General features: G+C 42.0%; 3 protein-coding genes across 3 annotated transcripts; 2 read left to right on the top strand and 1 right to left on the bottom strand.

Annotated features, from left to right (window-relative positions):
• Window positions 1–13,086: 13,086 nt before the first annotated feature.
• On the top strand, window positions 13,087–29,301 carry vbp1 (von Hippel-Lindau binding protein 1). The gene is made up of 6 exons (XM_020491312.2): window positions 13,087–13,285; window positions 13,617–13,741; window positions 14,066–14,132; window positions 14,924–15,022; window positions 27,593–27,731; window positions 28,331–29,301. Exons 1-6 carry the CDS (start codon window positions 13,205–13,207, stop codon window positions 28,405–28,407), a joined length of 588 nt encoding a protein of 195 aa, XP_020346901.1. The 5' UTR covers window positions 13,087–13,204; the 3' UTR covers window positions 28,408–29,301.
• Window positions 29,302–40,202: 10,901 nt separating this feature from the next.
• On the bottom strand, window positions 40,203–47,660 carry rab39bb (RAB39B, member RAS oncogene family b). Its single transcript, XM_020491314.2, has 5 exons — window positions 47,210–47,660; window positions 45,474–45,707; window positions 44,222–44,402; window positions 43,912–44,037; window positions 40,203–43,602 (listed from the first exon to the last, which is right to left on the bottom strand). The coding sequence occupies exons 2-5, from the start codon at window positions 45,686–45,688 to the stop codon at window positions 43,483–43,485; spliced, it is 642 nt and encodes a 213-aa protein (XP_020346903.1). The 5' UTR covers window positions 45,689–45,707; window positions 47,210–47,660; the 3' UTR covers window positions 40,203–43,482.
• A 508-nt stretch (window positions 47,661–48,168) lies between these two features.
• On the top strand, window positions 48,169–55,741 carry LOC109896894 (ras-related protein Rab-38). The gene is made up of 4 exons (XM_031832076.1): window positions 48,169–49,060; window positions 52,464–52,594; window positions 52,851–53,000; window positions 53,410–55,741. The coding sequence occupies exons 1-4, from the start codon at window positions 48,868–48,870 to the stop codon at window positions 53,620–53,622; spliced, it is 687 nt and encodes a 228-aa protein (XP_031687936.1). The 5' UTR covers window positions 48,169–48,867; the 3' UTR covers window positions 53,623–55,741.
• The last annotated feature ends 16,348 nt before the right edge of the window (window positions 55,742–72,089 follow it).

The following is a 72,089-nucleotide window of genomic DNA, read 5'->3' as shown; positions in this document are numbered from 1 at the left end:
CAATTTGCTGAAATTGTTGCTGGCTGTGCACGAGCTGAGCGCCTGCTGCTGACGCCACTCACAATGCACTTTTGCAGCCAGGCACGTGTGTTGTGACTGAGTGTGTGACAGAGAAAATAATTTTTGTGTCATTTTAGAGGGAAAATGTGTGCATTTTAGCGACTTTTAGGACAGCCAATAGCTAACAAGTCACAGTAACACATTAACATTTTTAACCATAACATGTTTGTTTGTATACAATCTACATTAACAATCTAAATGGACCAAAAAGAGACAATAGAAAAAACTGTCAATGGCATTGTGAGAAAATTATGGTAACTAGTCTGGCCCTAATTCAGGTTAATTGTTTAGTTTTTTCAGACCCCCCCCCCCCCCTCCACACACACACAGGTTGTGCTGGCTCACAGAAAGAGTGGGTCATCTTCATTTTGGTCAAGGCTCTCTATGGCAGGTTCAGCAACTGAGGGAGCTGACTTAAATGAGTAAGCAGCTGATGAGCCAAAAATCTGCAAAACATTATCAGGCAGCTGGTGCTCATAGCAAGCCTCACCAGACAGCTTCAGTCCATATCGAATGTACAGGATGGAGTTAAGGGTCAGCAAGGACATCTGATTTCTAAGTTAGCTTTTTACCACACTCATCTGGCTGAATGTTCTCTCGACCTCAGCATTTGAGTGTGGCAAGGACAGCATAGACACAGCAGCCATGACAAGTTCTTGAAAATGGGTTGATATCAGCTGCATCCCTGAACTTCCAAATCTCACTCCAGAAGCCCAGTGTGTTTTTTGTCTCCTTCCATTTACTAAGATGGATGGCACTCCATTGCTGGACAATCTCATTTATCTCTGCAGGGGAGTAGCCAAGGAGCTTGGCTATTTTTTCTATTTCTCCAGGGCTCTTATTGTGCTTTAGAGTTTCCTCCACATTGAAAACTGACATGTACTGCAATGCTTCGATGTTGTCCGGCAGTCTCACCCTCAACTCATTAGTGAAGGAGATGGTGAAGGCTACACACCGCTTTCGGACATTGTTTTCATCCTCAGGCGCAAGGTGGAGCACAGCTGCCTTTGACTCAAAAAGGTAACCAAGGTACGGTTTGGGACTGATTTATCCATGTATTGGCCCTAATATGTTTTGAGGATCACTGTACATGGAGTATAAAACCTCAGCCATGTAGCAGTGTTCACTGGACTTGGTGACTGCAAAATGCAGCCGAAGCTCCTCCCACTGGTCCAAAATGTGTGAAACCGCAGGTTCAATGGAGAGCCAACGTGTGACACACACCTTGGTTATCTGTAAAGGTTTCTCCCCACAGTTGATGGTCTCATGTGTGGCCTTGTAGGCCTCCCTGCGCTTTGGAGACACTGAAAACCAGTTATAAGTCTCTCGTACCAAGGACTGCACACTACGGGGGATTCATTGGAAGCATGACTGCAGAGAGTGGAACACACAGCGAATAAAAACCAGATATTTGAGGCCATACTCCTTCTTCAGCAATTTATGGACCCCATTGTTAATCCCCGTCATAACAGACTGATAGGGTCAGTCCCTATCCCCAGGAGTTTCTCTTTTTTAAGACTACACTTCTCAAGGAAAGCCACAACAGCACGGGCTATAGATTTGGCATCTCCTCCCTCCAACTCAACAAGCCCCAGAAATGTTGAAACAGTTGTCTGCTTGGTGTCACTAAAGTACCTTATCACAACCCCCAGGTGTCTGGCAGGGGGGAGATTTTCGGTGTAACACCAGATCTAATTTCGCTGCAATAGCGCTCACTTCCCGAGCTCAGGTCATGCCCAGCCCAGCATGCATTTGTAGACTACCTTGTGCTTTTTTAGCCCCCTGCTTTAGTTACTGTCATGGAGTTCGCTAAATATTTTCATAAAGAAACTGGTAAAACACACAAGGGCTAAATCAAGGTGACTTACAAAAATGAAGACCAAGAGAGGGAGTGCGGTGATGCAGTGTCTACAACTAAAAAAATCATTGTTGAATCTGAAAAGACAAGAATCCAGAATGCATGATGGTGTACTTACTACGTGCACATGCTAAAAGAAAGAACGAGGTGGATAGATAACTAAGTGTGTCATAAGCGGTATAAATCAATAACTAATTCACTGTTTGTCACAGAAATATCAAACTAGGTATGATTTATTCTATATATGTCTAGCATACTTTTACAACCTTTGTTTTGAGGAAAATGTTCAGTTTGATTTGATAGAGGGCATGTAGTCTGTCTAGAGGGCGTGTGGTCAATGTTCTAATGAGTCTGTTATACCCTATTAGAAGGGACCTGGCAGAAAATTCTGCATCTTCAGTCATATTCAATTAGATCACAGGAAAAAACTATGGAATGAAGGAGTCAGGCCTGACTAACAAAGAAAACAGGTGGATGGATCAAGAGGACCAAGATGATCAACATGGACATTCCACAGGTGGAGATAAGGAAAACTAAGAGTGCACCATTTAACATACACTACTGTTAAAAAATGTGTGGTCACTAGGAAATGTCATTCTTTTTGAAAGAAAAGCACATTTTCTGCCCATTAAAATAACATCAAATTGATCAGAAATACAGTGTAGACATTGTTAATGTTGTAAATGACTATTGTAGATGGAAATGGCAGATTTTTTAAATGGAATATCTACATAGGCGTACAGAGGCCCATTATCAGCAACCATCACTCCTGTGTTCCAATGGCACATTTTGTTAGTTAATCCAAGTTCATCATTTTAAAAGACTAATTGATCATTAGAAAACCCTTTTGCAATTATGTTAGCACAGCTGAAAACTGTTGTTCTCATTAAAGAAGTAATAAAACTGGCCTTCTTTAGACTAGTTTAGATTTGGACAAAACAGAGATGCTTGTTCTAGGTTCCAAGAAACAAAGAGGTCTGTTGAATCCGACAATTAATTTTGATGGTTGTACAGTCGTCTCAAATAAAACTGTGAAGGACCTCGGCGTTACTCTGGAACCGGATCTCTCTTTTGACAAACATATCAAGACTGCTTCAAGGACAGCTTTTTTCCATCTACGTAACATTGCAAAAATTAGAAACTTTCTGTCCAAAAACGATTCAGAAAAATGCATCCATGCTTTTGTCACTTCTAGGTTAGACTACTGCAATGCTCTCCTTTCCGGCTACCCGGGCACTAAATAAAATTCAGTTAGTGCTAAACACGGCTGCTAGAATCTTGACTAGAACCAAAAAAGGTGATCATATTACTCCAGTGCTAGCCTCTCTACACTGGCTTCCTGGGCTAGGGCTGATTTCAAGGTTTTACTGCTAACCTACAAAGCATTACATGGGCTTGCTCTTACCTATTATTCCGATTTGGCCCTACATACACCAAGTCCCGTGGTCTTGGCTTGCTAGACACTAAAGCATGCAGAGAAGTATTCAGGTATTATGTTACTGTTTGTTTGAACTTTAGAATGTGCAAAATGACAGCACAGTCTGTGATGGTCTTTTGTAACTCAGAAAAGTTCCAAAACTTGTGCTGACTGTAATAAACTCCATCTCCTTTCCCAGTTTCATCAACAGTTTTGAATACACGCTGTTCCAGATGCAATGGGGGTTGTACCTAATAAAGTGACCACTGTATCTATAGACTTTCCAGAATGTGTTCTGGGAATACCCGGGGTATTAAACATTTGGCTGTAAGTGATGAACAGTTGAATCTATTACCTCAAGAGATGGTACCATTCAGCTTGTCTGGGGATGACAAAGAAGGACTTCAACAAAGACAAAATAGAAAATGATTGGAAGGGGTAGAAATTCAATATTGGCCATAGTGACAATCCAGGATGACTTCTGCCGCGCTCAAAACAACTGGATACTCGGAACTGGGAAATCTCAGCCTTCAGTTCAAGACAACTGGGATAAAAAGAGCTCTGACTGGGAAAATACGCTTTGAACGGTCATCTGACTCGGAATTGCAAGTCGGGAACTCTTGCCTCTTTCTAGAGCTCTGACCTGAAGATCACTGACGTCATCATGATTCGACATAGTTTTTTTCCCAGAGTTCCTATTTGTCTTGAAAGCGCCATAAATCCAGAGAATGCCAGACTTTGATGACCAGTAGTGCATTGTTCAGGGAAAAGTTATAAGGAAAATGGTGACCTAGAACTTTTAAGTGTGTGCCCTCAGGCCACTACTCTACTATCACATATCTATAACACAAAATCCATATGTGTGTTTGTGTCTGTGCCTGTGTCTCTTCACAGTCCCCGCTAATTCCATAAGGAGTATTTTTATAATTTTTTTCAATCTGATTTGACTTCTTGCTTAAAGTTACTTGATGTGGAATAGAGTTCCATGTAGTCACGGCTCTATGTAGCCATGAGCCCCACCCTGTCAATTGTAAACCCTTTCTCCATCCCATTCCCCCAGTAAAGCAAGCAAATAAACGTAGGGGGAGGCTGTGATTGTAATTTATGTAGTAAATCACTTTATTTGATAAACTTCCTTTATTGTGCATGCGTGTCCCTTTTTGGACTTTTGGGGCCCTAAGCAAGATTTAGTTGGTGCCCCCCTCCCCCTCACGACTTTATTCTAAAAATATTGCCACCAATACTATCATGTAAAAAAAGAACGCCGTTTATTTATTTTTTCTCTTCGATTGGCCCTAATACTCTTCTGTATTAAAATGGGACTTCCAGAGTTTTAATGTGAATAAAGTCATATTACATATATTTTTTTTAAATCACGACAGCTGTAATTGAAACAGAAAGTTTCAATAAAATTTTATAAATGCCGATAGATAATTTGTTGGCCATGATGGAATCTTTTTGTGTCTGTATAATTAATTATGCGAGAAATGGCAGTGAAAAAAAGAATACCCATCATATCAAAGTAAACTTGGAGTTTTTATAGACAAACCCTATGTTTGAATAAAATCAACTACATATATGCTACCAATGTCACTCCCTGACCTTATTATTCTATGTCTATGTCTAGTTGCCTGTGTCTGCACTAGTTTTATATAGCTTCACGTTCGGTTTGTTGTATTGTATAGTTTGTTAAGTGTTCTTCGTCTTCATTAAAATATCATGTATTCACATCACGCAGCGCCTTGGTCTCCTCCAAACGACGAACGTGACAACCAGGCTTGTCTGATGCTTTAAGCACTGTGACTAAAAATGAAGAAACTCAAATTACTAAAGAGGGAGCAATATAGCCTAACCGTTGCAGCACAGCTATATTCAGGTCTCTCCAGAGATGTTCGATCGGGTTGAAGTCCGGGCTCTGGCTGGGCCACTCAGAGACTACTAAGAGACTTGTTCCGAAGCTACTCCTGCGTTGTCTTTGCTATGTGCTTAGGGTTGTTGTTGGAAAGTGAACTTCACCCCAGTCTGAGGTCCTGAGCACTCTGGAGCAGATTTTCATCAATGATCTCACTGTACTTTGCTCCGTTCATCTTTCCCTCGATCCTGACTAATCTTACAGTCCCTGCTGCTGAAAAACATCCCCACAGCATGATGTTGCCACCACCACTTTTTATTCTCCTGACCATTTCATACTGACTGAAAAAGGGTGCCAGTGCTTTTGAGAATACTTTTCTTTGAATGTCTTTCAAACTGAATCGTGACTGCTCCTATTCTCAGTTTTCTATGACTTCAAGGTCTATGCAATTTTCTTAAAAACAAAATACATAATGAAACCGTCTTTGAAAGCAGCCAATTACAATACTAATGTCACCTCCTGCTGCTGCACACAGAGATCGGTTTGGGCTTTTGAGAATGAATGGTATGCTTCAAAATAAAAGCATGAGCTGATGCACACCCAAAAGTGTTTGTAGAGGTGCTGACTAACGGAAGGTTACCTGTATAAAAAAAAATAGAATAAAAACAAAGAATAAAAGAATAAAAGAAAATAATAAATACTCCAGCAAAACACCACATCCACACTGGAGAGATGTTTGGAATCAGGTGCAATTGCCTAAGATTGGGGAGAAAAGGGGGTACAATTGGTAGTTACAGTCTTGTCCAATCGCTGCAACTCCTCCACCGACTCGGGAGAGACGAAGGTTGAGAGCCGTGCGTCCTCCGAAACACGACCCCTGCTTCTTGACACAATGCCCGCTTAACCCAGAAGCCAGCTGCACCATTGTGTCAGAGGAAAGAACGTACACCTGGCCCGCCACAGGAGTCGCTAGAGCGCGATGGGACAAGAACAGCTGATCCCTTTTTATGAATAATGACATAATTTTTTCCACAGCTAATTAACTTACATGTTTCCCATGTTGATGATGTGTTTAGTTTGAACCACAAGAACGTATGAAATTAAATAATGAAACAAAGATGAAATTACACTAAATGTTACAATAATGATCGATGATATTAACATAATATATTCTACTATATATGGGATATACAGTACCAGTCCAAAGTTTGGACACACCTACCCATTCAAGGGTTTTCTTTATTTTGACTATTTTCAACATTGTAGAATAATAGTGAAGACATAAAAACTCTGAAATAACACATGTGGAATCATGTAGTAACCAATTTTTTTTAACATTTTTTAAAATATATTTTATATTTCTTCAAAGTAGGAACCCTTTTCCTTGATGACAGCTTTGCACTTGGTTGTCATTCTCTCAACCAGCTTCACCTGGAATGCTTTTCCAACAGTCTTAAACAAGTTCCCACATACACTGAGCACTTGTTGCCTGCTTTCCCTTCACTCTGCGATCCAAATCATCCCAAACCATCTCAATTGGGTTGAGGCCAGGTGATCGTGGAGGCCAGGTCATCTGATGCAGCACTCCATCACTCTCCTTCTTGGTCAAATAGCCCTTACACAGCCTGGAGATGTGTTGGGTCATTGTCCTGTTGAAAAACAAATGAGAGTCCAACTAAGCGCAAACCAGATGTGATGGCGTAGGGCTGCAGAATGCTGTTGTAGCCATTCAGGTTAAGTATGCCTTGAATTCTAAAGCCAGTCTCATCATAGTGCTTGATGGTTTTTGCAACCGCACTTGAAGAAACTTTCAAAGTTCTTGAACTTTTCCGCATTGACTGACCTTAATGTAATGATGGACTGTAGTTTCTCTTTGCTTATTTGAGCCATGCTGACAGTAAGATGCAGACAAGAAAAAAAATGAAGAAAGTGGAACATATGAATAAATATGGAGTGGAGGATTGCACAAGCTTTCTGGAAGATCTGGTGAAGAAGAGGATGGCGGACAGAGGAAAAAAAGGAGAAAAGTGGAATATGTTTTGAGTGACCTTTAAGTCTTTACTGAAGACTCATCTCTTCAGTGGGTCATATGATTGAGTGTAGTCTGGCCCAGGAGTGGGAAGGTGAACGGAAAGGCTCTGGAGCAACGAACCGCCCTTGCTGTCTCTGCCTGGCCGGTTCCCCTCTTTCCACTGGGATTCTCTGCCTCTAACCCTATTACAGGGGCTGAGTCACTGGCTTGCTGGGGCTCTCTCATGCTGTCCCTGGAGGGGGTGCGTCACCTGAGTGGGTTGATTCACTGTTGTGGTCATCCTGTCTGGGTTGGCGCCCCCCCCCCCTTGGGTTGTGCCGTGGCGGAGATCTTTGTGGGCTATACTCAGCCTTGTCTCAGGATGGGAAGTTGGTGGTTGAAGATATCCCTCTAGTGGTGTGGGGGCTGTGCTTTGGCAAAGTGGGTGGGGTTATATCCTTCCTGTTTGGCCCTGTCCGGGGGTGTCCTCGGATGGGGCCACAGTGTCTCCTGACCCCTCCTGTCTCAGCCTCCAGTATTTATGCTGCAGTAGTTTATGTGTCGGGGGGCTGGGGTCAGTTTGTTATATCTGGAGTACTTCTCCTGTCCTATTCGGTGTCCTGTGTGAATCTAAGTGTGCGTTCTCTAATTCTCTCCTTCTCTCTTTCTTTCTCTCTCTCGGAGGACCTGAGCCCTAGGACCATGCCCCAGGACTACCTGACATGATGACTCCTTGCTGTCCCCAGTCCACCTGGCCATGCTGCTGTTCCAGTTTCAACTGACCTGAGCCCTAGGACCATGCCCCAGGACTACCTGACATGATGACTCCTTGCTGTCCCCAGTCTACCTGGCCATGCTGCTGCTCCAGTTTCAACTTCCACCTGACTGTGCTGCTGCTCTAGTTTCAACTGTTCTGCCTTATTATTATTCGACCATGCTGGTCATTTATGAACATTGAACATCTTGACCATGTTCTGTTATAATCTCCACCCGGCACAGCCAGAAGAGGACTGGCCACCCCACATAGCCTGGTTCCTCTCTAGGTTTCTTCCTAGGTATTGGCCTTTCTAGGGAGTTTTTCCTAGCCACTGTGCTTCTCCACCTGCATTGCTTGCTGTTTGGGGTTTTAGGCTGGGTTTCTGTACAGCACTTTGAGATATCAGCTGATGTACGAAGGGCTATATAAATAAATTTGATTTGATTTGATTTGAATGTGGATTGGAACAGAACTTTTGGAAGAGCTTGAGGAGGAAATTCAATGTGATGAGAGAGAGGATACATTAACTGTGGTGGCAGGTGCAGAGATGACTGCTGAGAAGAAGTTGAGTGTGGAGGGAAGGAGTGTTGTGGGGAAGGTTGGCGTCAAGTATAAAAAGAGGGATACGTGCTCCAGTAGTTCAGAGATGGAACCTGTCGAGAGTGAGGATGAAGTACCTGCGGTGAGAACCGCCGAGTTTGGGCCTCGTCCCGAGGATGATAAGGATGATTCTGGCCCAGTGGGAGTGAGATTTGTAGAGAGAATTGATCCTTGCATTTTGGCTGATCTATATGTGTTGTCAGGTTGGGTGGAGAAGAGGTCGTGACTTGCTTTGCTCTCCGGAGCAGGGCGATATTGAAAGGAGTGATGACGGGGGTGGCGTTAAGTGCTGAAAAGGTGCAGTTGAAATTGAAGCTTCTCGGTGTATGTGACGCCCGCTGTTTGGTGAGACGAAGATCCGGTGGAGAGTGTGGGGAAAGACATTGTCTGTCATGCTGAGTTTCGATGCAGAGTCTTTGCCAGATAAGGTCAGTTATCCCGTGAGAGCTTTTGTTGCAAAAATACTATGGTTTTTTAGGTGTCAAGTTTATGGGCATGTTGCAGCAGTTGTGTAGGAGGGATATGCCTAGATGTGAGACATGTGCAGAAGTGCATGACATGAAGGAATGTGTTATCGGTGGAGAAAGTTATGTATGTTAGTTGTGGAGGTGCCCTTGTGGCTGGAGATCAGAGTTGTCCGGTGAGAGAAAGACAGATTGAGGTTGCCAGGGTTAGAGTAGTACAGAAAGTGTTGTATGCCGAAGCAGTGAAGAGAGGGGTAGAGGAAGATTGGTACAGGTTGAGAGACCCCGAGAGGATTCTTGTGAGTAGGCAGAGACCAAGACAGAGTGATGGGAAGAATATGTGCTTCAGTGAGGTGGACTTTTTAGCGTTTATAGACATGGTTGTCAATTGAATTGCAGAAATGGATCGAAGGTCACAGAAAATAGAGGATGTGGTGGCAGCGGCAGAGAAGTACTTGGGAATGAGAGGATTTACTGCAGAACGGCTGCAGAGAGTGTTAAGTGGTAGTGTTATGTCCTCTCAGACCATTGGCCTGGAGTAGGATTAGATAGGGTTAAATAGTGGAATGGGGAGTTATTTTCTTTTTTAGAGTGGGCTAATAGTTGGAAGGGCAATTTTCCTTTCCCCCAATTTTGTATTACTGAATCAAATAATTTAATGTGGGTAGGCCATGAATGGCCTCACACACCAGTACAGTAGGAGGCGGTGTATGCACATAAATTGGATGTGATCAGCCAACCAAATCTCAAAGAAGAAGAAGACGAAGACAGGGGCACAACTAAAAGGAAGCCATACGCTATTGAGACAGCAAAGTATAAGGGAGTTATACTCCAGTCTAGTAGGTGGCGGTTTTTATTTGTATTTTTTATTATGAACAAAACAAATACAAAAACAGAAATATACAAGAGTACATCAACCTAACAGATATGTGTATTACATATCGAGATACAATTTCAATTTGTCAAAAAGTTTGATGGTGAGTATTGCTTTTTTGTTTTTACATTTACTGATCATTTCAAAATAATATTTAAACTAGCGTAAATAATGTGAAGAGGGGTTTGTTCTTCTTAATTTTATGGGTAAAGAATCTTCCATGAAAAATTAACAATGGAAGTTAAATCAGAGTCCATATCAGTTGGATCAAAATGACACATAATATCAATATCAGTATCAATATCAGAGTCTCTCAGATCAATATCAATAGTTGTTTCTTTTCAAATAAAATCTAACTCACTCCAAAATGATCTGACATAAGAACAGTCCCAAAATAAATGGTGAAGAGTTTCTGGGATCACAAACAGAAACTTTATTTTAGGAGAATATAGCAATACTCTAAGTGCAACTGTTGAAGATTTTGTAGGCTCAATACAGCTAAAAGGAATTTACATTTTAAACTATAAATGCAAGGCCAGCATCACGGAGTCACCTCCTCACTGTTGACGTTGAGGCTGGTGTTTTGCGGGTACTATTTAATGAAGCTGCCAGTTGAGGACTTGTGAGGCGTCGGTTTCTCAAACTAGACACTCTAATTTGTCCTCTTGCTCAGTTGTGTACCGGGGCCTCACACTCTTTCTATTCTGGTTAGAGCCAGTTTGCGCTGTTCTGTGAAGGGAGTAGTACACAGCGTTCTACGAGATCTTCAGTTTGTTGGCAATTTCTTGCATGGAATAGCCTTCATTTATCAGAACAAGAATAGACTGATGAGTTTCAGAAGAAAGTTATTTGTTTCGGGCCATTTTGAGCCTGTAATCGAACCCACAAATGCTGATGCTCTAGTCTAAAGAAGGCCAGTTTTATTGCTTCTTTAAATCAGCACAACAGTTTTCAGCTGTGCTAACATAATTGCAAAATGGTTTTCTAATGATCAATTAGAATTTTAAAATTATAAACTTGGATTAGCTAACCCAACATGCCATTGGAACACAGGAGTGATGGTTGCTGGTAATGGGCCTATGTATGCATATGTAGAAAATCCTATATATTTTTTAATCTGTCGTTTCCTGCTACAATAGTCATTTACAACATTAACAATGTCTACACTGTATTTCTGATCAATTTGATGTTATTTTAATGGACAAAAAAATGACATTTTCTTTAAAAAACAAGGCCATTTCTAAGTGACCCCAGACTTTTGAACGGTAGTGTATGTCTGCCCTTCATAAAACCAGACTGGCTATCATCAATGATTTGGTCAATACCTTTTTTAAGTCTTGTTGCAAAGATTGATGCAAGTAGCTTTCCATAATTCTTCATTAATGTTGATTGGTCTCCAATTTTCTAACATCATAGGATCTTTGTTTGGTTTGGGTATTACAGAAATTAGGCCTTGAGTCATAGAAACAGGCAGGACCCCTAAGTCAATTGCCTCCTTAAAAACATCCTCCTGAAAATATTTATAGAATTCACTAATAGGGCCATCATTTCCTGGAGATGTGTTCTCTTTTACCTTGCCGATAATGTTTTTTATTTAATTCATAGAAATAAATTCATCACGAGACTTTTGGAAGTCTTCATCTATGAATTTTGCATAGTCTTTGACAGAGTCTAGAAAGGCAGATATGTCACTAGTAGGACAGGCATTACTGGTGTAAAGATTACCACAGAATTCTGAAACATATTTTGAAATATCATTGGGGTTTTCATTTTCTTTGCAATCTATATTAAGCTTATGAATAGAGGTAAATTCAGATGTTTTTTTCTCTAAATTGTAAAAGTATGATGTGTTTTTTTCACCCTCCTCCAACCATCTCCTTCTTGATCTTACAAATGCCCCTTTTGCTCTCTTCATACATTCAGTCCATTTCTAAAATAACCAACCCTTTCCTTCTTCATCAAGGTCCTCCATAGAGATTAGGGAAAGTATTTCCTTAAATTAATCTTCCCTCAATCTTTTAAGTTCAGCGATTTCTTTACTTCTCTTCGTGGCTGTTTGTCTTATTTCATACCTTATTAATTCCCAATATTTTCCATAAGACTTAACTGGAGGAAGGTCCAAATATTTTTCTTGTATAATATCTTTGGCATCCATCTTGAAATGATCATCTTCCAACAGTCTACTATTGAGTTTCCAATAACTGATTTGGTTTATTAACTTCAGATCCATTCATATTTAAAGATACGAATATAACTTTATGATCAGTAAGAATGGATGGTTCAATGGATAACGTTACTACAGTGTTATCTAATGAATTAGAAATCAACCAGAAGTCAATTATTGACTGTCTGGACATGTCCTTGTTACTCCAAGTGTAGTCCTTTTTATCAGGATATTTACATCTCCCAATATCAACTAAACCAAGACATAGATTATTAAACTCAGTATTAACAATGCTGGATCTGTTAGGAGGGGATATCTATCAATCATCAAATTAGATACATAATTAAAATCTCCAACCTAAGATTATTTTTATATCCTGAAATACACCTATCACTCTATTAATCTCTTCTTCAAATTCTTGAAATAATATCATGTTGTTTTGTTTGTTGTTGGATGCACAAATATTCCCTAATAAAAACATTTCACTGTTGAAATTCACTGTTAAAATGCTTGACATGCAGAGTGGTTGTTGCCATATGATAACCAGATATCGTTACCCCGTTGATTTTTCCAAAAAGCTAGAACGGAAGAACAAGCATGAGTCTCTTGTAGAATGTAAAAGCCTGCATTAAACCGTTTGCAATACAGGAAAATAGCCTTACGTTACGTATTATGCTAATATAATCGTTTACTAAGGATATGTAAGTCAAAAGGATGTTCATCCCATTAATAACCCCTCCAACAAAAAAACTAAGAAATACTGGTCATAAAGTTAACAAATTATTCTTACTCCCACAAGGGGGAGACATTGTGTAGACCTTACAATAAGCGGTTATTCCCCCATAGTTAGTGTTAAGTTGACCAGTTTTCATGTCAGCTTTTTCTCATTCAAGTGTTTGAGTAAAAATCTTTACAATAAAAGGCTGCTTTTCACCTGGCATTTTGCGCGGAGTTCAGGCCTACCAGTTTTGTCCGAGTTAGACTCTGGCTCTCTCTCAAAAGTTCAGATTTGGCCGCATTTCTTTCCCATTTTATGACCAATCTTGCACCGACAAGGACTTGTCTCAAGCTTTCAAGACCAGCAAGTCCTAAATTCGGTAACGCCCAACTTCTACGTAACGAAGGAGGGAGTTGAGTCTTTTCCAAGATGGCGACGACCATAGACAGCTGCAATGCCGTACAGGCGACAAAGAAAAAACATCTCGGAATCCCCGAAGCAATATTTGTGGTGTGTAAAATGTGAATTATATACATTGTGGCCATTATACTATATGAAATAACACTCTCGAATGTGTAATTGACGCTGTCCAGCCTATAGGCTAGCCTGTCACGAATGTTCGCTAGCTATGTTCATTCACATCCTTTTAGGGAAATGACGCCTAGAAAGCCTATTAGGCCTAGCTAACTATCTATAGGATGTATATTGTCATCCAAATGCAATGAAACGGCCTTTCTTCAACAATATTGTGTGCTCACAATAAGTTTACTGTGCTGTGTGAATGACTCGCCTGAAAGCTAACGCGTAACCTAGCTAGTTAACTTTATGTCAACCTTTGTAGGAGGATGTCGAGTCGTTTATGAAGCAACCAGGGAACGACACTGCAGACGCCGTCTTGAGAAAACTGGATGAGCAATACCAGAAATATAAATATATGGAGCTCAACCTGGCCCAAAAGAAACAAAGGTAACTAATATACAGCATAAGTTATTAACGGTAACTAGTCAAATGTCAAAACAGCAAAATGCTTGATTTGGTTTGCCTGGCATGTTAATGTTTTTTGCACGTGTTGGACTATTCCACTGGTTCCATTGTATCAAGTTTAGCTACTATTATTCCCAGAAGAGAGGAATTTGCCAAGCTACAAACTAGTGTGGTGGTGTTGTGTTGTCTTCTGAGGTGATATCATTAGCTTTATTTAGCTGATAGGATGACCCTGAGTTTTTGATGGATAAATATGTGATAGTGTTATAGTTCTGCTTCTATGGTGTTTCTCTCTGCTGTACCCAGGTTGAAAAGCCAGATCCCACAGATCAAGCAGACTTTAGAAATCCTACGACACATGCAGAAGAAGAAGGTAAACAGCATACAGTGCAGCCAGTGCACTCCTCTTATACCCTTTTCATAGACAGACAAAGATCCCACAAGTTTATGCCTGCTTCCCTTTGACCTACTTTTTGGTATATCTGAGTGGGGTAGGGGGTAAAAAGACATGGCCAATTAAAAGCCACCTAAAGACCTAGTCATGATTCCTGCATTTTCACAGACACTGTAACATAGGGGCGGCAGGTAGCCTGGTGGTTAGAGCGTTGGACGAGTAACCAAAAGGTTGCCAGATCGAATCCCCGAGCTGACAAGGTAAAAATCTGTCGTTCTGCCCCTGAACAAGGCAGTTAACCCACTGTTCCTAGGCCGTCATTGAAAATAAGGATCTGTTCTTAACTGACTTGCCTCGTTAGATTAAGGATTAAAAAAATGTTACCGCTATCAGGTCTGTAAATGGTTCTCAGAGTTTTTGCAGGTAACTACATTTCTGTTGTTTGATACCTCCCTAATTTGTAATGCAAACACCCCCCATGGTTTTAACACCCTTTACCCCTCTTAATTTGCCAGTTACCCACTAATATGTGGTAAATAAGTGTGGTAAATAAGTTGCTGTTTGAAAGGGGGTCATATAAACATTGCCTTATATTCTTACAGGTAATATACCACATCTTCTGTCTGGAATGGGTATTACAGTGATTACATCCTTGCAGGACAATTTGATCACTATAAGTTGTTGATCACTAACTGCATTCAAGATCAGTGGAGTGCAACGTATGTGGTGTTGAGTTGCTTTGTTTGCTTTCCAAATCCCTCATCCTATAGGAAACCACAGACCCTATGGAGACACACTTCCTATTGGCTGACAACGTTTACTGCAAGGCTTCAGTCCCGCCCACCGACAAAGTTTGCCTGTGGTTAGGGGTGAGTACTAATACATGTTGTGTTCCTAAGTAACATTATTTGGGATTATCTGATCACTTGCCCCCTATTTATGGAGCCCACTCCTTATCCATGAGGTTAGCCCAATATTAGACCTCTGATTATTACTTATTGAGTCTAGGTCTAAGGGCATTCCATAGCGACATCATGTGAGTTAAGTCATGGTCAAATGACAGTACCTGCTTGCAACATCCATAAAATTGTAGTGTTTCAATTGCAGATTGCATCGCTGAGCAGTGAACAAGAAACTTATTAAATCCACATGCTATCCCCTCCCCAAATCAAAATCTAATATGGATGTCAATGCTTTCTTCTGGCTTTGCGCCAATACGTTTCCTCTATTTCCCGTCTGCTGTAGCATGGTACCCACGTTGCGAAGCTGATTAGCTAGACAAACGGGTGTGAAACAAGAACTGGTGTACGTGCAAAGTGATGAAAACATGGACTCCATGTTTGGTTTTGGTTGATGAATTGAGGCTGTTCTGAGGGCTAAAGGAGGGGGGGGGGTGAACTCTGTTTGGTATACTCTATATCTGTTTATCTACAGGCTACATTGAGGTTTTTCTTGAATTATTTTTGGCTATCTGGCATTACTGCATAAGCCAAAAGATTTGGTGACGTTGTAGAAGAGGATCATGGCATTACCGGCAATGTTATGTGTGATGGCTGTGAGGCGCTAATAGGATTGGGCGACGTCTGAAATGACACATCGTCGCATCAACCTGTCCAAACATCGTTGATATAAGATTGTATCGTCTCTATTTTTTGTTTTATCCGGGGCAGGTGGTGGAGCGCGTTGACTAGCAGACATCTGTGGCATTGTGTTGTGACAACTGCAGTTGCCTTTTATTGTCCTCAGCACAAGGTGGACCTGTGTAATAAATCTGCTGTTTAATCAGCTTCTTGATATGCCACACCTGTCAGGTTGATGAATTATCTTGGTAAAGGAGAAATGCTCACTAACGGGGATTTAAACACATTTATGCACAATTTCAGCTCATGAAACATGGAACTGACACTTTACATGTTGTGTTTATATTTTTGTTCAGTATAATTTGGAAATGATGCACAAAAAATCTTTCCCATTTTATTCGTTATTGCATTTTCTCCCCAGTCCCTAAGCATCTTGCTCTTCAAAAGAAGCAGAGATAACAGAAAACTTTACTAATGTCAACTAGATTGAAACATTCTTTCTGGTGAGCAAGGGTTTATTTGGTCTTCTAGGGCTACATATAATGACATAAGAGAATTTAAGCTGCATGTATCTGGTTATAGACAAGTTGAGTAACAAGTAGCCTAACGAAATGTCGGAAATTATAAGCAGAAACATATTTAAATAAAGCAAAAAAATATCTGTCATCCACTGTCCAATTTTTTGGGCTAAGGTCTTCCTGAGTGGCGCAGTGGTTTAAGTTACTGCAGTGCTTGAGGCGTCACTACAGACCTGGGTAAAAATCCAAGGCTGTGTCGCAGCCGGCCGCGACCGGGAGACCCATGAAGCGGCGCACAATTGGCCCAGCATTGTCTGGGTTAGGGGAGGATTTGGCCGGCCGTGATGTCTTTGTCCCATCGCGCGACTCCTCCTGGCAGGCCGGGCGCATGCACGTTGACTTCGGTCGGCAGTTGTAATGCGTTTCCCCCGACACATTGGTGCATGGCTCTCGACCTTCGCCTCTCCCGAGTCCGTACAGCAGTTGCAGCGATGGGACAAGACTGTAACTACCAATTGGATATCACAAAATTGGTGCGAAAAAGTCTGAGAGCTTATTTTCAGTTTCAGATGGGTTATTAGTAGGGATGCGTGATATATCGGAATTGCCCAATATTAGCTAAAAATGCCAACATCTGTGTCAGCCAATGTCTAGTTTAACGCTGATGGGCAAAACCGATGTCAAAGCTGACGTGCATACCTATATAACGTAGGTACATGATGTAATGGCGCCACGTAAAATTTTGCGCAATACGTGCACCACAGCTTTCCTAAACTAGCGCACAATGTCTGCTGTGTGGATCGAGCAGTCAACAAGTCGAGCAAGTCATTTGAAAGAGTAACAACATTTCAGCGAGACAACTCGGGCGAAATCCATTAGTCTAGATAATGGATTTAATTGCCCTTGACAATCAACCCACCCTGTTGTGGGTGATGTCTGCCTTCGCCGACTGGTCAAGCACCTGTTAACACTACCTGTTAACACTACCAAGTGCGCTATTTTTCCATTGTTGCCCTACCGGAGTTACACAGTAATAGCGTCACTGCCATTAGCTTCTTCACGACATGCATACTATGGAACGCCGTTTGGGTCTTTGCGTGTCAAAGGTACAGTAGCACTGTCAAAGCTGTACAAAAAAAGTCTGCAAACAAGCAATGTGTTTACAATACCGTATTGGTAATAAAGCATAATTTGTTCGACCGCAACTTCTGGGGTAGGTAGCTAGCTTTAGATTGGTACCTAGCTAGCACCAGTACAACCAGCCTGAAAAATAAAAGTTTGTCATTGACAGTGATGCAAATGAATACAAATAGTAGAATCATGCCATACTTTTATTTTGAAGGCTAACCGCAAGTCCACTGATGTGGCGAATCCTTATTGTGGCTAACTTCACATAGATGGTCTGACCACCATTAATGAAATAAGAACTGTCTTATAAATTAGGGTTATTTTAGATGATGACACCTAGCTGTATTGTTAGCTAGCTAACTATATAGCTACTGAAACAGATTGTCGTTTTGCTATGTTTTTGGGGAAGAACATTGTTTGCACCCATGAGCTAGCTAGCTTTTGTTTATGACCAGCACTGTAGGTACGCGAGACAACTTTACCAACATCATAGCAATATGTATCGATGAGTCGTTGTGACATATGAAATACGAGTGATGGTGTAATAACTACGTAAAAAATGTATGAACGCGTTAAATTATTGTGACGTGCAGTCGTATTCAGGTCCTGATTGGTCAACAAGCTTATCTGACACTTCAAAATGTCTTATTTGACACGTCAAATAGTGTTAAATAGTATATTTTTTTGAAATCCTGGTTGAGAATGAAACAACTAAACAACACAGCAAGTAAGTGAAAGAAATAGGTTTTGATTATGCTTTACTGGTAATGGGGACATATGTAAATGCCAACAAAATAACTTTTTGGTCAGTGTGGTGTGTGTTTAACCTTTTATTTAACTAGGCAAGTCAGTCAGGAACAAATTATTATTTACAATGATGGCCAAATCCGGACAACGCTGGGCCAATTGTGCGCTTCCCTATGGGACTCCCAATCATGGCCGGATGTGATACAGCCTGGATTCGAACCAGGGACTGTAGTGACGCCTCTTGCACTGAGATGCAGTGCCTTAGAACGATGCGTCCATGTGTGTGTGATCACTATTTTAACTGCACTAGAATGCTTAAAAGGCTGCTAAAATGTTTAATATCGGTTATCGGTATTGTTTTTTGGGGCAAGGAAAATATCAGTATCGGACAAAAATGTAATATCGGTGCATCACTAGTTATTAACAGTTGCGGGTGGACAAACAGCTGACCACTACTGTATAAACATTAATACACAATCATGGAAAACAAACACGTTCTTCTGTAAAAAGATCCTCAATCAGCCTTTTGAATTGCCCAAGAGCATGGATGGGCAACTACAGTCAAACATTTCCCCCCGCCCCAGCTAACACCCCTGACTCCAATAATCAACATCTTCAGTTTAGCATGCAATTACACTGCATTTATTTATATGCAGTACCAGTCATAAGTTTGGACACCTACTCATTCAATGGTTTTTCTTTATTTTTATTATTTTCTACATTGTAGAATAATAGTGAAGACATCAAAACTATGAAATAACACATATGGAATCATGTAGTAACAAAGTGTGAAACAAATCAAAATATATTTTATATTTGACCTTTTTCAAAGTAGCCACCCTTTGCCTTGATGACAACTTTGCGCATGCTTGTCATTCTCTCAACCAGCTTCACCTGGAATCATTTTCCAACCGTCTTGAAGGAATTCACACATGCTGAGCACTTGTTGGCTGCTTATCCATCACTCTGCGGTCCAACTCATCCCAAACCATCTCAATTGGGTTGAGGCCAGGTCATCTGATGCAGCACTCCATCACTCTCCTTTTTTGTAAAATAGCCCTTACACAGCCTGGAGGTGTGTTGGGTCATTGTCCTGTTGAAAAACATATTATTTCTAAGCGCAAACCAGATGTAATGGCGTATCGCTGCAGAATGTTGTGGTAGCCATGCTTGTTAAGTGTGCTTTGATTTCTAAATAAATCAGTGTCACCAGCAAAGCACCATCACACGACCTTCTCCATGCTTCACGGTGGGAACCACACATCCGGAGATCATCCGTTCACCTACTCTGCGTCTCACAAAGACACAATGATTGGAACCAAGAATCTCAAATGTGGAGTCATCAGACCAAAGGACAGATTTCAACCGGTCTAATGTCCATTGTTGGTGTTTCTTGGCCCAAGCAAGTCTCTTCTTCTTATTGGTGTCCTTTAGTAGTTGTTTCTTTGCAGCAATTTGACCATGAAGGCCTGATTCACGCAGTCTCCTCTGAACTGTTGATGTTGAGATTAGAGGTCGACCGATTAATATTTTTTTTACACCTTTATTTTATCTTTATTTAACTAGGCAAGTCAGTTAAGAACACATTCTTATTTTCAATGACAGCATAGGAACGGTGGGTTAACTGCCCCGTTCGGGGGCAGAACGACAGATTTTCACCTTGTCAGCTCGGGGAATCCAATCTTGCAACCTTACAGGTAACTAGTCCAACGCAATAACGACCTGCCTCTCTCGTTGCATGCCACATGGAGACTGCCTGTTACGCAAATGCAGTAAAGCCAAGGTAAGTTGCTAGCTAGCATTAAACTTATCTGATAAAAAATAATCAATCATAATCACGAGTTAAGTAGACATGGTTGATGATATTACTAGATATTATCTAGCGTGTCCTGTGTTGCATATCATTTGACTGAATACAAGTATCTAAGTATCTGACTGAGCGGTGGTAGGCAGAAGCAGGTGCGTAAACATTCATTCAAACAGCACTTTCTTGCGTTTTGCCTGCAGCTCTTCCTTGTGCGTCAAGCATTGCGCTGTTTATGACTTCAAACCTATCAATTCCCGAGATGAGGCTGGTGTGACCGAAGTGAAATGGTCTGGCTAGTTAGCGCGCGCTATTAGCGTTTCAAACTTGACTCGCTCTGAGCCTTGGGGTGGTTGTTTCCCTTCCTCTGCATGGGTAATTCTGCTTCGATGTGGTGGCTGTTGTCGTTGTGTTGCTGGTTCGAGCCCAGGGAGGAGCGAGGAGAGGGACGGAAGCTATTCTGTTACACTGGCAATACTGAAGTGCCTATAAGAACATCCAATAGTCAAAGGTTAATGAAATGTCCAATAATTCCTATAATAACTACAACCTAAAACTTCTTACCTGGGAATATTGAAGACTCATGTTAAAAGGAACCACCAGCTTTCATATGTTCTCATGTTCTGAGCAAGGAACTGAAACGTTAGCTTTCTTACATGGCACATATTGCACTTTTACGTTCTTCTCCCACACTTTGTTTTTGCATTATTTAAACCAAATTGAACATGTTTCATTATCTACTTGAGGCTAAATTGATTTTATTGATGTATTATATTAAGTTAAAATAAGTGTTCATTCAGTATTGTTGTAATTGTCATTATTAAAAATACATGTTATTTTTATTTGTTTTTTAAATCTGCCGATTTAATCGGTATCGGCTTTTTTGGTCCTCCAATAATCGATATCGGTATCGGTGTTGAAAAATCATATTCTGGCAACCTCTAGTTTGTTACTTGAACTCTGAAGCATTTATTTGGGCTCCAATTTCTGGTGCTGGTAACTCTAATGAACGTACCCTTTGTAGCAGAGGTAACTTTGGTTATTCCTTTCTGTTCTTCTCATAATATGCACTTGGCCATTTACCAAATATGGCTATCTTCTGTATACCATCCCTACCTTGTCACAACACAACTGATTGGCTCAAACGCATTAAGAAGGAAATATATTCCACAAATTAACTTTTAACAAGGCACACCTGTTAATTGAAATGCATTCCAGGTGACAACCTCATGAAGCTGGTTGAGGGAATGCCAAGAGTGTGCAAAGCTGTCATCAAGGCAAAGGCTTGGCTACTTTGAAGAATCTCAAATATGTTTTTATATAACTGTTTTTTTGGTTTCCACATGATTCCATATGTGTTATTTCATAGTTTATTCTACAATGTAGAAAATAAAGAAAAACACTTGAATGAGTAGGTGTCAACCTTTGACTGGTACTGCATATATTTAAATATTTTGAATTGAATTAAAAATATTTATTACATGGAGTCTTTTGGTTCAACCATAATGCATAATAAGCATCATCAACAGGTGGAAACATATTGGGTGTACGCTGATAAGCTGTAGGATGAATACATTAATTTACAAGACCTGTTCACCGAAAATATAATTGGTCATAAGAAGGGCCTGAGATCAAAGTCAATATTCAGACCACTAGGGGTCAATGTTTTTGAAAACAATATCCAGTAGGCTTCCCTCTAGTAGTAGGATCGAGGGCTGGGTGATATGGCCACTATTAGTAATCACCCTATGGTGGAATGAATCACTTTGGCCTGTATTTTATTTTATGGTGGAAACGCATGTATGTATGTGTGTGTGTGTGTGTGTGTGTGTTATTTCAATGGGTCTTTCTCCATTCAAATTGTTTAATACTGTTCAATTCAACTTCAACCTAAAATCATTTCCTGCATTTCCATGTATTTCAGCTTTTCCTGGGCTCATTTGAGATCATTTCCAAACTGCCATCATATGGGCAAAAATACTAGGCCTTATTTTTAACGAAATGTTGCAATTGCATTTAGATCAAAACACTTGGGTGAACTTTTGGAATCATGGCAATAGAATATTTATTATAATGCTATAGTTAGAATATAAATAATAGTGAGCACTTTGAATACAGTGTTTGACATGACAAAAAATGGAAATGCCATGGACGAGTTATTGTGACGTTGTAGGAACCACAGTGACGTTTCCTAGGGGACCCTATCATCTTTGGCTACATTAAATCTTTATTCATATAGCCAACATATTCATGCTTCACCTATTCCTCTTTGATTTAGAAGATATTGTTGCACAAACAACATGCAACATAGCTAGCCAGCTAACTAGCGATTAGCATTAGTGGCTAACACGATTTAGCTTAACTTGCTAAGAATATACAAACTAGCTATTTGCAGATGTAAGAAATGCAAACTAATATTGTACTTATAGAACGCTTGGGGATTTATATGAAGATCAAAGTGGAAACAACATTTGTCATCAACATTGTTGCATGTGCTGCATTGACCATGCAGACTGAACGAAAGTGTCTCATGGCCAAGCAGCAACAACATGCGTTCCTTGAGTGAATGGGGGTGGGACTAGGTCTGTGTGGAAAGTGGCATGGAGAGAGGGTATACTCAAGTAGCCAAGTAAACTATAAAAATTGATATTTACACACGCGTATCACATTTAACAAACCAAACATTAAAATATTGTTATAGAAGGCAAAGTAAAAACCCTAACTGGTCCGTGCATAAATACCGGTGTATATAGTCAAATACAGTACATTGCCCAGCCCTAGTAGGAACTCAATGTTACATCCTCTCCTTGGTAGAGCATCATGCTCAATGCCTGTATTTTAGGGAGGAGAAAGGATGATTAGCTTCAACAAAGTGTGTTGCTACTGGATAGTCAGTGTTCTCACCTGGTTGAGCTGAGGTGTTCAGCTATGCGTTTTAACTGTCTTTTTGTTTGTTCTATGTAGGCTTTCCCACATGTGCAGGTGATGAGAGAGATTACTCCCTTTGTCTTGCTTGAGATGATACCCTCAACGGGTTTTTCGACCCGTATGTGGGTGTCTGAAGAACAATGTTTTTTTGCTATTGCGCATGAGCCATATTTATAGTTCCCATTTGGAATGGGTGTCAAGTGTCTGAATGGGCTCAGGGGGCAGGTCAGATCTCACTAAGCTATCCCCAATATTGCGACCATGCTTATAGACCACCAGTGGGGGTTCCTTGAAGAGGTGTGCAATGTTTTTGTCTGATTGCAGAATAAGTCAGTGCTTTTTCAGGGTTGCTTTCATTTTCTCCCAACACTGTGTACGTAGTGTACTTTGTGCAAAACTCTTTTTCTTCTTTGGTTTAGGCTACAAGGACAAAGCTCTTAAATGCTGCAGTGATGAAAATATCTCAAAAACCAAGAGAGGAATTGCTAAAAACTAAACCAAAGAAGAAAAACAACACAAGCCAAAGTGATTTATAGGATATTTATTTTGTCCGGATATTTTCTACCTGCAGTCTGCAATGTTTTTAGTTGTTGTCTTTTATGTAGGCTATTTTTCTGTAGTTGGCAATGGTTTATTTTCATTTAGATTTGGATATAGTTTTGCTTAACGACATGACAATGGTTTTGCGATATGAAGACATTTTATATTTAAATTAAACTGTTCCACTAAAATGTGCATATGAAATTCATACCTGGCACGCAGATTGGTAGGATAACTTAGCATTCCACTTGACTCCTCGTGTAGCCTATTACCGGTAACTTCAGGATAGTAATGTCAGAATCTGTGAAAGCCAGCAGGAGTGGAAGGAGAATGGTTGGGTCAAGTTATGTTTTTTCTTCTGTTTATCTAGATCTCTGGCTCCCTCTTGAGTTATTGTGTGTTATTTCATCAAACAGTAAGCTTAAAGCATTAGACATGCTGAATGCATATAGTAGATTTAATTAAAACACATGGGTTGTGTGTATATATCAGAAAATACATGTTTAAAAATGTCGACCATGGCCTTCCGAGCGGCGCAGTGATCTAAGGCACTGCATCGCAGTGCTAGAGGCACACTACAGACACAGGTTTGATCCCGGGTTGTATCACTATCCGCCAGGATCTTGAGTCCAATAGGGTGGCGCACAATTGGCCCAGTGTCGTCCGGATTAGGGGAGGGTTTGACAGGGTGTGCTTTACTTGGCTCATCGTGCTTTATTGACTCCTTGTTGCGGGCCGGGCGCCTGCAGGCCGACCACGGTCGTCAGTTGACGACATATTGGTGCCGCTGGCTTCCGGGTTAAGCTGGTGGGTGTTAAGAAGCTCGGTTTGACGTGTCATGTTTCAGAGGACTCATGGCTCGACCCTTGCCTCCTGAGCCTGTTGGGGAGTTGCAGCGATGAGACAACGCAAAAAGGCGGTAAAATACAAATAATCTATATATGTTGACCAATTGATTGGTCGAAAGAACCGACTACTTTCGGGCGACCAAGATGTATATATATTTTTAGAAGGGGACAGCCCTAGGTCCCATGTTTCATGAGCTGAAATAAAAGATCCCAGAAATGTTCCATATACAGAAAGGTTATTTTGCTCACATTTTGTGCACACATGTTTAGATACCTGTTAGTGAGCATTTCTCCTTTGCCAAGATAATCCATCCACCTGACAGGTGGAGTTGATTAAACTTCATGATCATTACTAGGGTTGCACATTTTGGGGAATATTCAGAGTTAGAAACTTTCTGTGGGAATTAATGGGAATATATGTAAATGTAATATTAATACTATCTAAATGTAATGTTTTTTGCATTGGAAATATTTACCTTATCATATAGATACAGAAACAAAAACCTTTTACCTTATCATTAGTAGACATTGCAAATGATTAAATCCTTCCAATATAATTTTTTAAAACTATTTAGTTACAAATTGAACTTTGTCTTCCTCCCTGGACCGCCTCAATGTCCACGTCTTGAACATCAGACTCTGAGGCCTCATCTCCACTGTCACTTTCCAACCTGGTTGAGAAAGCCAAAAATTTGCCCAGATGCCACCAATTTTTCAACCCTTGTATTGATCAGCCTGTTGTGTGTTCCCAAACAAGGATCAGTTGTGCTCTGAGGAGGCTGATGTTGGTGGGATTTGGAGGATGATGGAGGCAACAGGGGAAAGAGTCTCAGATCCACAAAGTCCCTTCCACCAGGTGGCTGATGAGATATGTTGGCACGGCTGCCCTATTGCATCTCCATCCCAAAGCCTTGCTTGGATGTGTACTTCACCAGACAGCCAAGAACCTTGCCCTCATCCAGGCCAAGGTGGCGAGACACGGTAGTGATAACACCATAGGCCTTGTTGATCTCTGCAGCAGACAGGATGCTCTTGCCAGCATATTTGGGGTCCAACATGTACGCTGCGGTGTGTATGGGCTTCAGACAGAGGTCTTCATGCTTTTTGATATATTTCAGAACTGCAGTTTCCTCTGCTTGGAGCAACAGTGAAGTGGGCAGGGCAGTACAGATTTCTTCTCTTACATATGCAAGCAGAGTCTGAACATCAGACAGGATGGCATTGTCTCCCTCAATCAATGCAATGGCTACTGCTATAGGTTTCAGGAGTTTCAGGCTGCTTACCATTCTCTCCCAAAATACATCATCCAGGAGGAGCCTCTTGATTGGGCTGTCCATATCGGCAGACTGTGATATGGCCATTTCTTGGAGAGACTCCTTTCCCTTCAGGAGACTATCAAACATGATGACAACACCACCCCAACGGGTGTTGCTGGACAGCATCAATATGGGCAGCATCAATATGGTGCTCTTATTCTTCTCACTTTGCTTGTTGAGGTAGATTGCTGCTATAACTTGATGACCCATCACATACCTAACCATTTTATTGGCTCTCTTGTAGAGTGTATCAATTGTTTTCAGTGCCATGATGTCTTTTAGGAGCCGATTCAATGCATGAGCAGCACAGCCAATGGGTGTGATGTGAGGGTAGGACTCCTCCACTTTAGACCAAGCAGCCTTCATGTTCGCAGCATTGTCTGTCACCAGTGCAAATACCTTTTTGATGACTGCCTTCAGCTAATTTGCAATGTAGAGACCGGTGTGCCTGTTGTCCCTTGTGTCTATGTTCTTGTAGAATACTGGTTGAGCGGTGGAGATGATGTAGTTAATTATTCCTTGCCCACGGACATTCGACCACACATCAGAGATGATTGCAATACAGTCTGCTTTCTCTATGATTTGCTTGACCTTCACTTCAACTCTGTTGAACTCTGCATCCAGTAAATGAGTAGATAGAGCATGTTTGGTTGGAGGGGTGTATGCTGGGGGAAGAACATTCAGAAATCTCTTCCAATACACATTGCCTGTGAGCATCAGAGGTGAACCAGTTGCATACACAGCTCTAGCAATACATTCATCAGCATTTCTCTGACTACGTTCCTCCATTGAGTCAAAAAACTTCTGATTCCAGGAGGACCCTGATTCGTTGCTATCGAAAAGGTGTGTGATTCATCATTTTCACCTCGAATATAAATTGAGTCTTTTGTCAGAGGTTGCTTGTTGTGAGTGCTGAGGGGACTTTATGCACTTGGCCAGATGATTCTGTGTCTATGTTGCATTCCTCATATATGATTTGGCACAATATTTGCAAATGTATACAGCTTTTTCTTCTACATTAGTTGCAGTGAAATGTTTCCACACATCAGATAGTGCTGTGGCATTTTCCTGTAAAGATTAGAAAACAATTTGTAAAAAAAAAAAAACATAATTCCATGTACTGATAAATAATTAAGCAGTTAGATTAAACAACTCCTTTTGTAAGAAATGTTTTTAAATGAAACTAAATTAACACTCCTCAGTTAGCAGGCTCAAGCAAGCGGAAACCCACATGGTAGCAAAAACTAACTAGCAGAATTTGTTAACAAGTTAGAAATTATTTAAAAACACATTGTGGAGGCTACTATTTACTAGTTAACAAAAAATCATGTATGTCATATAAAATATATTCACCCCACGCAGTATTGTAATCGAAACTTACCAGAAAGCATGTTGGCTCAGACCTTGTAGTACTGTGTTGCAATTCCATTGAATTGTGGATAGTTTAACCAAAATATGCCACAAGACCTAGAATTTCCTTATAGGTATCCCACAAAAGGTTCACTGTTATAAGCACTTTCTTTAATGAATTTAAGCAAAATCCCCAAATTCCAGGGCTTAACTAACCATGGAAAATGTATTTCAATTGACAGATTTAGTTATGAACTGAACTGGGGGGGGACTGGAATTGCCCATCCCTGCCCTAGAGGCATCAATTCATCCAATTTTAGAAATCCCTGGAGATTTTTCTACCAAGTAAAGTGCAAAAAAACTAAAAGCATATTTACCCAACTTAGTGGAGATCTCCTGAGTCAGCAGAGATATCCCTGGGACCTGGTATATCATACGTCTCTAAGTTAACAATAAGTAAGATACGGCTGAAGTTTATGCAGGAGGCCCAGTCTCTGCAGTTTACTTTAATATCATTCACTCTTAACCTCCCACTCTGTTTTCATCTCCGCCTCTCCTCTTCCAGGCCAATGTGACGTTGGAGGACGGCATAGAATAAAAGCAAGCACTATTGAAGTTTGCTGTTTATTTGTTGCTCACTCACTTTTCCTCGCTTCCCTCCATCCCCTCTCCCCTACCAGGCCAATGTGATGTTGGAGTACGACATCGACGAAGCCCAGTCTCTGCTGGAGAAGAATCTGGCGACCGCATCACGCAACCTGGACTCCCTGGAAGAAGACCTGGACTTCCTGCGAGACCAGTTTACCACCACCGAAGTCAGTATCCTTCTGCATAAATATAGGCCCAGGGACTAGCATTTAACAGGCCTGGAGTCTGGAGAAAAATCTGTGATACAATGTTTGAATTAGGGAATTGTAACTCTGGACATTGATACATAAAGTGTCAGGTCCCCCCCCCTCAGGCAAAACTGATCCTAGATCAACACTTCTACTCGTAGAGACTATAGGGTTACAGGCCCAGGTTTTTGGGAGCTGAAATGTCTGCTTGTTTTCTCATTAGGACAGTTTTATGGTCTTGTAGGGCTGAGGTAATTGCTGCAGGCGTTTGACAGGTGAAAGCTGTGGCAGACGGTTGTGTCAAAGCATGGAATGCAAGTCTGTGTTCAGTAGGCACGAACCAGGGGGAAACAACACATTGAAACTGAGGTACATACTTAACATTGGCAATTTGATCTTGTTCAAACTGCTGGGGTAAGTACTGTTCTTTTGATAGACTGTTAAAGATAGTGTTGGGTGCTCTAACAACCAAATTAGAGATGCCGCATGGCATGCACAAACAAGGCGTGGTACTCTCCTTATGAAAGTACTAGATAACTTTCATAGACTGAGATGTCATCCTTAACCCATTGCCCCTCTCAGACATGGCACGAGTCTACAACTGGGACGTAAAGAGAAGGAGCAAGGATAACCTCCTCAAATCACTTGAGAAGTCTTAAGAAATAGGGATGTCCTCCCGCCCCTGCAACCCACCCAAACTCCATGTCTTTGTTCACATCTCTAGTCTCTACAGTACAAATCTGCATCCTGTTCCCAATATAGTGCACAACTTTTAACATCAAAAGTAGTGCACTGGATTGGGATAGGATGTCATTTGGGACTCAGGCCAAGCTTTATTCTATTGATTTGTTACTTTTTAAATTTATTTTTTCAAGTAAAAAAAGACAAAACAGAAGTTACTACAGCAGTTTTTTTTGTATGATGTTACTACTATTATTAAGCACTGCGCCTGCGACTCTAGGTTTTCACTGTCCTCCACTTTCTCCTCCTCACTCTTTTTTTGTCTTTTTCTTTGATTTTTCAATCTGTTATTGACAATGATCTTCACTGTGTACTAGTTTGGGAACCTGGTTTGCTTTCACTGCGCTACTACACATAATCCTCGCTGAGCAGGAAATGGGAGCGAGGAGGAGAAACGGCTCACCAGTCAAAGCGGAAACCTTCCTCTGATGTGATTTCATGAGTGTGTGATGTCAAAATGGTGCACTCTGGATTCAGAATGTTCAGACGGTTGTTCCATGCCCCCTCTTTCCTCTCCTCTGTTCTGTCCCTTACTCCCTGCATGAGTCTGAAATGGTGCCCTATTCTCTATGGTGCAATACTTTTTACCAAAAGCCTACGGGCCTTGGTCAATAGTAGTGCAATATATATAGGGTGACATTTTAGACAACTTCTCAGCTTTCTTGTCGCTCTTCTGCTACCACCTTTATTTTATCTTCCTCCTGTCTAGTTTGCTCCTCTGTCCACTTCCTCAATGTATTTATTTGTCACGTTGTATCCATTAAGACACTTGAGTGACAAAAATAAATTACAAAAATAAACTTTACATGGTGGTCCTGTGTGGGTGACATGAAACATGTTAGAGTGGGTGTGCGCAGACATTTTACACTCACTTCACCTCTCACAGCCCGGGTGGTAGTCTGGCTAAAGCTACAACTTAATTTGGCTGTATATTCCAGTGTTTTAGATTTGATATCAAATGTTTGATATGAGGAGACAACAGAATGTCACCTCATATCGTCAGTGTGCAGTGTCGCTGCACAACTATTTTCAGGTCTCTCCAGAGATATTCGATCGGTTTCAAGTCCGGGCTCTGGCTGGGCCACTCAAGGACATGCAGAGACTTGTCCCAAAGCCACTCCTGCGTTGTCTTGTTGGAAAGTGGCCCTTTGTCCCAGAGGTCCTGGGCACTCTGGAGCAAGTTGTCATCAATGATCTCTGTACTGTGCTCCGTTCATCTTGGCCTGGATCCTGACAAGTCTCCCAGTCCTTGCCTCTGAGAAACATCCCTACAGCATGATGCTGCCACCACCATGCTTCACCGTAGGGATGGTGCCAGGTTTCCTCCAGATGTGACGCTTGGCATTCAGGCCAAAGAGTTCAATCTTGGTTTCATCAGACCAGAGAATCTTGTTTCTCATGGGCTTGAGTCTAGGTGCATTTTGGGAACACACCCACACAATAAATATAATGTACCTTTTACTGAGGTGTGGCTTCTGTCTGGCCACTCTACCATAAAGGCCTAATTGGTGGAGTGCTGTGGAGATCGTTGTCCTTCTGGAAGGTTCTCCCATCTCCACAGAGGAACTCTGGAGCTCTGTCGAAGTGACCATCAGGTTATTGGTCACCACACTGACCAAGGCCCTTCACCGATTGCTCAGTTCCTAAAAAGCTTGCCAGGTGGCCAGCTCTAGGAAGAGTCTTGGTGGTTCCAAATTATGGAGGCCACTGTGTTCTTGTGGACCTTCAATGCAATAAATGTTTTAGTACCCTTCCCCAGATCTGTGCCTTGACACAATCCTGTCTCGGAGCTCTACGGACAATTCCTTTGATCTCATGGCTTGGTTTGTATAGACGGGTCTGTGCCTTTCCAAATCATGTCCAACCAATTGAATTTACCACAGGTGGATTCCAATCAAGTTGTAGAAACATCTCAAGGATGATCAATGGAAACAGGAAGCACCTGAGCTAAATTGAGTCTCACAGCAAAAGGTCTGAATACTTATGTAAATATGTTTTTGTTTTTTTTGTAATCGATTTGATAACATTTAAAACGTTTCACTTTGTCATTATGGGGTATTGTGTGTAGATTGCTGAGGAAATTGTTCTATTTAATCGATTTTAAAATAAGGCTCTAACATAACAAAATGTGGAAAAATCCAAGGGGTCTGAATACTTTGCTTAGGCACTATGTAATCATGGAAGCATCCACATTAATGTAGAAGTATGTAGTAAACATATATTCTTCACAATAAAATGTACTACAAAATGACTAAGTTATTTACAATTAATTTCTATTGGGCACAACACAATCTGAAACAACCAAAACTAATTGCAAATGCAGTCATATGAGATGGCTGCCATTTATACGGCCCCTTAACCAATTGTGCTATTGTTATTTGTAACTTATTTTCTACTTAATGCTTCTGCCATTGTCACTTATAACCGAAAAGACCTAGATATCTGGACAGCGATTACTCACCCGTACTGGAAGATTTTTTCTTTGACGAGTCGGACGTCAAGGATTTACTAAAGACACCCGACAAGGCCTTGATCCCCATCATTCGCAGGAGTAAGAGACTGAGATATAGGGGACGTAGGTCTGGGTGCCTTGTAAGGATCCAAGGGCGAGTGGGTAATCTGCCTTTACCATCGGTCCTATTAGCCAACGTACAACCATTGGATAATAAAATAGACTAACTACGAGCACGTATATCCAACCAACGGGACATGTAATAAAAACTGTACTGTCTTATGTTTCACCGATTTGTGGCTGAACGGCGACATGAATAACATACAGCTGGCGGGTTTTGGGCATTTTCAGCAGGATAGAATGGCAGCAAGACAGTAAGAGAAGTAAGACAAGGGTGGCTGTCTATATTTGTAAACAACAGCTGGTGCACGAAATCGAAGGAGGTCTTGAGGTTTTGCTCGCCTGAGGTAGAGTATCTCATGATAAGTTGTAGACCACACTATTTACCAAGAGAGTTATCTATATTCTTCATAGCTATCTATTTACCACCACAAACCGATGCTGGCACTAAGACCTCACTCAGTGAGCTGTATACAGTCATAAGCAAGGTGGAAAACGTTGATCCAGATGCGGCGCTCCTGGTAGCCGGGGATTTTAATGCAGGGAAACTTAAATCATTTTTACATAATTTCTACCAGCATGTTAAATGTGCAACCAGAGGGGAAAAAACTAGACCATAATTCTATCCTCCTGATTCCTGCTTACAAGCATAAACTAAAGCAGGAAACACCAGTGACTCGGTCAATAAAAAAGTGGTCAGATGATGCAGATGCTAAGCTACAGGACTGTTTTGCTAGCACAGACTGGAATATGTTCCAGGATTTTTCCGATGACATAGAGGAGTACACCATCAGTCACTGTCTTCATCAATAAGTGCATCGACGATGTCATCTCCACAGTGACTGTACGTACATACCCCAACCAGAAGCCATGGATTACAGGCAACATCCGTACTGAGCTAAAAAGGGGGAGCTGCCTCTTTCAAGGAGTGGGACTCTAACCAGGAAGCTTATAAGAAATCCTGCTATGCCCTCCAACGAACCATCAAACAGGCAAAGCGTCAATACAGGACTAAGATTGAATTGTACTACACTGGCTCTGATGCTCGTCGGATGTGGTAGGGCTTGCAAACTATTAAAGACTACAAAGGGAAGCACAGCCACAAGCTGCCCAGTGACACGAGCCTACCAGATGAGCTAAATTATTCCTATGCTCGCTTCGAGGCAAGTAACACTGAAACATGCATGAAAACATCAGCTGTTCTGGATGACTGTGATCATTCTCTCTGTAGCAAATGTTAGTAAGACCTTTAAACAGGTCAACATTCACAAGGCTGCAGGGCCAGACGATTACCAGGACGTGTACTCTGAGCATGTGCTGACCAACTGGCAAGTGTCTTCACTGACATTTTGAACCTGTCCCTGACTGTGTCTGTAATACCAACATGTTTCAAGCAGACCACCGTAGTCCCTGTCCCAAGAACATGAAGGTAACCTGCCTAAATGACTACCGACTCGCAGCACTCACTTCTGTAGCCATGAAGTTCTTTGAAAGGCTGGTCATGGCTCACATCACCATTATCCCAGAAACACTAGACCCACTCTAATTTGCATACCGCCCCAACAGATCCATAGATGATACAATCTCTATTGCACTCCACACTGCCCGTTCCCAAGTGGACAAAAGGAACACCCATGTGAGAATGCTATTCATTGACTACAGCTCAGCGTTCAACACCGTAGTGCCCACTAAGCTCATCACTAACCTAAGGACCCTGGGACTAAACACCTTCCTCTGCAACTGGATCCTGGACTTCCTGACGGGCTGACCCCAGCGGGTAAGGGTAGGTAACACATCCGCCATGCTGATCCTCAACAAGGGGGCACCTCAGGGGTGCGTGCTCAATCCCCTCCTGTACTCCCTGTTCACTCATGACTGCATGGCTAGGCATGACTCCAACACCATTAAGTTTGCCGATGACACAACAGTGGTAGGCCTGATCACCGACAACGATGAGACAGCCTATAGGGAGGAGGTCAGAGATCTGGCCGTGTGGTGCCAGACCAACAACCTTTCCCTCAATGGGATCAAGACAAAGGAGATGTTTGTGGACTACAGGAAAAGGAGGACCGAGTACGCCCCCATTCTCATCGACGGGGTTGTGGTGGAGCAGGTTGAGAGCTTCAAGTTCCTTGGTTTCCACATCACCAACAAACTATCATGGTCCAAACACACCAAGACAGTTGTGAAGAGGGCACAACAAAGCCTTTTCCCCCACAGGAGACTGAAAAGATTTGGCATGGTTCCTCAGATCCTCAAAATGTTATACAGCTGCACCATCGAGAGCATGGTTGCTGGTTGCATCACTGCCTGTTATGGCAATTGCTCTGTCTCCAACTGCAAGGTACTACAGAGGGTAGTGTGTACAGCCCAGTACATCACTGGGGCCAAGCTTCCTGCCATCCAGGACCTCTATACCAGGCTGTGCCAGAGGAAGGCCCTAAAAATGGTCAAAGACTCCAGCCACCCTAGTCAGACTGTTCTCTGCTACCGCACGGAAGGTGGTACCAGATCACCAAGTCTAGGTCCAAGAGGCTTCTAAACAGCTTCTACCCCAAGCCATAAGACTCCTGAACAGCTATTAAAATGGCTACCCAGACTATTTGCATTGCCCCAGACTATTATACCCAGACTATTTGCATTGCTACTCTCTGTTAATTATCTGTGCAAAGTCACTTTAATAACTCTACCTACATCTACATATTGCCTCAATTATTTCGGTGACACATTGACACATTGGCTCTGTACCGGTACCTCCTGTATATAGCCTCGCTATTGTTATTTTACTGCTGCTCTTTAATTATTTGTTACTTTTAGTTTGTTTGTCTTTTAGTCTGTTTTTTACTTTTCCATATTTTTCTATTTTTCTTAACTGTATTGTTGGTTAAGGGCTTGTAAAGTAAGCATTTCACTGTAAGGTCTACACCTGTTGTATTCGGCACATGACTAATAACATTTATTTGATCCAACAAGTATGTCGTCACAAGCTGGATGTAGTCATTGTGCGCTAGGAATATGGGACCAAATACTTTACTTTTGACTAAATGTAATACATACTGTATGTGAATTTGACCAAATACTTATAGCATCTTCAAATGGGGGGACTAGATACATAAAGTGCTTTAATTTCTAAAATGGTAAAACATATGTATAAAAATGCCCTCCAGGTTAAAGGTGACATTCGTGCAAAACATTTGATCTCAAATCTAAAATGTTGGTGTATAGGGCCAAATGAAGATATTTAGCTTCACTGTCTTCAACACATTGGGGAGTGTAACTCAATATCCTTCAGACTAGGGTTGAACAACTATGATTTCAATATTGAAGGTAGGCAGTTATTTGGTCTTGTGTTATTAAAACAGGCTATTGATGAGGCAAGCAAGGTGAACGTCAGCTAGCTGGGAAGCTAACTAGCTAATGTGAGCTAGCTATGTGGTTTAACCAAAGCTTCTATTATTGGTTAGAAAGATGGTTCTGTACTGAATGTATGTGATAATCATTGCTAAACAATATGAGTAGTGTAGGTAAGAGATGAAGTGAACCTATAGGAGGATAGCTCTTCACGAGGTGGATTGGGCTTGAGTTGATGGCATGCTGTTCAATACTAAGCCAAGCTGACTGACAAGTGCCGTGGATTGGTACAGGGCAATTTCGCGGTATTGGAGTGATGCTGAGAGTCAGATTTTTCACTTTAAAATGTGTGTGCAACCAATGATTGCACATTGTTAAAAGTCGTCATTGTGCATAGAGTTGTATGGTTTGTTTTACTTTGAAATCATTGGTTTTTGTTTGACACATTTTAAAGTGAAAAAATCTGAGTGTCCGCATCACTCTGTTATCGTGGATTTGCCCTACACCTGGGCTCAGTCCAGTCCCACATCTTATTATCACTTATTTGGCAAAATAATCAACCATAGTTTACTCTTTTGATACAGCAGTGTTAAAATGCAACATTTCAACTCCAATTGAACTCGTTTACGTGCTGCTGTGCGGGTTGTTGCTAACTTTACGGTTTTTACTTTGTAATTACCATTTTATATTTTATATTTTTTCCCTCACTTGACTTTTCATTCAACTTTTTCACCCCGGATGCTTTATCTGGACATGATTCTACACGACCTCCACCAGTCGAAGCTAAGTAGTAACATTAACATTATGCCCTCTATTTACAGTCGCTGTACTCATAATATACAGAAGGACGATCGCCTTATGTTGAGGATCGCCATACTTTCTCATGGCTTCTGGACGGAAATGCTGTAGGAATGCTCAACAGGTGACGCTCATTCAGCCGTCAAACTTTCAACCGGTTTTCCCCATGAAGCAACGAGTCAGAGGCCGAGCCTCCTTTGGTCTGTCCTCCACCCATTACGGCGCCTGAGACGCCAAAGCCTCCCACCATTAGCTCTGACAAATTGAAAACACTAGTCATTGGTGACTACATTACCTGCAGTATTAGACTTAAAAAGAATCATCCAGCGATCATACACTGTTTACCATGGGGCAGGGCTAATCTGAAGATGGTGCTGGCTAAGGCTAAAACTGGTGAGTGTAGAGAGTATAGGGATATTGTTATCCACATCGGCACCAACAATGTTAGGATGAAACAGTCAGAGATCACCAAGCGCAACATAGCTTCAGCGTTGTAAATCAGCTAGAAAGATGTGTCGGCATCGAGTAATTGTCTCTGGCCCCCTCCCAGTTAGGGGGAGTGATGAGCTCTACAGCAGAGTCTCACAACTCAATCGCTGGTTGAAAACTGTTTTCTGCCATTCCCAAAATATATAATTGGCCCTCTTTCTGGGACTCGCACACAAACAGGACCAAGCCTGGCCTGCTGAGAAGTGACATACTCCATCCTAGCTGGAGGGGTGCTCTCATCTCATCTATGAACATAGACAGGGCTCTAGCTCCACCATGAGAGAGGGTGCAGGCTGTTAGCCAGCCTTTCAGCTCAGTGGAGTCTGCCACTAGTGTAGTCAGCTCAGCTATCCCCTTTGAGACTGTGTCTGTGCCTTGATCTAGGTTGGGAAAAACAAAACATGGCTGTGTTCACTCTAGCTATCCTACTGGAATAAAACCTCCATTCCTGTCATTATTGAAAGAGATTGTGATATCTCAAAATAGGGCTACTTAATGTTAGATCCCTCACTTCCAAGGCAGCCATAGTCAATTAACTAATCACTGATCATAATCTTGATGTGATTGGACGGACTGAAACATGTCTTAAACCTGATGAATTTACTGTGTTAAATGAGGCCTCTCCTTCTGGTTACACTAGTGACCATATCCCCTGTGCATCCCGCAAAGGTGGGGGTGTTGCTAACATTTACAATAGCGAATTTCAATTTACAAAAAAAAAATGAAGGCATTTTCATCTTTTGAGCTTCTAGTCATGAAATCTATGCAGCCTACTCAATCACTTTTTATAGCTATAGCGTTCCCCACGGAGTTCCCTGAATTCCTATCGGATCTTGTAGTCATGGCAGATAATATTCACATTTTTGGTGACTTTGATATTCACATGGAAAAGTCCACAGACCCACTCCAAAAGGCTTTCAGAGCCATCATCGACTCAGTGGGTTTTGTCCAACATGTCTCCGGTCCTATGCAGTCATACTCTGGACCAAGTTTTGTCCCGTGGAATAAATATTGTGGATCTTAATGTTTTTCCTCGTAATCCTGGACTATAGGACCACCATTTTATTACGTATGCAATCGCAACAAATAATCTGCTCAGACCCCAACCAAGGATCATCAAAAGCCGTGCTATGAATTCTCGGACAACCCAAAGATTCCTAGATGCCCTTTCAGACTCCCTCCACCTTCCCAAGGACGTTAGAGTACAAAAATCGGTGAACCACCTAACTGAGGAGCTAAATTTAAACTTGCGTAATACCCTAGATGCGTCGCACCACTAAAAAAAGACCTGATCCCTTGAACGGAAATGGTGCTACACCAAACTGGAAGTCTTTCGATTATCTTGGAAAGACTGTACCGTGCAGTATCGAAGAGCCCCCACTGCTGCTCGATCATCCTATTTTTCCAACTTAATTGAAGAGAATAAGAACACTCCCAAATGTATTTTGATACTGTCGAAGCTAACTAAAAAGCAGCATTCCCCAAGAGAGGATGGCTTTCACCCCAGTGATAAATTCATGAACTTCTTTGACGAAAAAATCATTATCATAATAAAGCAAATTATGGACTCCTCTTTAAATCTCCGTATTTCTCCAAAGCTCAGTTGTCCTGAGTCTGCACAATACTGCCAGGACCTAGGACCAAGGGAGACACAAGTTTAAAAAAAAATCCTAGATCTCTTGACACATTCATGAAAATAGTCATGACCTCCTAAACCTTCAAGCTGCATACTGGACCCTATTCCATCTAAACTACTAAAAAAGCTGCTTCCTGTGCTTGGCCCTCCTATGTTGAACATAGGAAATGCCTCCACCGGATGTGCACCAAACTCACTAAAATTGGTAGTAATAAAGCCTCTCTTGAAAAAGCCAAACCAGAAAATATTTTAAAAACTACCTGCCTATATCAAATCTCCCATTCCTCTCAAAATTTTATAGAAAAAGCTGTTGCGCTACCATATTAAAGACAATGTGTATGAAACGCTTCAGTCTGGTTTTAGACCCCATCATAGCACTGAGGATGCACTTGTGAAAGTGGTAAATTACCTTTTTAATGGCATCAGAATCCTGAAGAATCCCTGAAGAATCTCAAATATAAAATATATTTGGATTTGTTTAACACTTTTTTGGTTACTACATGGTTACTATGGTTACTACATGGTTACTACATGTGTTATTTCATAGTTTTTATGTCGCCACTATTATTTTACAATGTAGAACATAGTAAAAAATAAAGGAAAACCTTTATGAGTAGGTGTGTCCAAACTTTTGACTGGTACTGTAGGTGTCCTGGAGGGCAGGTAGTTTGGTCCTGATGATGGGTTGGGCAGACCATATATCACCCTCTGGAGAGCCCTGTGGTTGCGGACGGTGCAGTTGCCGACCAGGCGGTGATACAGCCTGACAGGATGCTTTCAATTGTGCATCTGTAAAAGTTTGTGGGTTTTAGGGGCCAAGCCAAATTTCTTCAGGCTCCTGAGGTTGAAGAGGCGCTGTTGCGCCTTCTTCACCACGCTGCCTGTGTGGGTGGAGCATTTCAGATCGTCAGTGATGTGTACGCCGAGGAACATGAATCTTTCCTCCTTCACTGCGGTCCCGTCAATGTTGTTAGGGGCGTGCTCCCTCTGCTGTTTCCTGAAGTCCACGATACTCCTTTTGTTTTGTTGAAGTTGAGTGAGAGGTTATCTTTCTGGCACCACTCTCGTAGGGCCCTCATCTCCTTCATGTAGGCTGTCTCATCATCGTTGGTAATCAGGCCTAATACTTTTGTGTCGTTGGCAAACTTGATGATTGAGTTGGAGACGTGCGTGGTCACGCAGTCATGGGTGAACAGGGAATACGGGAGGGGGCTGAGCATGCACCCTTCTGGGGCCCCTGTGTTGAGGATCAGCAAAGTGGAGGTGTTGTTTCCTACCTTCACCACCTGGGGGCGGCCCGTCAGGAACCAGTTGCACAGGGCGGGGTTCAAACCCAGGGCCCGAGCTCAATGATGAGCCTGGAGGGTACTAGTGTTGAATGCTGAGCCATAGTCAATGAAGAGCATTCTTACATAGGTATTCTTCTTGTCCAGATGGGATAGGGCAGTGTGCAGTGCGATAGCAATGGCATCTTCTGTGGATCTATTGGGGCAGTAAGCAAATTTAAGTGGTTCTAGGGTGTCGGATAAGGTAAAGGTGATCTGATCCTTAACTAGTCTCTCAAAGCACTTCATGATGACAGAAGTGAGTGCTACGGGGCGATAGTAATTTAGTTCACTTAGTTACCTTTGCCTTCTTAGGTACAGGAACAATGGTGAACATCTTGAAGCAAGTGAGGAGAGCAGACAGGGATTGATTATGTCCTTAAACCCTCCAGCACTCCACAAATGCAGCTTTAAAAGAGTTTGGTCTGATATAGCTGTTAACATTAGAACCCTCAATTACCTAGTTTATACATGTTTCTAATAATGAATGTATCCAGTGTCTAATGATTTAATCACTCTAGGTGGTACTTACTGATGCTCCACAGATACATGCTGGTTGACACTGTCAGTGGCCATCTAGTGGTTGTTTTCTGGCACTGCAACTAACAACCAAGAGATTCTTAAATAATTTTTTGGTCCTATCCACAATGTCGCCAATTCGGCACGTCCGGAGTCACCTTTTTTTGTCACGAATAAATAAAAAAAACTGTACTTTTTAGTGAAAATGGTTTTAAATTATTTTTGGGGTCCTATCCAGAATGTCGCCAATTCGGCATGTCCGGAGTCACCGTTTATGGGTCACGAATATGATTTTTTTTTCTCGTGAAAATTGGTTTAAAGGGGGAAAATTCTGTCCTCTCCTCGACTCCTCCGTCTTCCTCTCCATTTCCTGGAAACCGAAAAGTGGGTAGAGTGGTTGAGGAGAGTCAGTTCGTTAGTAGGCGAACCGAGGGAGTGTCCTCCTCACCTCGATAGCCTGCTCTCCCGAAGAATACTGAAGTGCATCTTCCATGGAAGAATTTGGAAATCTGCCCCACACCCTTTGAATCAGCTGTTGTTTAATCAGAGAAAATCATGTTCACATTTAAAACGATACGCTTACATAACATGTGCCATTTAGCAGACATTTTTAAAGTCATGCGTGCATACATTTTACCTATGGATGGTCACGGGAATCAAACCTACTAACCTGACATTACAAGCGCAATGCTCTACCAACTGAGCTTCTTATACTTTTATTAATAACATGTCTTCCACAACTAGCTACATTTGTATCACTTTACACATTTATTTTGAGGTTACAACCCCTGTAAAGGTAATTTGCCTAATGACGAGTGGAGGAGAGTCTAATATCAAACAAGCGCATTTGTTTCAACATTTCCTTTCCTCGCATCCGCTCCTCAATTACCTCTGACATTTTTCAAAAGCAGGTGAGGAGAGGACAGAGTCGAGCAAATCCAATTGAGATTCTCCCCAAGACTAGCCGACATCATTTTGCCCAAACAACAAGAGGCTACAACTTTAGACACAAAGTAGAACAGGGTTGTTTTACCAGTCACATTTTATTGTTATTATTTTTTGTACATTTCAAGTTGTTTTGATGAGTAGTGGCACAGAAAATCCCATAGCCATTGTTGAATTGAAGGAACTGTAGTTACATGGCATTGTACAGCTTGGAGATAGACTTTGTCAAAGATGATGTAGAATGAAGAAGAGTCATCCTGGGTCGTATTCAGTAGAGCACAACATAGCAAAACATTTTCCAGCGGAAATTAGGTAGTCAGGTAGTCTCTCTGTTTTCAGTCTGTATTCTTCATTTTGGTGTCTCGTGAACACGACCTTGGTAGTGCTGTACATTGATTAACGTATTTTTGTGTGTTATTAATATGATGAGCAACTGCTAGCTTGGTATCACTGTTTCACTTCATTCAGTCTGTTGCTGCAAACTCCTATGTTCTGACATGGCCTAGGAGCTGTACATGCTGTACGCCTACATGAAGGTCTGGTTGTTTGTTACAGACTAGATAGACGCTTCCTCTAACCACTGACACAGGACTGGATATTTGTCATTAGCCTACTGGTAAAGGTTAGTGCTCTGGGTTATCTGATCCTAGATCTGTGGTTGGGGGGGAAACTTCTACCTAGAGAGTATCTTACTTGATGATGAGGACCAACTGATCCAAACTCCTGAATTGGTGAAGCCACTGTCGTTCAATTATGAGCACCGGTTATGGCTGGACCATAGTTAGAGAAGGAGATCAGTTATCAAAGCATGTCAGTTATCATGATGTCCAAGATTCCATTCTAGAACCAGAATGTCCAAGCAAGTGGAAGATGCAACGGAATCCAAAGATGCCCATTCTTGATCTACGCCGAAAAAGTAATAAAGTCACACTTAATGGGATATCACTTGTCAAGGCCCTGCAAGATGTCCCCTTTATTGTAATAAATGATTGAGAACATTTCCCATCCTGTCCTCATTGTCAGCGATACATTTTTAGATGAAAGTGCCTTTGCACACTGTCAACACCCCCCTTTCCCTACAATGTTACAGTCACATTAAATGGTGCTGCCAAAACTCTCTTTGAATAAAGTGGATGATAGCAGTTCATCCTTGCAGTTATTATTACTCAGCGTAGAGAAGAAAGAATCAAAGTTTTGGATTCTGATTATCTGATAGCAGGAAGTAGCTTGTAGCGCTGATGACAAAGAGATTGACCTTGAACACAGTGGCTACAAAACATCTTGAACGGAAAATACGTAGGACATCTTTTGTTTCAAAACAGCAAGTTTTGTCCCTCCTCCACCTATTGTGCCAAAGCATTTAATTTCTCAGTTACCAAACCAGAAACGTTGTTACATCCAGTGCGCCCAACTAAAATATGACTTTCAACACAACAGCATGGTCATTCATGATAACGTTATCGAACGATAATGTGATTATTTATGGAATGAATATTCTTATTTCTAGACTGATTGATATTGAATGCACATGTCTGTTGCCATACTTGTTGTACTGTGTCATTAATATGTGTAATTTAGATGCCTGCAGATGTGGAATTATAGGTAATGTAGTGTTTTTAGGGTGCGTTTCTCCCAGCTTCCTGTCTGTCCACTGTTACCATGGTTTCCTCAGCTAGATTCTGGAATCACTCATAGGCTAGTCTCAAAGGGGACAGTTAATTCAGGTAAATGTACAGGTAGTGTCGGCCTCCGGTGTGCCCAATATCTCATCGTCCGCCTTTACTGGGTCGTATTCATTAGTGCACACCATAGCAAAACGTTTTGAAACCATTTAAAACAAATCTTATTCTCCCTCTCCATTTCAGTGCATTTTCTTCCGCTTGATGTCTAGTGAATACGACCCGGGAGTCCCTTTGTCCACTTGTACAGTCAGATAGAGAGTCAAACAGTCGTCCCCTTACATTCAGTCCATTTCCAAAGTGTCCATAAGGTCCAATATGGCGTTGGTTAATGGAGAAGGGTGAGGATTGGAGTGTTAGTTCGATGATGGGAGAAGTAGGTATAGAACCACAGAGTTTGTGTTTGGGACCAGACTTAATTTCCCAAAAGGGGAAAGTAAGACTCTGAGACCCTCCTCCTCAGTCTCCTTTGAACAACTGAATCAGATAGAAGGCCATATTGACCCAACGAACCTAAGGGGACGTGTGATGCCTTCTGGTCGTATCAATTGTGTTATCGGATTGCATAGTGGAAGAGAAGAGATCGGGGTAGCAGGTGACTAGAGAGCTGAAATAGATCTGGGTGCAGTTCAAGAAAATTACCTAAAGCAGGGATGGGCCATGTTTAGCAACTCAGTCAGGGTCTCAACTTACTGTTGGGAGTTAGAATAGTAGAATTCACAAGGTGCAGTTTTAAAATGTGGTTGTGCATCAGCAGGTTTTCTCTTAAGTCACTCACTCAATTAGCTATGTCAGCTAACAATTATTTTATCAAATGTTTTACTTGTAGTAATCATGGCTGAATACTGACCAGACATGCCCAGGGGCCTTGACCTCCAGGGGGGATCAATTGATTTTGTTAGTCACTCTCACTCATATATCATATTAACATGGCATACGTCATGGCAAAAATGTGTAGATTTGCAGGAAATTAGTTTTAAAACTGCAAAAATGTATCTCCTCTCCATGGCAAAATGGATAGAATTGCAGGAAAATAGCTGTAAAACTGCTTATTCCTCTCTCTGCCTCATGGCAAAATGAGTAGAATTGCTTGAAATTTGTTATAAAATGGTACACCTTTTCCCTCCGCACCATCGCAAAATGTGTAGAATTGCTGGAAATGTACTTTTTTCTCTCCACCGTCAAGACGGGGGCCAGTAAAATGTTTTACCTGTGATCTCGCTTAACGCCACCAAAAGGCTAAGGATGGACCCTAGCTACTGGTATAATGCATTTAGTTAAGAGTTAAGTAGTTTAACTGCACAAATAGATTGATTGTACAAATCAGAGACAGGTTTGGGTATGGATGTGGGTACACAGACCTGTGAGCCACTGCGGCCCCTCATGATGAGTTCAGATTTTTTGTGTCCCCCACCCCCATCCAAGATCCCCATCCCTGACCTAAAGGGAAACCAGGTATTAACCAGGTATTTGTAGGGAAGGGATCCATCATCCATCCAGATAGCAGATCACTCTGAAAAGTGGACACCTTTTGAGGACCAAGGAGGATCAAATGAAAACCAGGCAGGGATCTAGTTGTGAGTAGGATCCCTCCATCCAGATGCAGATCAGTAGAGGCAAATGGCTAGACTAGATAGCTGAAATTGATCTGGGTGCAAGTTCAGGAGGATCCCTCTAGATCAGCAGAGGCAGCGTCGGTCGCTCTTGGTGACCTCCTCGGAGGAGTGGACCACGTTGGGAACGAAGCCGCTCTTCACCCCCTCCCAGCCCTCCTGGATAGTGATGTCACCGCTCCTCACCTAGGGTGAAGATACCAAGATTAGAAGGGACAATGTTGTATTCACATGCTAGCCTGGTCCCAGATCTGTTTGTGCAATCATATCAACTCCTTGTCACTCATTGTCATGCCAAATGTCATGTTTGCCATGGCAAGGAGTTGACATGATAGCACAAACAGATCTGGGACCAGACTATTCACATGCAGAACATTTTGATAATAAACAATTCATGGGACCAGCTGTTGCCATTGCTAAGCTAGCCAAAGGTTGTACAGGACTCAATTTTAATTCTTGACTCAAACTTTGTATCTTCAACCTGGAGCGCCTCACCAGCTGAAAGATGTCCCTGGTCAGCTCCGTGAAGGCGTGCTCCACGTTTATGGCGTCGCGGGCCGAAGTTTCTACGTAACGCATCCCGTAGGCGCCGGCGAGTTTCTCAGCCTCCTGACGAGTTACCTGGAGAGGTAAACATGCGATAGTATTGTCTGTTTATATGAAAATGTGTTGTGCATTACTTATATCATTAGTAAAGGTAGGGGGAAAAATGTATTTATTTCAATGCTCAATCAAACACACACACACACATCCCACCTACCCCCCTCCACACATACACGTAAACTACTGCAATCTGATAGGCTACCTGGCGCTGAGGTTCCAGGTCACACTTGTGGCCGACCAATAGGAACACAATGCTGTGTGGTTGTACGTGGCTCCGGGCCTCCTCTAGCCAATCATGAACATTCTGGAAGGAACGGCGGTTTGTGATGTCAAACAGGAGGAGCCCGCCCACAGAGTTACGATAGTAGGCTCTGGTGATGGACCTGGAAGAGGGGAGGAGACAGGGATGAGAGGGTGTTTATGTTAGGAGATGAGAAAGGGAATAGAGAGAGAAGGAGAGATAGACAGGAAGTAGAGGAATGAGAGGAGAGAGAATTGAGTGTTAGAAGGAGAGGGGAGACATACAGTGTTAGAATATTGTAGGGAGGGAGGGAGAAATAAAAATAGATATGTGTTGGGAGGCGAGACAAAAGTAGCAAGCAACAGATGTGAAAGTGAGAAAGGGGGAGCGGAGTGTGTAGTGAGGGAGAGAGAAAGTTTGGCAGAAAAGAGGGAGAGAATGTGAGAGAAGGAAGGAGGAAGAACATGAAGGGGGGAAGAAGTGAGAGGAGGGATATGAAAGACATGCGAGGTGTGGGTGATGAGGGAGGGAGGTGCAATGAAAGAACGGAAGAAGAGGAAGACATAGAAAGAGAGGATGAAGATAGGAGGACAGTGGTAAAATACATATTCAGAAGAAATAAATAACCAGTTTAAATGAATCACAGACAAAAGAGCAGGGTATGATGAGGAATTATTATGGAACGCTGACCAAGCAAGGGTGTGTGTGTGTTTAAAAGCTGTTAACTCTTTAAATATGTAAAATAAATGTTTATGTATGAAAAGAGACTCCTGCATACTTGTTTTTCACTTTTTTAGAAACTAAACTATTTATAGGCCTATTCTAACTGTGTCACTGATGTGCCAAAGTGTAAATATTGATGTAGACTAACCTTTGTACCTTATGCACTGTTTCAATAAGGCACTTTTGAATAGTCAAACAACAATATCAGTAGTGGTATGACAAAAACTATCTGGCAGTTTAGACCTTGGCAACTGTCGACTATCCTATCCTTTGATATCCTTGTATATACTTTGACAATTATGAATGATAGCCTGTCTAATAGAGGGCTCTGAATAAAAATTATGTATACATTTCATGGTTTGGCCAGCTGCACAAGAAGCATCCTTGATAAACAAGAGCAAGCAAGCGTGATGGATTATACCGACAGCACAGTTTATGCATAATCATCTGTGTGACAGTTCTTATGGAGCCCCCCCCCCCCCCCCATTACCTGAAGCGCTCCTGTCCAGCGGTATCCCAGATCTGTAGCTTGATGCGTTTCCCCGGCTCAATCTCCACCAGGCGAGAGAAGAAATCCACGCCGACCGTCGGGTCACTCACCTGGGCAAACCTTCCCTCCGTGAACCGCCGGATCAGGCACGATTTCCCCACCGTCGAGTCCCCAATGACGATGAGTCTGAACTGGTACAACCATATCGCCTCCATGGTGACTGCTGTCTAGCTTCTGTTCGTAGAATCGTGGTCGGATGGAACACACGCACAGGCACACACACCGTGAGACACAGACACATGCAGGGACACACGCTCACACAGCGCAAAAGCCTGAGTCAGTTAACCCATAACAACAGTGCTTTCAGAGGATAGATAGCCTCGGGCGCCCCGGTGAAAGCCTGTGAGAGAGACCTCGCAGACAGAGGGGCAGCTATAACGGAGATTTCAAATGGTTACTGCCCTCCCTCCTCCACAGCACCGTAGCTTGGCTTCCCAACAGAGCGCAGCCCCTGAATGATAACGAGGCCTTTGGAGAGAGCACAACACCGCTACTCTTTGTGCCCTTGTTTTGTGTCTAAATTCCCTTTGGTGACAAGTAAAAAGCCACGTCTCTTCTGGATTTGACTATGGCTTTGATCTAAGCCTAAGCCCTCCTGCGGTGTTACAATGCCTATTATAGTCCACATGTTTATTTACAAGCATGTGACTATTGGAAATCCGCTTTAGCCTATATTGGCCAACTTTCAAATCCCTTGATTGTGGCAACTATTTGATAGCCTGTCCCATTGAACTTCCCTTTAGGAAGAATTCAGTTATTCCATTCTGTTTGTAGCCAGTGGCACTTAGGTCAGTTTACATACTCTATTCTATAATCTATTATTTTCTATTCTATTCCATATTCTATAGACCTATGCTTATTTAAAACCCTACAATGCACGCATTTATTATGGTATTGCATTCTATGCACAGGCCTGGTTATCCAGTCATCAGACTGCCTCCAGTGACATCTAGACACACCGCCACTTCCTCACTCTGGCTGGCCGGGAATCACACAGTGAGCTTGGTATGCAAACACAACCGTGGACAAACAGATCCCCGAAATAATACCTGTAATATCCACCCCCATAGCTTTGCCTGAGACCGGATATAGGCTTCAGCTAGGGTCTCTGGAGCATTGACATGGACAGTAGCCTAGGCTAGATTGTACCCTACTATGGTAACTACTGGTCATCATAATGTCTATTGAATTGTTTACCGTGGATATTTCACATCAGTTGCTTTTGGATAAACACAAATATGTTTAATTACATGGACAGTCTATTGTACAGAAGCCGTTACTGTAAAGAACTAATAGAGAGTTGTAGTTAGATATTTCACATCAGGTGCTTTTGCATTAAATATCAACTGATTTATTCCAGATTCAATGAATAGATCCCTCCATTTTGCCTTATGGTAGGATCATTGCTTATTTTAGTCTTACAGGCATCATTTCACCCGATATGTCAGTAATGGTAAATGGAATGGAGAACAGTAGAATAGAATCTCCACGATTATTTTATGCAGAAGTGCAGTAGACAACATCACTTCTGTCGCTCTCACAATAGACTTTCAAGACCAAGTAGTGTCGCTTTTCTTATTTCTCGCATCATTATCCTCAAATAAGAAGGCCTTGTATAGTTCACATTTGCTAGAAAGGCCTATTGCCTAAGAGAGAACGAAATCGTTTCATCTTACGTGGTTTGGTTGCGCGGCTCAGAACCCGATTGCTGCAGGTTCCATTGCATTGAGAAGCTTTCGTAGAACAAACGCCCGAAAGAACGTCTCACAGCAACGCATGAACAGCAGTTTACAATTGCCCTGCGGAAATCTACCAACGGGTCTTCGTTGTGATGTCTTTATAACGGTCTATTAATGACACCCTAGAAAAATTCAAAGCACGCTTTACTCCCCAGAATGCTATCATTTGTGAATGATAGCCTAGGTCTACACTGTTGTTTTGAAATCACACAACTGTAAAATGTGATAGACCTATGGCAAAAATTCTGAAGGTTAATTTTGTTTTTACTCCTCTCCTTATCTCGTTTTGTGTTTTTGAAGGAAGCTAAACGAAATAAATGTTGCCGCTGATGAAATTGCAGCGCGAGCAGCACCATCACAGACCCTGACTCATTCCACCGCCCAGCCCGCATCAGCACCTCTACTACCGTAAACATCAATATCGACGCGCACAAGCACTTTATCCGCATATCTAGAAAAAAAACACAGCGACACAAAACGTTGTTAATAAAGTCATTAGAGCAATGACATGTAGATCAATGTCCTTGTTCTTAAGTCGTTTTATGAAATGTAATTCATTTGGCCTATTGGCTACCATTTTTAGTAGGTTATTGAAAGAACCTCTCACCAATAGTCTTTTATAGCCTATCCAACAATATTAGTAAGCTAAAAGGCAAAAATATAGATAGGGCCACTGCCACTAAATATTCAAGTTTTAGACCCTATATACGGCGGACCAGACATTAAACATATTTTGGACATTAACTGATATAACGATTTATAATCGTGAGTGTAAAATTGACAATATTGTATGCGCGTAAAGATACATAACATTGTATGTTTGGTTACCACAGCTGCTTGTGCGCTGATCCGGATACAGTGTATCAAATACGCTGGATATGTAGTTCGTTTCCTTTCCCCCAGCAGCAAAGTGGTGGACAGAAAGTACAGTGAACTATTGACTTACTGTATGTACACAACTTTATCAGTAAACTAAAGGGTTGTGGTTGCCTAATCTCCAAACAGCTGACGGGCAGATGCAGAAGCTTCATGCGCAGATTAATGGCAACGGCTTCCAGGCGAGATGTGCGCGCACACACACCGTACACTGTTTGACCAACATTGACAGTTTGTGGATGAAATGCGCTGACTACTCTTTTTAGAAGTTCTCATTTTTTGCTCTGGATGGAATGAAGGTTGGGTAGGAGAAAGAACGAGAGAGAAATAATGAACGTTTGGTAAGAGAGAAGGGTCGCCAAAAGGATACATTGCATGACTCTGATATAAGGACATATACGGAATAGAACAATTGCAAGAAAGAAAGACAATTTCGGAATATTTTTGTGCATATGCACATTTTGAATAAAAGAGGGAGAAGTTCCTCTTATTTTCTGTCTTCATCAATTCATTAATATTGTTTTCTCCTGCTACTAAGATTTGGACAACTATTCACCTTTGACATACAGGCAACTTCAGGTAACGGGAAAAGAGAGCTGCTGAAAAGTGGACCCATATGAAATAGAAAACTGAAAAAAGAGGACACTGAATATTACATTCTATGTGAACAACTAAGTTGTAGCCTATATTTTTTTTCTATATCAAGCCATAACCCAACCATGCAGCAGGAACGCTTGCTGAAGGTTCTAGTCATCGGTGACCTGGGGGTCGGGAAGACGTCCATAATAAAGCGTTATGTCCATCAGATATTCTCCCAACATTACAGAGCCACCGTCGGAGTCGACTTCGCCCTCAAACTCCTCAATTGGGATCACAAGACGGTCGTGCGACTGCAGCTGTGGGACATCGCAGGTTGGTAAAGTAATTACTTTTTTTTTTCTTTTTTTTTTTCACCTTTATTTAACCAGGTAGGCTAGTTGAGAACAAGTTCTCATTTGCAACTGCGACCTGGCCAAGATAAAGCATAGCAGTGTGAGCAGACAACAAAGAGTTACACATGGAGTAAACAATTAACAAGTCAATAAAACAGTAGAAACCAAAGGGGGAGTCTATATACAATGTGTGCAAAAGGCATGAGGAGGTAGGCAAATAATTACAATTTTGCAGATTAACACTGGAGTGATGAATGATCAGATGGTCATGTACAGGTAGAGATATTGGTGTGCAAAAGAGCAGAAAAGTAAATAAATAAAAACAGTATGGGGATGAGGTAGGTGAAAAAGGGTGGGCTATTTACCAATAGACTATGTACAGCTGCAGCGATCGGTTAGCTGCTCAGATAGCTGATGTTTGAAGTTGGTGAGGGAGATAAAAGTCTCCAACTTCAGCGATTTTTGCAATTCGTTCCAGTCACAGGCAGCAGAGTACTGGAACGAAAGGCGGCCAAATGAGGTGTTGGCTTTAGGGATGATCAGTGAGATACACCTGCTGGAGCGCGTGCTACGGATGGGTGTTGCCATCGTGACCAGTGAGCTGAGATAAGGCGGAGCTTTACCTAGCATGGACTTGTAGATGACCTGGAGCCAGTGGGTCTGGCGACGAATATGTAGCGAGGGCCAGCCGACTAGAGCATACAAGTCGCAGTGGTGGGTGGTATAAGGTGCTTTAGTGACGAAACGGATGGCACTGTGATAGACTGCATCCAGTTTGCTGAGTAGAGTGTTGGAAGCCATTTTGTAGATGACATCGCCGAAGTCGAGGATCGGTAGGATAGTCAGTTTTACTAGGGTAAGCTTGGCGGCGTGAGTGAAGGAGGCTTTGTTGCGGAATAGAAAGCCGACTCTTGATTTGATTTTCGATTGGAGATGTTTGATATGAGTCTGGAAGGAGAGTTTGCAGTCTAGCCAGACACCTAGGTACTTATAGACGTCCACATATTCTAGGTCGGAACCATCCAGGGTGGTGATGCTAGTCGGGCATGCGGGTGCAGGCAGCGACCGGTTGAAAAGCATGCATTTGGTTTTACTAGCGTTTAAGAGCAGTTGGAGGCCACGGAAGGAGTGTTGTATGGCATTGAAGCTTGTTTGGAGGTTAGATAGCACAGTGTCCAAATTACGAGTAATCTTCTTCGACAGTTCGCCTACCTTTACTTTTATAACTGTTATATTTGATTTGATACACAAGTTTAAAATATGTCACGCACATGGTATGGTGTCTGTAATAGCGGAACATTGCCAGTTGGTAAACTAATAACGCATAGAATAAGAGTAGGCCAATTATAATAGGCCTATTAGCTCTGCTACATTTAGTTTTATAACTCCTTTATTTTATTTGAGAATGGAACTTTAACAATAGGTAGTTACACACACACACACACACACACACACACACACACACACACACACACACACACACACACACACACACACACACACACACACACACACACACACACACACACACACACACACACACACACACACATGTGTAATAGTAGTAGCCTAACCGACCCATTCTTGAGCCTCTCTATATTTCACATGACCTGATAATCGACATATAACTGACATGACCTGATGTAGCCCTGACATACACTGCCCTATAAAACAGTGTAATAGTGTGAGTGTTGGTGTATGTGTGCGTGTGTACGTGCATGCCTGGCTGTGTATGCATTCATGTGTGCATGCGCGCGTCTGTATGTGTGTGGACTTTACCCTGTCAGTCAATGCACATGCACTAGACATTTTAAGACTCGCACACATCCCACCGAATGTGGATCTAGCACTTGTCTGCTGATCGTTCCTCGCAGATTACGTTTTTCAAATCGGTGCTCACTCGGTTCGCGAATTACGTTCAGAGGTAGGAAGTACTCTCGGCCAGCAAACGCTATGGGTGTGTCTGAGCCCTTATGGTGCTGTATCTCTAAACTGTCAGCAGACTTTTCCTCCGTATCATCTCAACGGTAGATAATGACCTCATCACACCATGTCTACCAGCCCCCCCCCCCATCCTTACAGCCAAATAATAATTCATAATATTTTATATCAATATTAATGTAATCCAAGTTTTTCTCATAATAGTATATTATGTATATTATATTACAAGTGTCAATAATCACCCACTGTCTGGTTCATAATAATGAAATATTCCACCCTGAGACAGTACCCGTGCATTGTTTCACAAGATATGATTGCAAACATGACATTCATTGAAATTAAGCTGCAACAATGAAGCGCTTTCAGTGCAGGGCAGGAAAGGAAAAAGAAAGAAACAAGATTTATGTTTTGCCCATGTATCTGATGCTGTCTGGCCAAAAACAGAATGGCATGTCATACTCTTTTTGGCCAGACACAGCATCAGATACATGGGCTACATACAGTATATAGTAAGACAGAGGGGCGCTGTTTCGCTCACTTGAATGCTTTCTCCGGTGAGATAGTTTCAGCCACTTACGAATTGAAGGAAAGTTGAAGGGTGCACTGTGCACTGTTCAGATGCTGGAATTATTTTGGATGAATGTGCGACAGTAACCTACTTTTTGATGTGATTTGTTTGACAATAAGATGAAAACATCATGACTGGTTGTGTTCATGGCACATTAATAGGTAATACATTTTTATAGTTAAATTAAAGGCCTCAGAATGGCCTCTTGCTGATCTAGGATCAGGTTCACCCCTATCCATTGAGTCTTATTAATTTAGACAATGCATGTAGGCAGTGGAAAGACAGAGATAGACATTGTAGGAGAACATAGCAGGAAAACCAGTGTGATGGTATTTACACAATGCATGCTGGCTATTGGCAGTGACAACCAGTGATATTTCAAACCGTATTCTGTACGTTATGTGTTAATGTTAGAAAGACCCTGTTCTCTCTCTCTCTCTCTCTCTCTCTCTCTCTCTCTCTCTCTCTCTCTCTCTCTCTCTTTCTCTCTCTCTCTCTCTCTCTCTCTCTCTCTCTCTCTCTCTCTCTTTCTCTCTCTCTCTTTCTCTCCGTCCCTCTCTTTCTCTCTCTCAGCTGTATCATGGTTACTCACTGGTATATTACAGTCATGTGAGAGAGGTTAGCTTCCAGGAGAAATGCCATTTATATGTCAACACTCACTTAAACACACACACGCACACATACACGCATAAATATACACACACACACACACACACTTGAAATGTCTCAACACATTGGAGTATCGCTTTGCTTCTTAAGTCACTTTATTGAGAAATATTCATTGTTGTTATGTTGTTGATTTAGATGGTATAGTTGTAGATGTTGTTGTTGGTGCTGTTGTTGTTATATCATTGTTGTTGTTGTTTTTCCCCAGGCCAGGAGCGCTATGGCAACATGACGCGGGTTTACTACCGCGAGGCTGTAGGAGCGTTGGTGATCTTTGACATGACGCGGGCCTCTACCTTCCAGGCTGTCCTCAAGTGGAAGGGAGACCTCGACTCCAAGGTAAGAGATACATTATTACTTTAACATGCTTAGAACTAGTCATAATGAAGTATACATGCAGGTTGTACTATACAGTGAGGTGGTAGTGAGTGCCTGTGCCTTGTATTTTTTACATTTGTTAAGATCCTTCTCTCCTCTCATCCATCTCACCCCTCACTCCCATTTTCTCTATATTTCCTTGCACTTACATCTTCTCCCCCATTTTTCTCTCCAACCCCCCCCCCCCCCCCTCTCCCTCACCCCACACCCCTCCCAGGTTGCTCTGGGTAACGGGAGGCCAGTTCCGGCCGTCTTATTGGGTAATAAATGTGACCAGCTGAGTACGGGTCTCTGTTCCAAACTGCCCAAACTGGAGAACTTCACTAGAGACCACGGCTTTGTAGGGTGGTACGAGACCTCCGCCAAGGTGAGGGGTGTGTGTGTGTGAGAGAGAGCAAGACCATGGTTTCGTAGGGTGGTAAGAGGTCAAGGGTCACGACATGGTGTCACGGCATAGAGAGGGATGGGTCTCTATTGTTGCTGTATGTAGTGTATATCAGGGGATACAAGCTTTGTGTTTGGAAATGTTAAGAGACGTTGTGTGTGTTAGCAGACAATGTTTTGTGTGTATGAGTTGCTTTCTGGAATGTAAAAAGCGTCAATATACCTACTTACTGCTAGCTGAGTGAGGGATTGTGTCTGTGCATATGAAGACTGTATTTTTTCCTCTCTATCTGTCCCTCACCCCTCTCTTTCTCTTGCTCTCATGTCTCTCTCTCACACAAACATCTCTCTCTCTTTGCCCTTCAATTCTTTCCCCCTCTCTCCCCTCTCAGGACAACATCAACATCGACGCGGCCATCATGTGTTTGGTAGAGAGCATCATGGCTGTAGAAGAGGGGAGGCCGCCAGCTGGAGATCCTAGAGACCCTAGCGTCCTGGTCTCACCACGCTTTGACTACAATAGGACAGGGATGGCTGGACTGCCTGGGTGCGATGGGTGTAAAAAGCGACCTCTGCCTGGGCGAAGGGAGATGGGGGATATTTGAGGGATGAGAGATGGGGGGTGGGGGGGGGGGGGTGGAGGAGAGAGGATTGCAAGCTTTCTAGTTGTGATGGGTATAATAAGTTAACTTTGCCGGGCCAGAGGGACATGGGCGATATCTGAAGGGGGGATTGAGGGAGAGAGAAGGACAGTGGCTTTTGACTCCAACGAACTCTCTATGCTAGGATGGAAGGGGACCGAGGGGGAGAGATGAAGGAAGAGATGGGAAGGAGTAGGGGGATAGAGAGACACACAGAGAGAGAGGGGGATGGGAAATATAGTGTGTGTAAAAGAGAGAGCGATAGTAGCATGATGCATTAGATATGGATGGACTGCTACAAAGGGTCATGTGAACTGAGCTAAGCCTGGATGACATGAGAGATCTAATCACATCACAGTGGAGGACAGAAGCATCCACATCGGCAAGGAAACAGCTGTGATGTTATCAATAGTGTTGCTATTGCAACACACTCATCACGAAGGCTGCTTTTGTAAATTCACTCTGGCCATCTATTCCGATTTCAGAGCACTCTCATCTGAGTGTGTCAGAGCGCAGAACAACTGATGAATTTACAAACTTTCAACACCCGCTGAATAAGACCGGTGTCAATAAACGTCTGCAAGAAAACGTCATTCAATTGTTGCCAGGAGCACAGTTACAGTCACTAATGCTCTAGATAACATGAAAACAGCCTCTGCTAGGGTGAGTAAAATGGCCAGTGAGGTGTTCTCTCATATGTGTCTAGAAGTAGCTAGTGAGCTAGCCAACTTTAGCCAGTTAGTTTGGGTGCTTGGGTGCTTGTTGCGAGGGTCAGAACACTCGGATCAACCCTTGTCCACGGGCCAGAGCGTCCAGTTTGCGCTCTGAACGCTCCGAGAGCAAAAACGCTCTGATTTTACAATCTGACAATGCTCTGAATTTACAAACGATCCAGAGCGTACTATGACACACTGGAGGCAATTTTTGAACACACTCATGGTGAAAAAGAGACAGTGTCGTTCTATACCAAAATAATGTGTGTAATATTTTGAAGCAAATATCATTTTAAGGGAGTATGTTAGGCACAGACGTTCTCTTCGCCTGGCTGAGTTCTGCTAGGAGCAAACCAACCTAGCATGTGGACGCTTTTAGTCTGTGATAATGAAACCGGGAGGCTGAAAGGTGTAAGTTAGTCTGTGTCTCAAATTGCACCCTATTCAGTAGTAATTATGGGGATTTTTTTAAATACAGTTACACATCACAATATTATTTTGGACGCTATTATATTGATACTTTAATTGGCTCCAAGTATGGATATTTTATATATTTTTACTAGGTAGCATTAGCTAACGTTAGTCAGCTGTACCTGCACCAAAATTACGGTATTTTTTTATCCTACAGATTTTTCTCCATTTTCTTTTTAAATAGTGAGCACTTTTACTTCCGTGACTGATCAAAACAAATGTTAGTACGCTCTCTCTTGCATCTCTGCAGCAGACATATGTTTAAAACATCAAATTGCAATAGAATCGCAGTATTGAGTCGCAATACATATAGAATAGTGAGAATCGCAATAATATCATATTGTGAGGTCCCTAGCAATTCCCAGCCCTATTCAGTAGTGCCATTTGAGACAACCTTAGTTAGCACATGTGCCTTCAGAAAGTATTCACACTCCTTGAGTTTTTCCACATTTTGTTGTGTTACAGCCTGAATTTAAAATGGATTAAATTTAGATTTTGTGTCACTGGATAACACCCCATAATGTCAAAGTGGAATACATTTTTTTATATTTTTTTTTACAATTAATAAACATGAAAAGCTGAAATGTCTTATGTTAATAAGTGTTCAACCCCTTTGTTATGGCAAGCCTGAAAAGGTCAGGAGTAAAAATGTGCTTAACAAGTCACATAATAATTTTGATGGACTCGCTCTGTGTGCAATAATAGTGTTTAACATGATTTCTTTATGAATACCTCATCTCTGTACCCCACACGTACAATTATTTGTAAGGTCCCTCAGTTGAGCAGTGAATTTCAAACACAGATTCAACCACAAAGACCAGGAAGGTTTTCCAATGCCTCGCAAAGAAGGGCACCTATTGGTTGATGGGTAAAAATAAAGAAAGCAGATATTGAATATCCCTTTGAGCATTGTGAAGTTATTAATTACACTTTGGATGGTGTATCAGTACACCCAGTCACTACAGATACAGGTGTCTTTCCTAACTCTGTTGCCGGAGAGGAAGGAAACCACTCAGGGATTTCACCATGAGACCAATGGTGACTTTAAAACAGTCACAGAGTTGAATGGCTGTGATAAGAGAAAACTGAAGATGGATCAACAACAGTGTAGTTACTCCACAATACTAACCTAAATGAGAGTGAAAAGATGGAAGCCTGTACAGAATAAAAAATTACAAAACATGCATCCTGTTTGTGATAAGGCACTAAAGTAAAACTTCAAAAAATGTTCACTTTACGTCCTGAATACATTTTAAAAAATCATTATGTTTTGGGCAAATCCAACACAACTCATCACTGAGTACAGCTTTTCATATTTTCAAGCATGGTGGTGGCTGCATCATGTTATGGGTATGCTTGTCATCGGCAAGGACTAGGGAGTTTTAAGGATGAAAAGAAACGGAATAGAGCTATGCACAGGCAAAATCCTTGAGGAAAACCTGGTTCAGTCTGTTTTCCCCAAAAAATTACCTTTCAGCAGGACAATAACCTAAAACACAAGGCCAAATATACACGTTGCTTACCAAGACGACATTGAATGTTAGAGCATTGGCTTAAATCGTCTTGAAAATCTGTGGCAAGACATGAAAATGGCTGTCTAGAAAGGATCAACAACTAACTTGACAGAGCTTGAAGAATTTTTAAAAGAATAACGTGCAAATATTGTACAACCCAGGTGTGAAAAGCTCTTAGAGACTTACCCAGAAATACTTACAGCTGTAATCGTAGCCAAAGGTGATTCTATTGACTGACTCGTGTGTGATACTTATGTAATTGAGATATTTATATATTTAATTTTCAATAAATTTGCTGCAATTTCTGAAAATATGTTTTCAATTTGTCATTATGGGGTAATGTTTGTAGATAGGTTAGAAAAATAATCAATTTGTAATGAACACGAGGGTAGATAGAGAGCTGGTTTTAAGCGCAGCAGGTGTTTATTGCAAATGACCACAGGAGGAGGCTCTAAACTTCCTCTATTGAGATGGGAGAAACTTCCAGAAGGACAGCCATCTCTACAGCACTCCACCAATCAGGCATTCATGGTAGAGTGGCCACACAGAAGCCACTCCTCAATAAAAGGCACATGACAGCCCCCTTAGAGTTTGCCTAAAGGCACCTAAAGACTCTCAGACCATGAAAAACAAGATTCTCTGGTCTGATGAAACCTAGATTGAACTCTTTTGCCTGAATGCCAAGCATCACGTCTGGAGAAACCTGGCACCATCCTTACGATGAAGCATGGTGGTGGCAGTATCATGCTGTGAAGATGATTTTCATTGGCAGGGACTGGGAGACTAGTCAGGATTGAGGCAAAGATGAACGGAGCAAAGTACAGCGAGATCTTTGATGAGAGCCTGTTCGAGAGCAGTCAGGACCTCAGACTTGGGTGAAGGTTCACCTTCCAACAGGACAGTGACCCTAAGCACACAGCCAAGACAATGCAGGAGTCGCTTCGGGACAAGTCTCTGAATGTCCTTGAGTTGCCCAGCCAGAGCCCGATCGAACATCTTTGGATAGACCTGAAAATAGCTGTGCATCAACAATCCCATCCAACCTTTTATTTATTTATTTTTATGTAACCTTTATTTAACTAGGCAAGTCAGTTAAGAATATATTCTTATTTACAATGACGGCCTACCCAGCCAAACCCGGACGAATGTGGGCCAATTGTGCGCCACCCTATGGGACTCCCAATCACGTCCGGTTGTGATACAGCCTGGATTCGAACCAGGGTGTCTCTAGTGATGCCTCTAGCACTGAGATGCAGTGCCTTAGACCACTGCGCCTCTCGGGAGCCCAAGAAAGAACCTGACAGAGCTTGAGAGGCTCTGCAGAGAAGAATGAGAGAAACTCCCCAAATATAGGTGTGTAGCGTCATACCCAAGAAGACTCAAGGCTGTAATCACTGCCAAAGGTGCTTCAAGAAAGTACTGAGTAAAGGGTCTGAATACTTATGTAAATGTGATATTTCAGTTTTTTATTTTTAATAAATTAGCAGGAGATAATAAAAAACTGTTTTTGCTCTGTCATTATGGGGTATTGTGTATAGCTTGATGAGGGGTGTTGGGGATTAATCAGAATAGTTGGGTAACATAGATAAGATGTTTTATTTTCATTATATGCTTGTGAGTTACTTCTCATTTAGAATGTATCTTGTTGTACTATAGTGGGGGCCATTTGCAGTTATCCTTTCTCTGTCCTGGGTTCAGTTACTTGGGCCGCAGAGAGGGGAGAGGTCAAGCTTGTCTTCATATGTAAACATATCTTTTAAACCATGTGAAGGGATGATTGAGGGGGAACCAATTATCTCTTGGCTCCACAATGTCTGTGTGCCAGTCACTGTGTCTCTGTGATCTTGTCCAGGAGGGGTGTATTTGATATATGCTAGTTTTTGGTCCTGAGTGGTACCAAGAGCGAGATAAGAACATAGTTTAGGAGACAAAGCTAAACGATAATTTATAGCCAATGCTGTCTGGCTATGTGTGTCTTTGCTATAAAGGATCTCAGTTGCAATGTGTAAGCACTCTCAGAGAATTGAACACTGAATTAATCTGAGAGTCACAGGGTTGTGATGGAGCTCATATAATTAAAGATGGACTTTATGATAACTCTGACTTGTGTGTGGTTTGCTCTCATGATTTGGTAAATACAGGACATTTCCACTACAGGGGAAAAAGTATTTAATACATATTAGAATAAGGCTGTAACGTAACAAAATTTGGAAAAATGTAAGGGGTCTGAATACTTTCCAATTGCATTGTATATGTTTTGACCATGACTGTTTACTATCTAAGATAACACCAAGTAATTTAGTCTCCTCAACTTGTTCAACAGCCACATCATTCATTATCAGATTCAGCTGAGGTCTAGAGCTTGGGAATGATTTGTCCCAAATACAATGCTCTTAGTTTTAGAGATGTCCAGGACCAGTTTATTACTGGCCACCCTTTCCAAAACTGACTGCAACTCCTTGTTAAGGGGTTTGAGTGACTTCACTAGCTTTAGTTGCTGACACGTATATGGTTGAATCATCAGCATACATGGACACACAGGCTTTGTTTAATGCCAGTGGCAGATTATGGTAAAAATAGAAAAGAGTAGAGGGCATAGACAGCTGCCCTGTGGCACACCACACCCTCCATGTTTGACAATAGAGAAGCTTCCATTAAATAAAAAGTTTATATTAGATAGATAGCTATAAATCCATATAAAATATATGTTTTCTCAACAACAGGTTATGGTCAATAATATCTAACAGTACAGCTCCCACAATCTTGTTCTTATCTATTTATTTCAACCAAGTCAACCAAGTTCAACCAAGTCATTTGTGTCTGTGCAGTACATGTTGAGTGCCCTTCTCTATAAGCATGCTGAAAGTCTGATGACAGTTTGTTTACAGAGAAATAGCATTCTATTTGGTCAAACACAATTTTTAATGGTAATGGTAGCTTGATTAATAACCTGAACCAGATTATAGGCACTGGTTACAGTGAGAAGCTTCCTCTTCAGCAGACAGCTTGAAGGAAACCAGTCAATATTCAGGTCACCAAGAAAGTAGACCTCTCTGTTTACAACACACATACTATCAAGCATTTCACACACATCAATGAGATACTGATTGTCAGCACTTGATGGCCTATAGCTACCCCCCCCCCCCCCCAAAAAAAAAATGGCTTTGAATGAGGCAGGTGAACTGCAACCACAGCACTTCAATAACACTTGACATGAGATCTTCTCTAAGCATTACAGGGATATGGCTCTGAATATACAGCATATAGCAAGACCTCCCCTATAAGCATTTCTGTCTCTTCTATTGATGCTATATCCTTGTATTGCTACTACTGTATCATCAAAGGAATTATCTACATGAGTCTCATAAATGTCTAATATTGCATCTGAATGTTATCGGATGTTAGCAAGTTATTGATTTCATTAACCTTATTTCTAAGGCTACATATATTAATATAGGCAATTTTCAGGCCTTTCCTGGGTAGCTTCTCAGAGATAGACATAACATGGAAAAGATTAAACAAAGCAAGAGAAAACAAAAACATTCAGCAGTCCATTAATCAGTTGGTGTGTGTAAGTGTGTGTGTGTGCTGCGGGAGAGAGAATAAAGTAGATGTCACGGGTCAAAATTTTGATTGATGACCCTATGTGAACCTATGTGAACTCTATGTGAACCCTATGTAGTGATGACGTGTGCATGTCTTCTGGTCAGGCAAGCCTGGTTAGGTGGGGGCTATGGGGTGAGTAAGGGTCCATTTGACAGGCCGTTAATGATTGATGACCCAAGCCTGATTTATGACCCTATGTAATGATTTATGACCCTATGTCATGTAGAAGGGTGCATGCCCTGGGTTGAGTAAGGGACCATGTGTCAGGTCAACCTGTTACTGTTTCTCACGGTTTGGGTTGGTTAAGGCCCCTTATAAAGCCGCTGAACAATACCTGTTTAAGACTGTACATGATAACCCCCCTGAATATTAAACAAAAATGACACCTATGCCAATTTTAGGGATGTTATGCTCGGCTTGTCATGAACCCAGTGACCAAAGCCTTGAAGAAGTTCTGTGTGAAGCTCCAGAATGTTTTAAAGGATTTTTGGGTACGAGTGAGGGCCACATGTCTTACATATTCCACCCGGAGGATTCTACGGTAAAGATATTCACAGACCGTGGACCCAAACCCCTTTATCCTGCAAAACCTGGGAGTTTTCCCCCGGCTCTGGGGATGAGAGAATGGCTAAACATCAGGCTGGCTCTTTGTAAAATTGAACAGGTCCTAAGTGTTACAAATGTGCCAGGATATGCGTTGGAAGAACAGGTCTGCGGCCGCAGTGATCTCAAGGCTCTAAGAATTGCTTCAATGGACTATAGCCCTGACAACAAAGTGACAATTTTAGCCTGTGACCTTTATGATAAGGCTAATGCTACAAAGTCTGTCAATTCTCCGGTAGCTTCCAGAGCACGCAAACATGTAAACTTTTTTATTCCTGTGTTTAGTTTTAAATGGGTGGATTATCCAATTTTCATAACACTTATGAATAAGCTGGACATTCTCTTCCAAAATGGGGAACAGTTAAAGCGCTGGGCGAGGCTTTCCTTGAGACAGAGTCAAGACCAAAAGGCCCGACGGAGGATCTACCCCTGGAGTGAAAACTTACCATGTGTTGATGGACATAGCAAGAGAGCCTTGCCTTTTGAGGGTGAACTCGACACGGACAATGGCGGTTGGTTGCATAAGCTCCCAGGATCTGTAAGAAAGGCATCGTAAAATACCTTAAGAATGTAACGATATAAAATGTATGTACTAAATATTTTGAATGAAATAAATGGTTTTAAAATCAGAATCTCACCACGTTATGAACTCTCGCGTTTGTTCACTCTTAGCGCAGTCTGTCCCTGAGAAAAATCTTGCGGAAAAAGCCATGTGCGCGCGCATGTGCGTGAGGGAGTTTTCTGTAGTGGCTGTGTGTGTGTGTGTGTGTGTGTGTGTGTGTGTGTGTGTGTGTGTGTGTGTGTGTGTTTCAAAAACAGAAAAAGGGGGGCGGGTTGTTTGTTAAAAAAATACCCTTGCATGCCTGGTGGGTCGTTTGAAACCAAGGTTTACACTAGCCTGCAAAACAGATGCCTACCCCCCAACAATAATATTGTGTCTTACGACTCCTAATCTTAAAGGCCTTTCATAAAACTATTTTTTTAGGTGGGCTAAAAAGTCATTCATCCCAGCGATGTCGAGAACAACACACCCCATGCATCTAGGTGCTAGCACCCCGGAGATTTTAGAAGCTCCAAAAGGATCCTAATGTTTAGACACACCCAATACCATGTGTTTGAAATGTGTCAAATATACCATGGGCGGGGGTATAGCCCGAAAAAAACGACAAACCCCAAATGCTATGTAAAAAAATCATTCAGGGGTTTTTCTCTAGGTCGTAGGGTACAAAAGCGCTAGAAACCATGGGCAATGTTAGCAGCGTTTTAGTTCCGATGCAAACAGCACCTCCAGAAACTCCAAGAATCGTTATCGGACTGAAGCGTTAAAAAAGATAATCGGGGAAAAAAGTCTAATGGATCTATCGCAAGGTGAGTTCTTGAAATAAATCTTTATTAGATTTGGTTGTTGTTGGGGAATTGTTTGAAAAGCGTGGGATGTTATAGAAATATTAAACAATCATTAGGATCAGTATGCTTACCGTATAACAAGGCAATATTAGCTAAAGTGATTATAGCTTTAATATTGTCGAATGTTTTATAGATTCTGAAGCATTCACGCAGATACTCCGAGGTATAACAGAGCTCGAACCATCCAATGGGGCTCCGAAACAAAGTGCCGACAAACAAACGCCTGCCCTGAATTGTCAACGTAAGTAAGCTCCAAGAATTCCATACATAAAAATATTTATACCTTAAAAACAAAAAGTGTGGGCATCTTATATTAAAAGTTATTTTATATGTTTACAGAGGACCTAAAGCCTAGAAGGTTAAACGATGCCATATGGAGCCTGAACGGTTTCTGCGAAGCATATGACTACGAGACAATTCTGCCCTACTCCCAGGATGTATTTACACAAAAGCAGCGAACAGAGACTTTAAACGGCAGGTCAACTCCCCTTGGCCAGGACAACGTTGTCCCCCATATTTCTAAACACCAAAGGATAATTAGTGCTCAGATCCACAGTTCCGCTTCACCCGAACAATTCTACTTGGCCGATATTCACGAGACGTCGTTCCAAGGACTAGGTATGAATCAATTATATATTATTATTTATATATATTATTATTTTAATATTTATATATTTTTTTATGCCGGAATATGTTAAAACAAGGCCTAATGCTGTTTTTTATTTTTTATTTTTTATATATATTTTTTTTTTTTGTTTGTTTTTTTCAGGCTCACCATCGACCGAACCTGCAGATGCTGTAATACAGGTTGAACAAAGACATCAGCCCCTGGTTTCAGAGCTTCTTCAGAACAGCCCTCGTCAAAAAAGCCGAGGTATTTAATTAATGTATTGTTAATATATAGGCTTATATCTGAAATGTATTTGGCATTTTTAACATATTTTAGGGTTAATAACCTATTTGTGTATGTATTATTTTTATTTCAGACTCCTCACCGGCTTATGAACACAACGCACAAACATCGGAGGATGCCCAGACAAGCATCCCCGAGGAGGCTCCAAAGACACCAGCGAAACCTGATGATGTCAAAGATTTAAATGACATTTCTGAGGTAGACGATTTGATGTTCTGTGAAGCTGCCAACCTTCTTGAATCGGCCAATTCTGTGGGGGAAACAGCAGATTCTGAAATAGACCAAGAACGTTTTTTCAAAGCGTTTACCCTGGGTTTAAAATCACGAAAGGCTCTACTCCAGAGGCGCATGTGTATTCTACTCGAGCATCAATACAATCAGGATGTGTCATTCTGGCGTAGCGAGCTACCACGTATGTTAAAAAACATTAGGGCTAAAACAAGCAAATACCGCCGTTAAAAAACACACATGTAAACACACACACACACACACATCCTTAATTAGACAGATGGCGCCCCCTATAGACCAAAGTGAGACAATTGAAACCCTCTTAGCCAGGATCCCTACAGAGCTCCAAGATATAGTTAACCATATGAATGATTCGGGGGTAATTGACATAATGACAATAGATGAAAATCTATTATCCCAGATTCCCTCCGAACTCATAGACATTATTACACGTATGAATGAGTCAGGGCCTTCCGAGGAAAACATGTTAACACAGATTCCCGAAACCATCATATCTCTAATTACCCAGCTTAACGCGAGCCCTAGGTTTAATTCGGCCCCACAGACACCTCTAAGACAGCCTTTAACAACATTGTCCGAAGAGTCTGAAAGTCAATATGATGTTTTTGAACAGTTGGACAAATGTCTAGCAAATCTGGAGGGGGGCGGTCTTGAGATCAGTGTACAGAACGAGAGCGCTAGGTTTAATTCGGCACCCCAGACACCTATAAATCAGCCTTTAACACCAATGTCCGAAGAGTCTGAAACCCAATACGATGTTTTTGAACAGTTGGACAATTGCCTAGCAAATCTGGAGGGGGGAGGTCTTGATCGAAGTGTACATGTTTTGCGTCGAAATAAATTCAACAATATTGAGGTTCGCCAGTTTTTCAATTTCGCATGGGGGGGTCAGATTCGGGAATATGCTGTGTTTTACGTAATGCTTATGGACACTTTGAATGAACTGTTAGCGAGGATTAGAGATTATAGCGAACCTAGGGATCTCTTACAGTTGGAAATTTGTGGAGACAGTCTACAGAGCAAGGTATCGCTTATTTTACAGAATGGTGAAGCAGAGCTTGAACAATTTGTTAAACTGCTAGAACGCCTTGTTCAGTCAAATTTAAACGTGCTAGCAGATAGGACCCTCGAACTTGTAGTACAATTAGTACGCCAACCACAAGGGGGCGGGGGTCAGAGACGAAAGCTCGAGAGTTTAATGCAGTCCGAAATCATAAGCAATAAAAGGGCCTATCTCATAAACGTTCACAATCCAGGTAATAAGCTATGTTTTGCCATAGGTTTGGCCCACTTACTCAGCCCAGGATGTACTGATCAAGCCGCGTTACATAAAGCTCGAGAGCTACAAACTGCGGTGGGTCTCGGTATACAGGATGCTGTGGCTTTCTCAGACATAGTCAAATTTGAAAACTTTCTGAACATCAAGATTGTGGTTTTGTACCACAGTAGGGCTAATGACGCTCTCCTCAAGTTCCAAAATATACCCGAACCACATCCTAAGACTATGTACTTTTATGTGCAAAATGAGCATTACTATGCCGTAACTAACATCACAGCCTTTTTAGGCGCGCCATATGTCTGTCCAGCCTGTCATACCGGCTACACACGCATGGGGGGGCACTCGTGCCGTTACAACTGTTCAGTATGTCTGGATAAACATTGCCCTATGCAGCCGCTAAACTTGACCCCCTGTGCGGATTGTCACCGCACATGTCGTTCGGCCTACTGTTACGAAAAACACAAAACTGAAACATGGCATCCCAAGGCATGTAAATCTGTAAGCAGTTGTGACATTAACAAGAAATGTCCAAAATGTCATTGCAATTACAACCTTAAAATAGATAGCCCTAAACCTCATGTTTGTGGAATTATACACTGCCCAATCTGTAAAGGTCCTTTGAAAAGCAGAGACGCGGAAGCGGTTCAAGAAGTAACACATGAGTGTTACATTCAGCCCTTGGCTGAAGATGAACATACAGAGAAATATGTGTTTTATGATTTTGAGACAAATCAGCAATCAGGGGTTCATTTGCCTATTTTTGTGTCAACCATGACTTTCAAGGGTGAAAAATGGTCGGCCGAGGGACCCAATTGTGCACGGCTCTTTCTAAAACATTTTAGAAAAGCCCAGTACAGAAACTTCACGTTTATAGCTCACAATGCTAGGGCCTATGACTCCTATCTGCTTCTGAACCCTTTGATACAGCAAGGCGTGGCACCCAGTGTCATAGCTCAAGGGAGTAAAATATTATGCTTTGTTGACCCCGCCTTCAAACAGAGATACATTGACAGCTTAAGCTTCTTACCCATGAGATTGGCTCAAATGCCAGAGGCCTTGGGTTTTGAAAACTCTGTCAAAGGCTATTTCCCTCATTTCTTCACATCTGAGGAGAATCTACATTATATAGGATCTTATCCAGCCCCCGAAATGTACGGGTGTGATCAAATGTCTCCCAAAGAGCGTGAGAGATTCATGACATGGTACGAGACCGTAAGACATGGCACTTTTGATTTCCATAAAGAGATGGAATCATACTGTGACAATGACGTTGTTATACTTCGTGAAGGATGCCTCAGATTCAGAGAAGAGGTAATCAAAGATGCGGGCATTGACCCCTGGAGCTGTACAACTATTGCATCAGCGTGCATGAAAACCTATCGTACACACTATCTAACTCCTGAATCTATAGCTATCCCATCGCCAGACAACTACCGACGCCAATTCAAGGCCTACTCTAGTGGTTCCATTCAATGGTTGGAGTACTTGGCCCAGGATAAAGATATTTTTATCCAACATGCTTTGAATCGGGGGGAGAAGGCTTTTGGGCCTTACCATGTAGATGGATACACACAGATTGACGGGGTTGAGACAGTGTATGAGTACAACGGTTGTTTCTTCCACGGTTGTAAATTATGCTTTGTCCCCCACACCTTGTGTGTCCTAACCCAAAAGACTTTTGGGGAAATGTACCAAGAGTTTCAAGACAAACTGAATTCTTTAAAGGCTACTTACGGGTTAAAAGTTGTGGTTTTGTGGGAGCACGAATGGACAGCCCTCAAAAAGGCAGATCCTAGTGTTAAGGCCTTCCTTACCCATTATGACCCTCCAGAGCCCCTGGAACCGCGACAGGCCTTGTTTGGAGGCCGGACCAATGCTTTGACATTGCGTTATGTAGCTCAACCCGACGAGACAATAGGCTATGTAGATTTTACATCCCTATATCCTCATGTAATGAGTTCCTCATTCTATCCTATAGGGCATCCTGAAATTATTCACAGCGACTTTGACGAACCCCAAAATTATTTTGGTTTAATCAAAGCGACTGTCTACCCTCCTAGGGGGCTGTTTATACCTGTGTTGCCTTACAAGGGTCCTAAAGGAAAACTTTTCTTTCCCCTTTGTCGCACATGCTGTGAAAACCACAACCAGGAAAACCCCTGTGATCACACAGATCAAGAAAGAGCCCTGACCGGTGTATGGGTCACTGTAGAATTCTCTAAGGCTTTAGAGAAGGGGTATCGTGTGGCCAAAATCTTTGAAGTGTGGAACTTTTCCAGGAAATCAGACACACTTTTTAAAGAGTACATCAAAACCTTCTTGAGATGCAAGCAGATGGCTTCAGGCTATCCTGCATCGGTCACAGATCAAGAAAGTAAAGACCAGTACATTCAAGACTACCATGACAGAGAAGGCATACTTCTTGACCCTGACAGAATAGAGGTCAACAAAACCAAAAGAAATGTGTCGAAATTGTACTTGAACTCCCTTTGGGGGAAATTAGCGCAGAGATGCAATATGCTAACAACTTCGATCATTAAAGACCCCGAAGAATTTTTGGAATTTGTTTTTTCGGACCAATACGAAATTTCACATTTTTCCTTCTTGAGTCAAGACATTGCCTTGGTGCAATGGAGGCGCCACCAAAAGTGGGTTCTACCCCCAGGTAATGTAAATGTGTTTCTTGCAGCATTTACCACAGCCTATGGCCGCCTTGAACTGTACACCCTCATGGAACAGCTTCAGAGGCGGGTTCTTTACCACGACACAGACTCTGTGGTCTATGTAAGCAAACCGGGGGATTGGACCCCCCCACTTAGCAACTATCTTGGGGGTTTAACGAGTGAACTCGAAGAGGGTGACCATATTACAGAATGGTCCTCATGTGGTCCAAAAAGCTATGCTTTTAGGACTAAAGCCAATCACGTGGTGTTGAAAGCCAAAGGCGTGACTCAAAACTATGAAAATGCACCGCGTGTAAACTTGGAATCAATCACGCGCTTGGTCGAGGGGTTCGTAAAGGACAAGAATAGTGACTTGGAGATTTTGAGCTCCTACAACAAAATAGTGAGGGATAAAAAGGGGTTCCATCTAAGAAACGCACCACTCACTAAAAGATTCAGGGTAGTCTATGACAAGAGACAGCTATTGCCTGACGGTACCACATTGCCCTTTGGCTACTGACTTATGCTACAAGCCCCAGTGTGTCTTAAAGCTTAAGATATTATGACTGCTGTCGAGGGTTTTGACCCCCGGCTACAATTGCCTTTTTCAGCATTAATTGCAGGCCCTTCAAACAGCGGCAAAACTTTTTTTGTAAAAAGTATTTTAGAGAATTCTGAACATGTGTTATCTCAAAAGCCTGACAATATTGTATGGTGTTATTCATGTTACCAACCTCTGTATGATGAATTATTGAAGACAATAAAAATCAAGTTTGTTGAAGGAATACCCGATTCTCTGTCTGATGATGAACTTCTCCCCCCACATGTAAATAATCTGCTGGTTTTGGACGATATGCTATTTGCTGGTAGCGAACACCCTGAAATTGCACGAGCTTTTACCCAATATACTCATCATAGAAACCTGTCCGTGCTTTACTTGGTCCAGAATGTGTTTCACCAAGGTAAAAATAGTCGGACCATTAGCTTGAATGCCAACTACATGGTATTGTTTAAAAATCCTAGAGACAAACTGCAAATTAGCACTCTAGCTCAGCAGATGTACCCTGGACGGAAATCATACTTTATGGAGAGCTATGAGGACGCTACCAAAGAGCCATTTTCTTATTTAATCGTGGATTTAAAAGCAAATACTCCAGAACACCTTAGGCTACGTACAGGGCTGTTTCCGGGGGAGAGGCCTGCTGCATACCTTCCTAAAAAGTAAACGCTATGTCTCTGCGTTTAAAAAGAAACCTCCCCCTCTTGAGAAGGCTAGTAGGTTCTACAGCTAAAGAACGGAAGGCCATCTTGGGTCGCTGTTCTTCAGATCTCATATTAGCCCTATGTGAGATTGCTTTGAATCTTCTCAAAGGACGCATTCCACTCACCCTGAACCAATTGAAAAAATTAAGGAGACAAAAGACAGCGATCAAACTCTTTGCCAATAAAAGGGCCAGTCTTCAAAAGAAAAGACATAGTATACAACAGTCTGGGGGTTTTCTTCTACCTTTACTCAGTATAGCCGTGCCCTTCATCACCAGCCTTATTGCGGCCAGACGTGGTGGTTGAACACGTGGTGTGATGGCCACTAAAATGTACTTGGTGCCTCAACAAGAGTTGGATAGACTTAAAAAACAAATGCAGGGTCCTGAAGATATCAGACAAACAGCGGAAAATGATTTGGATACGGCCATGAAGGATGTTTTGAACCGAAAAGGATTGAACCCCTATGATAAGATTCAAAAATACACAAACCTAATGCAAAGGTATTTGACTCGGGTAAAGCAAGGGGAGAGAGAGACTAACCATTTAACCCTTTCCCTACCGGACCCTTTAACAGATGTCGAACCTAACGATAGCCATGCCCCTGTAAGGCCTGTACCGTCGATCTTACCTAGTGGAGATAATATGTCGGGTGAAGCTCAAATGCCATTTGAAGATAAAGTTATGCATGACCTACTGACACATGTGCCTTTACGTAACAGGAAGAATGTTAAATACATTATGAACAAGATAAAAGACTCAAAGGGGATAGCTGCTTGGAACGACTCTGGAGAGTTTATCCTTCAGGGCTCTGTGGTTAGGGGGTCCCATATGCAGGACTTGCTTAAAAGTACCACGGCTGCCCACAAGGTTGCTGATGACCGAAGGCCTCCCGGCTGGCGTCAGTTTCTTAAGGCCCTGGCAATCCTCAACATCCCCCTCTCCGGTGTACCCAACCATAAGCTTCGTCAACAGATTCAAGCTTTAAAACAAAAGCCTTCAACGAGATACAGCACCCCTAAAGATGCCCCAACGACACCGGCCCCCTATGAAAGCGATGATGCTAACTCATTTACTCCCATGAACGTCTCAGGACCTTTTCCTAAACCCGATCTCTCGGCGTGGTTAGACTTTTGAAAATGACTTTTGAATGACTATGATTAAATTCAATAAATTTTTTATTTGAAAAATAAGCAAGTTAACATTTGTGGCATTCTTGAAACATATGACGTGAGCATACGCCTTGATTACGCGTTCTTAAAGGACACACATTTGAACACTTTTGATATTTTCTAACAAAACAAGATACAAGGTTATCATTACTTCTTAAATCATCCTTATAAAGAGACATAACATCTTCAAAAGAAACTCCCCGGGCTCTTTGGCACAGGTAAAATACACAGTGGTGACCGCATGTAGTGGAAAGGTTATCTTGCACTTGTTTGATGTTGTAGTAGATCTTTGTACCGTTTAGGGTCAAAAAATCTTTAATAGATTTAGGGAAATGTGAAAAACCGGGGGGAAAGCCATAGGAATCAAAAAAAGTTGAGATTTTTCGTCCACCTTCCTGTTCTAATGTCATAGCTAGCCAATGTTCACCAGGCATGTGTTTAGGATGGGTATTGACAATAAACATTGCAGGCCTCTCAGACCATATCTCCATAGGTAATTCATCACAAGCCAACACTCCACAAAATTGTTTTCCAATCAAGCGGCTCATGAGCCCGTCCAACTCTTGGGTATTCATGTCTTTGTTCAAAGGTCCTTAATAATAATCCACTAAGACCTGTCTTCGGGCATTCACTTCCAAGATTGAATCGGAGCATGCGTAAACAATCATGCTAACTGTACAGGCTAAAGGTGTACGGAAACGCATTTCCAGCCTGAGGTTACCTTGGGACACCACAGACAGATTTCCTGAGGTGTCATCATCAGGTGATAAATTGAAAGCATACAATGTGTAACCCTCTGCAAAATCATTTCTGTCAATAGGTAAAGAGAGATCTTTTAGATGTCGCCCTGTAGCCAGGAATAGATTGTAAAATTCTCGCACAGATATGTTGTTATTAAATTGTGGTTGGAAAGCCTTCGCCGGAACCTGACGTCCGTCCTGACAGAGCGCTACATACTCTGCATTGAAGTGCTGAAAATTAAAGGTTTTTTTATCTAAACTGCCCGTATTAGAGGCGTGATCAACCAGACCTATAACCACATATCTAGGTAAAGGGCCTAGAAATAGGTTTTCTTGACTGCAGATTCTACTGCCCACAGGTATGCTAAAGGTTTTCATGGTAATTCTTTGGAGAGGGTAAAGGGCATTTCCTTTCATCAAAGCATGTGAGTGACCCAGGCGCACGGCCGGAGATACAGATACTTTTTTAATAAAAAGGGTTGCCCCCAACACTTTCAAACTAAAATCCCCGTCTTGGGGAGACATCAGGCAAAAATCATCCTTGGCCCTGGTTAATTTTAATCTTAAATCAACCGAATTTAAGAGTAACCGTTCTTGAAAGAAAATGTCAGAGTGTATAGGGCCTAGCAAATGAAACTCTCGAGATTCGGCGCAGTAGCGAGCTCGTGCCGCTAGTCCTTTGTTTGCACCGGTGGAAGGGTCTGTCGATTCCATAGAGGCTCCTGAAGTATCCTTGCTAAACAGCCCGGCGCTAAATTGGGTTTTGAGAGTGTCTTCGGAGTAGTTTAGTAAACACTCCATGATGGCTCTATAAGGGTATGTAGCGCTGCTTTGACTGATTAGGCGTTCACCCAAAGTCACATCAACTTGGGAGAAAATGGTGGCCAAGGGGTAATTAATGAGACTCACTTTGGCATCGTCTGCAATATTAGACCCATCTCTTTTGGTCACTTTTAGACGTAAATGCACCAAGGTGTTGTTGAGGTCCAGATAGTTGTCACCATGGCCTGGTATGAAAAATTCGATAGGCCCGTTATCGGTAATAGCAGAGAGAGGGGCTATCTCCACATAACTGGATCTATCTATTGAATGCTGCGTTAACGGTGCCGTGAAAAGATCAAGTTCTGTCTTTATAGCTTCAGAGGACATTCGATGTAAAAGAGCCATGTCACTTATTCTTTTAGAAAATACTTCCTAGTATTCTTTTAGCCTGTTTTGGTACAGACCTCCTCACTTTACCCCGTCTTTGACTTACTGAGGTTCTTTTAACAGTTAACCGCCGCTTTTTAGGTGCAGGTCTACGCCTTAAACCAGGGGGTCTCTTTTTTGGCCTTCGAGACAATATCATAAGCCCCGAGCCTTCTTGATGCTCCACCTCTGGTGACGCCCTTCGGGTCATAGCATTGGCTACAACCTCACTTACTATATTTTTAGCCGCTGATTTTAAATGTGGTTTGGCTATGCTGAAGCCTCTCTTCATAAACGGTAAAACCATCCTGAAGAGGTTACGGAATATACCTCCTATCCCCGAACCATACATTGTCGGCGCTCCATGATATCCTGGTAGTCCATTACCCACTTGATCCACATAGTATGAAACATAACGGTTAGGGTCGAGCTGATGGTGCTCCATAACCCTTTTATTTGTATTATGTTTATAAATATAATACAGCTATTATATATGTAGAGAGGTTTTGGTGGGTCTAAAGTGGAGTTTTACAATCGTTTACCATAAGTAAATTCAATGTTTTCGTTCTGATCCGTTTTAAGCTCAACCAGAATGTTTTCAATATAGTTCTTGCTGACATGTACGTAGTGCGGCTTGTCATAATTGACAG

This window comes from Oncorhynchus kisutch, linkage group LG9 (genome assembly GCF_002021735.2).
Source record: "Oncorhynchus kisutch isolate 150728-3 linkage group LG9, Okis_V2, whole genome shotgun sequence".
In the NCBI taxonomy this organism is placed as follows: domain Eukaryota; kingdom Metazoa; phylum Chordata; class Actinopteri; order Salmoniformes; family Salmonidae; genus Oncorhynchus; species Oncorhynchus kisutch.
The sequence above is the reverse complement of the archived record's forward strand: the minus strand, read 5'-3'. Positions and strand labels throughout refer to the sequence as shown.

What these genes read in the sequence shown, in the direction of transcription:
- vbp1 (XM_020491312.2), top strand. Translation starts at nt 13,205, where the DNA reads ATGGCGACGACCATAGACAGCTGCAATGCCGTACAGGCGACAAAGAAA. An exon ending in CTGGCCCAAAAGAAACAAAG is followed by an intron (nt 13,742 to 14,065) that starts GTAACTAATATA and finishes TGCTGTACCCAG; the next exon opens with GTTGAAAAGCCAGATCCCAC. An exon ending in GACACATGCAGAAGAAGAAG is followed by an intron (nt 14,133 to 14,923) that starts GTAAACAGCATA and finishes CTCATCCTATAG; the next exon opens with GAAACCACAGACCCTATGGA.
- rab39bb (XM_020491314.2), bottom strand. Translation starts at nt 45,688, where the DNA reads ATGGAGGCGATATGGTTGTACCAGTTCAGACTCATCGTCATTGGGGAC. An exon ending in GCTGGACAGGAGCGCTTCAG is followed by an intron (nt 44,403 to 45,473) that starts GTAATGGGGGGG and finishes CCCCTCTTCCAG; the next exon opens with GTCCATCACCAGAGCCTACT. An exon ending in CCAGGGACATCTTTCAGCTG is followed by an intron (nt 43,603 to 43,911) that starts GTGAGGCGCTCC and finishes TCTTCACCCTAG; the next exon opens with GTGAGGAGCGGTGACATCAC.
- LOC109896894 (XM_031832076.1), top strand. Translation starts at nt 48,868, where the DNA reads ATGCAGCAGGAACGCTTGCTGAAGGTTCTAGTCATCGGTGACCTGGGG. An exon ending in GCAGCTGTGGGACATCGCAG is followed by an intron (nt 49,061 to 52,463) that starts GTTGGTAAAGTA and finishes GTTTTTCCCCAG; the next exon opens with GCCAGGAGCGCTATGGCAAC. An exon ending in AGGGAGACCTCGACTCCAAG is followed by an intron (nt 52,595 to 52,850) that starts GTAAGAGATACA and finishes CACCCCTCCCAG; the next exon opens with GTTGCTCTGGGTAACGGGAG.